This window comes from Populus trichocarpa, chromosome 1, assembly GCF_000002775.5.
Source record: "Populus trichocarpa isolate Nisqually-1 chromosome 1, P.trichocarpa_v4.1, whole genome shotgun sequence".
NCBI lineage: Eukaryota > Viridiplantae > Streptophyta > Magnoliopsida > Malpighiales > Salicaceae > Populus > Populus trichocarpa.
The window spans coordinates 20,746,317-20,818,405 of NC_037285.2; the positions used below are offsets into that span (position 1 = coordinate 20,746,317).

A 72,089-nucleotide genomic window follows, 5' to 3' on the forward strand; every position below is an offset into this window, starting at 1 on the left:
TGCAGCCACTTAGAATGATTCGTTAAGAACTATTTTTTTCAGGATGAATATCATGCAAGATGAGTTGGAACTCTTGAACTTAACTTATCATGATCCTTGAATTGACCATCTTGAAATCCAAAACTTTTCATAGTACCTTTACTCTTTTTATTGAACTATAGACATCATGAAATATATTTTCCATTTCATTTAAGATGTAGTTCTTCTATACATAGTCATTATGATGCCATGCATTCGCAATTTCCACAACAGTGGGGTCATATTTATTTTCTAATAACTTTAACACTTGTTTAGAAAAGAACTTAGCAAAGTTCAAGTGTTTAAAATAAACAACATTTTCTATTTCCTCTCTTAAAGTTTATCCATTGAACTTTTTAGGTTTTTTATCATGCACCACAAAAGGATGATGATGGAATCCTCCCTACCAAGCCGAAGCAACATTGGTTGAGATAACTAAATCTTGAATTGAAGTCATGATATATGTTTTAAAGAATAATAGACAAAATTAATATTTGACTATACACAGGCAACAATAAAAAATAAAAATTAAGACTTAAAAACATCTTTAAATAAAAATTTTACTCTAATCTTAATGTATTAAATTAATTTCTTGGTTCATTCAAAATGTAAATATCCAGAATTTTAGTAGATAAATAAAGCTTTCAACAAAGAAATCTCTAATAAATATGCATGCAAAAATATAACAGTTATAAGGTTTATAAATTAGTAATTATAAACAATATTACTTTTAATAAACTAAATAAATAACTAGAAAGAGTAAAGCCTTTAGATTTTTGTCAAAAAAATCAGACTAGTGATAACAATGTTTAGTTTAAGCCAAGGTTGTCAATTATGTTCCGTTTTGCCCGGAATGGCCGAAACAATCCATACCAATTCAAAAAACAGAACAAAACGGAACAATTTTCATCTCATTTTAAATCTCGGTCCGTTCCGGATTTTTCGGCTAAATTCCGGCCGGAACGTTCCGGTTTCATTCCACATGTTCCGTTCCGCTCTTGAAAAGCCATTGAATCAAATTGAATCTTATTCAATTTAATTAATTAAATCACCCAAGTATAAAAAGCTATTTTTCATTACTATTTTCAATAACAATAATATTAATAATAATATTGAAAATTATTATTACTATTTTCATTAACAATGATATTATTTTTTTAAAATTAGATTTATCACTTATATATATGGTTTATATTCATGTTGTTTTTTTCATATTTATACTTTTTAGGAATTTGAGCAAAACAAGGGATGCTTTAGATTCCATTAACTTTGATAACATTGAACTAACTTTATATTTAAAATATTTATGTTAAAACATTTTACTTTCATAGTATTTTGATATTTTGTTTAAGTTGAATTACTTTAAGTTAAAAATCTATTTAATCTTGACTATTTAGAAATATTTTAAATTTTAAAATTATATTTGTTTGGCATTGTGTTTGTATTGCATAATTTATAATTAATTTATCTTGAATTTAAATTATGTTTGTTGAATTATATATATATATATATATATATATGAATATGAACAGTACAACCCCGAAACGGCACGCCAAAACACTCTGAAATTGAAACATTTCATTCCAATTGAAAAAACAAAACACCTATCGAAACGGAATTGACAACCTTGGTTTAAGCTACATGAACTCATATAAAACAAGGTAAGGAACCTCAATTTGCAATGAAATTAAAACATAAACCTAATATGCATTGTAAACATATAAATTAGTACATAGAATTAAACTTGAATCATAAAAGATATACTTTCATATATATATAAAGAGATTTTTATATTAATCTAAAATCAGTGTAAGGTATTTACTTGTTAATGACTTTAGAATTATAAACAAACAGTAATTAATTATTGTTCATGATCAATTAACAATAATTAATTACTGTTTATTTGTTCTTAATGTTATATTGCTTATCCCTTGATGTAAATGGAATGAATTCATTAAAGATTTTAAGATTCCAACATCATCATCTAGTTTAGTTGCACTACTAAACAAGTTCTATGAACTCTAGGAAATATAACTCAAAATCTCTTTATAAAAGACTTAAGCTCTAGAATAGAGAAAAAAGAAAAAAAAAAAAAAAAGCTTTGTAAACTAGAAGCAAAAGAAACTAGGAAAAAAAATAGAAAAGAAGGTTTGAGAGCTACTGCAAGGTTTGAAAGCTAATACAAAGCGTGTAGAATGTCTTTCTTTCAACCCCTATTTATACTGATTTTTTAAACCAAAATTGATGTGGAATCAATTCCAATAATTAATAGAATTAGTTCTTATTATTTTTCCTTAACTACCCATAAAAAAAAAACAACGACCTAACATCTTTTTGCCTTGACATCTAGATTTTTTTCTTTGAAAATAAACTGTTCATAAAAAAAATAAAGATTATTCAAACTCTTTATTCATTATTAAGCAAGCGCAAGTTCAAAGCCACTTTGCTTGAGCTTATTTTTATGAATTTTTAACTTTTCATATATAAACTATAAAATAATTATGTATTTTTTTAATGTGAGATAAAGAATTTTGGATTTTATAAAAACATGTTAATCAATAATTATTTAAAATTAATTTTTCATTCATCTATAATTTATTTTAATTATATTAATATTTCATATTAAAAAACTTTGGTCAAAAAATAATTTCCTGTATAATTTTAACCCTACACATTTCCTTGTACAAGATGGCAGGATAATGAAGTTCATAATAGTCCATAGAAAATTACAGTGGCCTCCTATTTTATATATATATATATAAACATATAGCATGTTTGCAATACACGTCCATCGACTTATTGATCATCAGACTTCGTTTACTTTGTTTTCAAATTTTTTTTTTTTTATAAAGGAAAAAATTTTGAACTCGATATATATAAGATTTATCAAGCCACATTCGTTTCGAGACCGTTTGGAAACGCGGTTTCAACCGCATTTTTTTAAATTTTAAATTTTTTTATTAAAAATTATTTTTTTATATTTTTATATTATTTTGATGTGCGGATCTCAAAAATAATTTTTAAAAAATAAAAAAAATTATTTTAATGCATTTCTAAGCAAAAATACACTTTTAATCACAACCACTACCACAATCTCAACTCGTTTTGTACAACTATTAATTAATATGATATACCATCCCCATTTTCTTGCATCTTTCCATCTCAATTCCTCTGCAACTTCTTATTCTTGTTCAGATGATTTATGGTTTTGTGGTCGTAATCTGGCTTGTATCATTTCTCCTCTTCCGTGACAGCAAATTTATAAAATACTGTAAAGCATGCAATGTTGTTCTTCATCGAAAAATTAAAACTAAAAAAAAGGATTGGTGTCTTTTAGGGTTAAATATCAATAGAAAAAAAACAAAAATACAAAGAAATGTTGGAATCCAAGGCAGGGATATCGGCAGTGTCGGCACTGAACACGACGGTGACTCCTGGAGGGCCACTGTTTACGGGGCTGAGGGTTGACTGACGGAAGACAATGCCTAATTGTTTGCCTTTGAATGCTCCAGCATGGGATCAACCGCACAAATGCTTATTTATTTATTATTTGTGTTCTTTTTTACTCTGAGTTTACTTTTTTTTCTTCTCATTTTATTTAAACACAATCTATATTAAATCAACTTTTGTTAGAGAAAACTTTAAGAGGTCGGTTTGATGGTTAATGTGATTTACTATTTTCCTTGCTTCTTTGAGTTTAAAACTTAGTCCAACACCATCACAATTTACTTATAAATTGCCATTAGACACACACTCAGGTTGGAGCAGAATTTGCGCGAACCTTCATCCTGATATTTGCAGCAGCAGCAGCAGCAGCAGCAGCAGGACCCGTAGAACCAAAAGTAGAGACACTATACTGATGTATTGCTCAAACCTAACCCTTTACAAAGGTAAACTCCTCTCATCAAAGAGCATATTTATGACTTCATTTTACTTGTATTTCTGTAAGAAGATTCTACATCTCGAGGACCAATTTTATCTTCCCTGTATTCCTGCAATCACAACATAAAATAATCGCAATAACATCTATCATTTATTCTACGATGAAAGGCGGATAGATTCCATTTACTGAGAAACATACCGAGAAAGTTGTAAAATTGGGCCTTTATTATTCATCTTTATTTGCAAGCACACCGCACACGCTTCAAAACAACACATACATTTTCTAGCAAGTAGCAACAACAAGAGCATCCTCAGTTGCTAAATATAGGCCAAGAAACTAGTTGATTTGCAGAGAATGCCGCACAACAATTTTCTTGAGCAATATGAGACAGCGCAGCACTTGTCGAAACAAGCGAACCAAGAGTTCCTCCATAAAATCCTGTGTTTCACTCACAAACAACAATAATCAGCAGCAACGAACGATGAAAAGAAATCATGAGCATATAGTGTAGCACAAAGCCAAAAAAATTGAAAAACAAGAGAGTTTGAATAAATGTGTCTGTTCTATTAATAATACTACATTATAACATACCGCCAGTGATGAGCTGTGTACATTTTAAGGATGTTGAATAGGTAAAGGTTACCTACTGGCTACAGGGAGAGAGACACCTTTGCTAATAACTAGCGAATATTCCTATCCATGCATATCTGCACTACTAAACACCTCTGTAACAAGCATTTGGGACAGTTACATGAGCAGCACAAGAAATGTCACTGTGAAAGAGATAACTTGCTTACAGCCCATCCCCTATTTCTGTACTGTGTACAGGACTTACTGGAAAATGGTAACTGGCCAGAGGCAAGCCAATTGCCTGGACAAGCTTGGCCTTTGATAAATGGTAACATTCTTGCCTTGAATCATTGGCATCATCCGAGCAAAATTCTCAGCTCTTTCGTACTGAGAATGGACAGAAATGAAAAACAAAAGGGGATAAAAGGTTTATTTCTAACTGTTTAAGCGAGCAAATGAAATCTACAGTGTGCATGACTGCATGGAATGAACTCTATAGAAACCGTTGCATTGCAAGCAGATCCTTGTGTGAACTTAAGTTCATCTATGAGTGGTCAAATCTACGTATTTCTAAACTTTTGAGCATAACTAAAGTTTCATTAGATTGAGATGACTTTTATGAACTGTCAATGTCAATACTAGCAAACCAGGAAGAGCTTTTCATATAATGGTTTTTGAGCAATTCCAACCTATAGGGTGATCAAAATCTGACAAGAAAGCTAGGAAAGCAATTCTGACAGTTAAAGCTTCTACCACCCAGGATCTTCTTCTTCTTCTTATGAATCTTCAATGTCAATACTAGCAAACCAGGAAGAGCTTTTCATATAATGGCTTTTGAGCAATTCCAGCCTATAGGGTGATCAAAATCTGACAAGAAAGCTAGGGAAGCAATTCTGACAATTAAAGCTTCCACCACCCAGGATCTTCTTCTTATGAATTTTCAATGTCAATACTAGCAAACTAGGAAGAGCTTTTCATATAATGGCTTTTGAGCAATTCCAACCTATAGGGTGATCAAAATCTGACAAGAAAGCTAGGAAAGCAATTCTGACAGTTAAAGCTTCTACCACCCAGGATCTTCTTCTTCATACCAATTTTTACCCCCCACACTGAAAACACACGAAGAAAGGAAATAGTGAGCACAGCCCGCACATGGGATTATATAACCACAACCTCTAATCTTATATGCTGATTAAACATGTTTACCATAAGTCATGATGGTACCCATCATTCACTATCCAATAACAGTTGCCGAAATAGAATAATATAAAAGGACCGTAGGAAACAAACTTTAACCAGTTGCAGAACTCAGCATGTAATGCAACAACAAGAAATACAGAACAAAGTGGATGTTGGCTGGTTTAGCTGATAATTTCACTTGGTGACATGGGAACAAGCCCCTTTTGTGTAGTCTAAAGCCTGATGGGCATTCCAAGAAATCACAACCATCGAAGAAACAAGATTCTTCAATCCCCCAATCCTATCAAACAAATACCTCGCTTCCCTCATCAGCCCACTTCCACAATACCCTGTTATAATCGAATTCCATGATGAAACATTTCTGTCCGGAATTTCATCAAACAACTTCCTATCATTCTTTATAGCACCGGTCTGCAGAAACGCAGTTAACATTGCGCTCCCACTAACAACATTACGCTCCGAAATTGTTTAAGATATAGTGTTCGCTCCATTAATCAATCCAGCTTTCGCGTACCCAGATAGCAAGAATTGAGTCGAACAGGTGGCGGGCCTCTTTGACCCGGCCCAGTTTGCCCAGCTATTGAATAGTGTGGTTTAACTCGCGGCGTATTACCTAAAAACCTCATTATCAGTTTAATCCAAATCTTTTGATTTTATCAATTTAACCCTAAATCTAATCGACATTAGATAATGTCATCTCGCAATGCATTCACTATTATTGATAGCTTTCAAAGGCGCTAAATCTCAATATAATCTAAAAGATAATTTTAGTTTCAAATTACATTAAATTTTTCTTCTTCTTTTTTTCAATTTACTAGCTTGTATAATGAAAATTTTAAAATTATTTGATATGATATATTGGAATTTATCTTAACATTTTTAATGAAAACCATTATCGAACATGTGCAAAACTAAATGAAAACCATTAACGAACATCTTCTAGATCTCATCCTTCAATCTTTATTATTCTAGCTTTCTTTTTTATCTTGGCAACTCGCTTGTAGTCATTTTTTTTTGCCTTATATCCAAACTCAAACCCCTGGTCAGCACATTTTAGTTTCATCAAATTAACTCGCTTAGGCATCCTAGTATCAGGATCATACTGGAAAAGAATCTCATGCTTTTAGATGGAATTAGCCGTCGTCCTTGCCACTTCCAAGATTTTTTACCTTTCTAGCACCGTGCCTTCAGGAACACATTCAGCATTCACAATTTCAAAAGCATGAATATTCTTGTCTCTGCAATCTTCTACCTTGATAAATGGTACAACCACATTCTTGATCATTCATAATGTATTTCAGGAAATGGTGCAATGAGGAGGTTACTGCTCCAGCCGCATGGATTCATGGTCTTCCTAACAATATATTATAAGAAGGGTGGATATTCATCACCTGTAGTGTCACCAGAAACACTTGTGGCCCCACATATAACTCTATTTTCAGGGTCCCAATTATCTGCCTTGGCGAGCCATCATATGCTCTTACCATCATGGTATTAGGTCTTATGTAGGACTTATCGCAGGACTTTTCTTTCAACATGTGCCTTAATAGCACATTCAATGTCGAACCATTATCGATCAGTACCTTTTATATTAGGATATCTTTGCACGCATAATGATGTACAATGGTTTGTTATGCCCGGTACCATCAAGATTCAACTCATTTTCGATGAAGTATAGATAATTTAAAGTATGTATTCTCCTTACCAGGTGGTACATAGTTTCTTGATTGATATCCTGAGGCACGTACGCCTCATTCAACACCTTTTATGAAGCCTTTCTATGTGATTTGGAGCTTCAAATCAATGACAACAATCATATTCTGATAGGAGTCTTTTTAAGCTGCTCAATAACATTGTATTCATTGTGTTTCATCAGTTGTAAGAACTCATCGGTCTCTTCTTCAATGATGAGTTTGTTCACCTCCTTAGTCAGGTCAACTACTTATTTCCCCTTAGCCTTCTTTTATTTCTCAATTTCTTCCGAGGTAAAGCATTTTTTGCTACGGGTTAGACCTCTGACTTCTACTTGGAAGACGAGCGTTGGTTGCGTGCTCTAGAAGGATTACCTGTAGTTATGCGGTAAGGCATTATAGTTTTCCTTATTTGTCACTATAGGTTTAGACAAGACCAATTTGGGCAACCTGTTTGCAGTAAATTACACCTGGCACACTTCTTTATTTTTGCTAGATTCATCCACCATGGATACCTCTCTACCCATTCCTCCTTCAATTCTAAGAGTTCTTTGAATTAATATTTGTATCACCTCATTGCAGAAGCCTTCGTACAAGTTGATCATATGGCCTTCTTCACCGTGATACTTCCAGAAATTCCTGCTTGTTAATCCTTCTTCATAACTACCCTTCTTGTACTCGGTTTTTGTCAGCATTTCATAAATTATATCCAGCGACACCTTTAAACTTCTTGGGTAATCTGTCTTTAGTGTATTTATCGATCCACTACTCCATATATGATTGGGTAGACGGTTTGTATTTATATTTAGGGTCTCCTTAAATGTTATCCACTCAGTTTTAATTAACTGCATGAGTTTTTTCTTAAAGGCATTGCAAGTATAGACGTTATTTCTTCCATAATTTCATCTTTCTTCCATAATTTCATTCACTGTCTTTCTTTTCTAGCAAGAGAGGTGAAAGCTCAAGTCCTATCCTCCAATTCATCAATTTGTCTGAATTATGTACACTTCCTCTCATGTGATTAGTGAACTTTCTCCAAGGACTGAGGGCCATTATATGTTTTCCTTTGAAGGAACAAGACGTGCATGAGATTTGCATTTTAATTTCGGAATTAATTAATTAATCTTATTGTAAAATTTGCATGCGTATGCATAGGAAAGAAAAGGGATCAAATCATCACTCACTATGTTAAATTATATATATAAATATATGGTTTTCGGTTAAACAAACCAAATTAGTTGTGGACGAGATGATGTCTTCCAATAGTAAACTCTTAATCTCAATTATGCAGGTTCCCATCATCACCAAACCTTATCTCATCATGCTTAGAGTGGTTAACTGGTTTTTTTTGGAAATAATTATCTGGTGACTTCTTTTATTTTTAAAATTGGAGGTAAAATCATTTTTTCAAAGGGATCATTAGACATTACAAGATTGATTGATGATAAACTGGTCCACACATATTTTTTTAAGCAACAAAATGATTTTATTGCCTTTTACAAATAAAAAAAAACTTTGGTTTAGGGATTTTTTTTTTCTTTTCATTATTATTTGTATAGTTAAATTACAGTGATACCCCTAAAAGAAAAAAAACCATTAAACTTGTGCAAGGGCATTTTTTGTTTTTTTTTTCATTTTTTTTAACAACGAAGTTACAAAATTGCCCTTATAATGACAAAAAAATATAAGCATGGTTTCGTGGGTATTTTTGGCTTTTTCTTATGGGTGTTTTTTGTTATTTTTGGGTTGATGTAGGGGATATTTGATAATTTTAAAGGTTAAATATTATTAAAAAATTTGATGACACGTTCAACATGTGTGATTGTCCCTGTGCCCTTTGAGCAGCGCATGCAGGACCGTATGGTTGCCATAATCAGCCATCAATGACGATGTTTGGAGCGGCATGTCGTCCTTTTCTTATTAGTGTGGCGCGTGTGCGCACCGAAGGTGCGATTGAGTTTCAGTGATATTTTTTTCTTTTCCTCTCTCTCTTCTCTCTTTTAGCCTAGAAATTCATGTTAGCACTTCCAAAAATTGATTGTGCCCTCCAATTTTTATTTCTATCAATTTTGACTATTATTCTTTTGATTACTATTCATTTTGCTTTTAATGCTTTTAAAGATTTTTTTCAATTTCATCCCTGGACATTTTATTTCATTTAATTTATTTATCTAATTTGGTCCTCATTCTTTTTATTACTATTTTTTGGTGTTTTATCCTTTTATTGATTATTTTTTTAATTTTGCCCCTCATCATTTTATTTTATTTATTCATTTTATGCAATTTTGGTATTCATTCTTTTGATTGCTATTTTCTTATCCTTTCCTTGATTTTTTTTATGTTAGAAAAAATTTATGCAAAGTTTTGTGATATATTTTTATTTGTTTTCATTTATGCAAAGTTATCTCGATTTCATATCTCAGATCGCATGTTAGTCAAGTTATCATAAATTAACTCAGGTTATTATTATATAAACATCTTTTTTTATATTAGAAAAAATTTAACCTACTGCATAACATAAGTTACCTTGTTATGTATTAGGTGTGTGATTAACCAATTCAAGCATTCATTAATTTATGCACCTAATATATATATATATATATATATGCACATTATTATCTATCGTTGAAATTAGCAAGGTACTCCATGATCTGTAACGTGGGTTGTTGAGGATCTCAAACAAAAGACTTATCATGTGGATGGTGATATAAAGAGAGAGAGAGAGCATGGCGATCTTTGTTTGTATAGAAAAACTCAAAAGGGCTTTACCTTAAAGTGGGACATGATAGAATTGATTTCTCATGGAGATCGACAATAATCCCCCAATACTCTTTTATTATAGCATTAGACAATGCATCCCCGTGAACCCATCCTATTTCAAAATGCAATTGTTAGGGCATGTGATAATGCTTTTGATGCGGCATTTTGAGACAAGACATAGTGATTGAACCATTAGCAAGATGTTGCATGTGACGATGGGGATGTTGTGAAGGTCCCATTTTCATCATCAAATCACTGCCCTTTCCTTTCTTTTCCTTTAAGAATTCTACCATCAGTTGAAAGAGAAAAACTTCATATTCTGTACATGGGCGGCAGCCTTGCTGCATGCAGTTTGTGATCATTTGTGCCCTAATCATCGTGTTCGTCGAGGATTCAACAACAAAAGTATATCTATGTGAAGGGTTAAAAGCTTGCTAAAGTAACATAATGTGTTGTATTCTCTCAAGTTTGAGACATGGGACAATGAGAGAATATTCAAGTTTTTTTTTTTTTTTCAAATTTTATTGTTGATACTTTAATATGAATGAGTTGAGAAACCCACCAAACTTGTGATAATATAATAAAAGTAATCCGAAATTATACGAAGACATGGATGTTGATGTGTATAATCACAAATTTAATTATATAGTATATTATCAATCAATCAGTATCATCTTTTAGTAAAGTTTTTTCCTTAAAATATTATTTTTCCAACCCTCCACTGTAGATTATAAATGCCTCAACAAAAAGCTGACGCTCATTCTACGAGAAATTAAGAGGAAAAGGAGGAGAAGCTTCCTTGTAATCAGGCAGCAGGATTTACGAGATTTCCTGCCTCTGGACAACAATTCTGCTTCAGTGAGCTTTAGAAAAGCAGTATCCTTTAAAGATAAATAATAAACGAACAACTTTACAAGGTGACAAAACCTCCCCGTGATCACACCAAGCACTGAATAATAAATATTCTCTGGATAATAAGACCAACGGATTTAACAGTTTATTATAAGAGCATGTCTGTGATTATTTTATCATGAAATTATGAACATAACGCTGAAAAGAAACTTATAGGTAATTTATGGTAATGTAATCAGTCCGTTGTTAATAAATTTATTAATTGTTTTATAGACAAAATATACATATTAAAATAATTTAACATATAATCAATTGAAGAACCGTATGTAATTTTATTAATAAAATTACATATCATCGATAGAATGACAGTGATAATTTTATCGGTAAGTTAACAATTATAGTAGTATTTGCAGTTATTTTTTTCTAGTTTTCTATAATATACCGAATAATTATAAATTGATAAATGTTAAGACAATTCATATTATTGGATCTTATAGACTAGAGATCAACGTTAAAACTTTCAAAGAACATGAATTTTTTCAACAAATAAGAGATAAGAGAAATAGGTCTGCTAATTGAGAAATCTTAATCAGCGAGGGCCAGTCCTCAAAAGAAACAAGTTCTACAATGATTTAGATTTGATGTTTAACTAAAATTGGTCAATAACTTAACAGAAATTCCCATCTATGGATTGCTTTTACTCTATCCAAAATATATTCCATCTTAGTTTCATTTTTTCTTTCTTTTTTTATCCAAAGTGTTGCCATGCTTGAAGTTTGAGTCCATTTTGCCACCTTCCTCCCTTGATATTACACTTTACACGCACAAAGACAAGTATTGTTGTGTCCCTACAGGCTAGTCTTTTCCCATGCCGTGATTGATGTTCCACTTGTTAGAATCCTTAGGTTTCACTCCTAATTTGGCCCATTTCTTGAAGGGAACACACCCATGGAAACCCCTCCCCCACATACCTTTAATCTCTTTTTCTTTAGTCACTCTCAAGATTCAACTACCGTAACAAATTTTTTTAAAAAAAAAACAAAAGAAAAGCTAAGCTCCTCAAGAAAAAGTCCAAGTCTACTAGTAGCAGCTCCACCCTCTTCTTTTATCTTCTTTTGGTTTTACAATTGCTTCACCACCTACATTATATACATACACCCTCTCAAACTTTGAGGCGCACACATTCACTCGGACGCAGCCTCAAAAGCTATGGATTGGTTCTCATGGCTATCAAAAACTGGCCTTGAGCCTTCTCTTGTGTATGAATACGGCCTTGCTTTTGCTCACAATGAGCTTGAAGAAGAAGATATACCTTACTTTAATCATGAGTTTCTTCAAAGCATGGGGATATCAATAGCCAAACATAGGCTTGAGATCCTCAAGCTTGCAAGAAAGGAGAAAGGAAAGAGCCCTCGTGCCATGGCAAGGGTTCTTGTTGCAATCAAGAGGACAAAGAGGTGTCTAGCTAAGTACATAAGGACATGGATTCGCAGCGAGGAGTCAGCTCTTGTTCTTCTTCAAAGGCCTGGTTATGGTACCAGATGGAGAGGAACTATGTTGAAGAGGAACAAGAAGTTGATGATGTCTAAACAAGGTAGGTTGTTGCTTACAAATGGTAGCTTTTCAAACACCCCTATGATTTCTGCTGGCCCAACCCTTGATAGTTTTTCAAGCCCTGTGATTTATGATCTCAACAAAGAGAAGTTGGATCAGGGTGGTGATGAGGGGTACTGGACAACTGGTGTTGAAGAGATCAGGTGGGATACCATGTTCCAGAATCTGAAACCAACATGAATTGTTATAGTTTATCCCCTTTTTCTCTCTCTTTCTTGATGTCAGTTTAAATGGTGAGAGATGGATTTTTTGTGTGTTCTTCCACCATTGAGTCTTCAGTCTTGCTCATGTATTCATTTTTTTCTTCTTGTTTTCATTAGTGGGTGGGTCAGATTAAGATAGGAACACAACTTGGCGTCAGGGACTGTTTTTTCTTCTTATTTTTGTTACAAATGAAAGGCTCGAAGCTGAAACCTCTCAAGAAAGGGAGGAGATGAGTGTCGATTGAGCTGCAAGCTTTTTGGCGGCATCAGGGTCTGTTTTAGTAATGAGATGGTCTCCCCTGCTTTTGTATTTTGTAGTCTTACTCGCAGACAAAAAGAAAGCATTATCGGCTTTTAATAGATTGATTGTTTTAGGATACGAAGTTAATTACCATGTGGTAAGGCATCCAAACATATTGTCTTATGCTTCTGTATAAAAAAATTTCGCTCACTAGGCTACGTTTATCGCTTTCTAATGTAAGTGGCAACAGATCATAGCAATTGGCAACGAAGAGGGGTATAGAGATAACGTCAAGTGCCTGCAGATTAGTACTGGAAAGCAAGGAAGAGGAAACTGGTCTTGAACACAAATACTGCTCTTTCTACTTCGAGGAAGAGGAAGGGGAAAAAATGAGGCAGCAGCTTGTGTGTGCACATGTATGTGTGAGCAAACAAAGTGGATGTAAATATAGTATCGTAGCGCGAGTATATCGCTAAGTTCATGTATAGAAAAGATTCCAGGATGAATTTCCCCTACAAATGATGAGAAACATGATGGAAATTAGAAATATGGAACGAGTCACCCTGAAAACAAAGGGGAATAAAGGCCTGTTTCGAATGCCAGGAAAGACTGGACGAAACCAGTACTGATTTATCTTATTTAAGTTTCAGAGCGAATCCTGAATTTGATTGACATATATCATAGCAATAACCTACTTACAACTTGGATGTGCCTACCTCCCACAATTTGATTAATTTGAAGTCATTACAGCAAGCTTCATCAAGGATACCGCCATTGAAAGGCCGACAACAAACAAAATATAGCATCTTGGAGCATCTAACAAAATCTAGGCAACGTAAGCCACTGTCTAGAGTGCTACAACAGTGAAGCAGACCTCTGCAAAACAGCACGTCACAACGTTGTTAGATGATACAAATGATCTCCATTGGTCAATGGCCAGATGTTTGAGGCAGGCGAAAAGAACCCCCTGAATAAAGCAGTTCGTAAACTGGCCGAATTCTAACTGTCAAAATTATGCTCAAGATTGTACCCAACCCACAGACTCCAGCTAGAACCAGGAATGTCACCTTGAAGCAATCGGGGCCAACACAAGAAGAGCTACTTTGCTTAGCTGCTTCCGCATCATATACATAACCAGCAAGCATACCTGAGAAAAGAAGTGCACCAATAGGATTGCCTAGCCCCATGAAGCTGTAAATTAAACCAAAGTGTTTCAAGCCAAAAAGCTCGGAAACAGTTGGCACCATTATAGCATACAGGACCCCATAGCTGATGCCAAGCAGAGGAATAGCAGCATAAAGAATTCCATTAAGAGCAAATGCAAAAAGAATGAAGGTCATGAGCATGACCATTAGTGCAAATGTCATCCACAAGGTTCGAGGGATCATTTTCAACCTGCAATGAGATTTTATCACTTTCACCATCATTCCCTTATTAGAAAGAAAATCACATCCAAAGTGCAGTGGAATTTAAAACTGTAGGAAATATAGGGCATAAACCTAATTGCACATAACCAATTCCACATATTGCAAATGTCAAGTACTTTTTAGGAAATTCACATTACTAAATTGTTCGGAAACTTGTGCTAGGAATGCCTAATGATAATATCCAGCATGTGCTACTTCAAAAGAAATAGGGATTTTCACATTTCAACCTAGTACTTTATGTTAAGGCAATGAATAATGACCTTACAAAGTGTTCTGAAATGGCGCCTGAGCCAATACGGCCAACAAAATTGCAAAAGCTGAAGAGAGTAAGCAAAAGCGTTGTGTCTTCCAGTCCAAATGCAACACCAATTTGAGCCAAATTATTGAGAACGGTAACTCCAGCACCAACCCCAAGAAAGCTTACAACCCAAAGAAGCCAGAAATCAGCCTTGATAAGAGCCTCACGAATTTTAAAATCCTCACCTCTCCTGGGCCTCCTTTTCTTCACTGCTCCCTCACCTACAGCAAGAAGCATGCCCGCATCCAAAGCATCCTCATTCTCATAAAAACTACCGAGATTAGTACCTGAAGAAGATGGTGTCAACAAAGAATCCGTTGGGGTTGATTCACCTTCTTTTGGGACCAAATGATCTGAAGAATCACTAGGTGGGACATGTCTCTTATGTTCTGCAGGGAAAAGGGTCATTTTGACTGGAATTGCGAGAGGAGACATCAGAATAATAACCATTATCAAAACTAAAATGTATGAAACAGTATCACTTAGAGAAACCACACCACTTATTATTGTGGTTATGAGAAGATAAAGAGCAAGCAAAACACTTGCCACTTGACTGAAAATAAAATGGACATGCTCTGAAGAGTCTACTCCAGAAGCTGGAGAACAGGGCCGAATAAAGTACATCATTGCTAAACATAAAATGGGAATGCCAAGTGTAAGAATTAGGAGAAGCTCTGAATCTGATTCTTTAAGCACCAGTTTGTATATCACAGTATATACTGCAGCTGCGATCCCAGCATAACCTTTGAGAATCCCTGAAACAGTGCCTCTACTGAGAGGGAAGTTTCTCATGTTGGTTACAAGCACAGCTGTGCCAAACCATGTAGTGCTATTAGTGGCTACAACAAGCGCAACCCATATCTGCAACAGCAACGAAGAGTGAAGCCTGTAAAGATTATAATTCATGGAATATTATATTCTAAGAGCAAAACTTAATCTGCAAGTATGACTCAATAATTTAACAGAAACAAACAATTGTAAAAGTTTCAAGGAAAAAGATGGAAATTCAAAGGGAAGAATGAATAATTTCCAGAAAAAACTTGTCTTGACAGCCCAGCCACTCCCACATGGACTTCAAAATTTCTTCTATAATTTCATTAGTCTACCTATGCCAACGGAATGTAAAATATTCCAACCGTGGAATATAAGATGGATTAAAAAAAATGGTATAAAATTATGATGTTTGTATAAGAGAGTTTTACTCCATAAACTATGTTCTTTGATACTTAGGAACCAGGCCATCTCTGACTTCTTGCTGCACCCAGATTGCAAAAAATAAGTGATGAATATGAGCTCACTGCAGGTTTCAACAATGCTTTCAAAGTAACTTGCACTAAATGCCCTGGAACATTATGTTTTTTTTTTATGAAAAGAAATAATTGTTTTTATAAAATATAAGAGATATCTAGAACTAATAAGTAGATGTTTGTCATATGATATACATTGAACTAACCCGTATAGAGATTCCATGTGGAAAGATCGACAGTTGTGTAAGTGATTTTTAGACTTCAGATAACTGAATTATCTTATTCAGGCAATGTTATACTTTGATCATGACTATATGTTGTTCTAATCAAGAATAACAAAAGGATATTTATTGGGTATAGTCAAGGTTGTCAATTTCGTTAAGTTTCAGCCAGAATGACCAATATACCTCGTATCATTTCAAAAAATAGAACAAAGTGAAATAAAATTTCATCTCGAGAATCTCGGGTCATTTTGGATTTCTTGCCCAAATTCCTGCCGAAATATTCTAGGTTTATTTTGTTCTGGATAAAGTGATAAGCGAACTATAATTCTTCTATAAAAAAAAATCCTAGATCTCCCGTTTACACATTCTCCTATATATATCTTGACTCCAAAAAATTTTAATATAATTTAATATTGTAAGATTAATGAAGAGAAGATTTTTTTTTAACCTAAAAACTTGTTAACTATAGGTTATAGCATTGTAATTAGCAAAAGTAACAAATGAAGTGACACCTCTTTGTTTGTTATATCTTGTTTCTATTCATTTCCTCCCTTGTATAAAGAGAATCCGGGTCATCCTTCTAACTCTTGATACCGCCCTGCTTACAGCTCCCTGCTATTGTGCATGTACGCTAGCTTTTTAGGTGTACTCGGCTCACTTCAAGCCTAGACTTTCTGCCTTTGCCAAGGGATAAAAGATCAAGAGGACATATGTGATGACTAGTTTTAGTTTTGAACATTCAATTAATTATTCGCATAAGAACTTTAGCTATATTTTATTATCAAGTAGTATTCTTACTTTCACCACAACAGTAACATTTAAAGGCTGATCAAAATCTCTTTTCAACTTCCAACTACACCTTATAGGCTTCGACAATAAAATGTTTGTTAAGGAAAATGTCCAGCATTATATTTTGTATCAAATTTCAATTAAAAATATTTAAATTTTCCTATTTTATCTAGAATTCCTTATTCAATGGAATTTCTTTTTTGTGTGGATTTCTTGTGTGTAAGATTTACATAACCTATAGATAAATAGAAGCTAATAGAAAGAGAAGCTTGATAGCACTAATTGGATTTGTGAAGAAACCAGCCTTCTTGATGGAAAGGATTTAAGTTGGGAGGCATTTAAGGTTTCTTTGTCTACTTTGACTTTAGAGTATGAAAAGGTCAATTTTGAAGGCGATGATGAGCTTAGTGAAAATAACGAGCTTAGTCGAAATAACAATCTATCGAAATGTGTAGTTGATGACTTTCATTACATAACACCACAAGATCAAGATACTTATTTCTTTATTAATGATGGAGATGATGTTTAATTTATACTTCTTTTGTATTAAAATATTTTATTTTATCAATATTTTAGCATTTTGTTTGTGTTAAATTACTTTAAGTTAAAAGTTCTCTTCAGTCTCGACTCTTCCCAGGAATGTTTTAAATTTTGAAATTACATTTAGATACTTGATAATGTGTTTGTATTACATAATTTAAAGCTAATTTATCTTTAGACTTGAATTGGAATCATGATTGTTGAATATATATATACATGACTCAAGAACGAAACGCTGAAATGCTCCAAAACCAAAATTTATCGTTCCAATTAGAAAAATAAAATGCCAACTAGAACAGAATCGACAACCTTGGGCATAACATGAACCATATAAAGCTATTTGAGTGATTAAGAGAGGATTCATCACCATAGATAAATTAGAAAAAATGGTCCACATGTTCTCCAATAATATCGATTGTGAAATCCTTGCATAAGGTGAAAAAAGATTGGAAAAGAGTTTCAAATCTTATTCAAAAGATCAATAATTATGGTATTGAGAACAAACATGATTTGACAAAGTAGACACACTTCATGCTATAAGTTTAAATCGGAACATTCTAGATAAAAATATAATAATTACCTTGAGAAACTATTCACTGCAAAGTTAAGTCAAACCACATATGACTTTTCTAATATTTGGGAATCATAACACATTGTTAGACGATGCACTTGATCTTAAAATATAGATCCATCAATTGTTGAATTGATAATAAATTAAATTGTTTAGTTTATTTAATCTAGTTTATTGAGGATCGAGATTTATATTCTGACCAATATATTATGAACATAATGGATCACACATACAAGAACCATTAGTCATAAATTAAACTAGATTGATTAATCAAGCGTGACTTGATTATAAATAAGTTTTAAAGATTAAGGACTAGATGTAATACTACATGGGATTACAATTCTACACTAAGAAAAATCAAATGAGGACATGATTGAATATATTTCTAAAATTGTCCTAAAATAATACATGTAATATTACATACAATGTAAGTTATATAGATGTTACAAAACATATGGTGCAAAGAAACACTTGAAAACACAAAAGAAAGAGTTACCACTCAAAGGCATGGTGATCTATCTCTCCTAAAAATAGTTTTAGAAGATTTCTCATTGGTGGTTCGTGTGAATTACTGTTAGAGACCGGACACTTGGACGGCTTATATTCTGCGACAGCTCAACCTTGAAGAAGTTGATCAAATCTCAAAAAGAGAATCTGATTTTGAAGTAATTTTCGCTCTAAACCTAAACAATCCTGGATTGTCTGACGAGATCCTGTGACTCCCTAAACAAATTTTAAGTTACTGTTTCTTCTGCATCTAAGAATTTCAGGAAACCCAGCACTCTAAAGCCAAATAAACTTCTCAAAATCAGAACATGACAGCCAACACAGGCACAAAATAAGTTACCAGCTATGTTTTATGTGCAATGTGAACAGAGAACAGTACACTACCCAAAATGTGGATTGATGAGGTAGGTTTCTATATAGTCTGTACTAAGGTGGAAAAAATTTAAATTTGTGAGGACTTAGTTCTGGTGACATTATTTTAGAGCGCGAAAAAGATCTAAACCTTCCCAATTTTCCAAAATTAAATATCATAGCAAAAGTCTACCCATTTCAAGAAGAAGAAGAAGAAGAAGGCAAGCTGAAACTGATACACTTCTCCTTCATTGACCCATTAGCATCCTCAGTAACACAGCCATTCAATAAAAAGTTAAAGTAACAAATTATGTCAACTTTTGAGAGGATGAGAATCTGCACCTACATTTCTATACATTTAATATTTGAAAGAAAGGGGTAAAAAACAAAAACAAAGAAAAAAATGAAGAATGATAAAGTTCTTCAAAACAATGACATGCAGATGTCTTGTCACCTCTATACACAAAATATGATGAAACAAACAGCAATAGGGAAAACAAAAAACGAGAGTATTGTAATTTATATTAATCAATCACATGATTAAAGGACACATATAATTCAATTTTAGGCCACAACATGTAATCAGGATATACCCATGCATGAAGAGACAGTGGAGGTGCAAATTCTAGCTTCAATACTCTCAACAAGGACATAAACTGACTCCTGAAAACTCAATTAGTTTTCCTTAAAATTTCCCAGGAAGCAATGTATACGTTGTGGAGTATGCTGAGAACAAGTTGCAATCAAAGACACTGTATCTAATGGACTCTAAAATGCATGTCCTTAGCCATAAAGAAGAATCGTGGTTATAGAGATAATGATTTAACTTAAATTTAAAAAGACTATTCCTTCTGCGGAGTAAGACATGCCTTAGAAAAAGAACAGTGCGTTTGTTGCCATTTCATCTGGGTAACTACTGTTTCTAGTTTCTATACTTTTAAAACATCTAGATAAAATATAGAGAAAGTTGTAAGGATAATCATGAATGAATTTTACCAAATTCCCACACCAATATCATCACAAGCATTTGTTTAGATGTTAGGAAAGCTAAAAATGGGGAGACCACACTCGCAATTTCATAAGAAAAAAAGAAACATCAGAATCACTCATTCACAGAAAAGCTAAAATCTAAGGCCATGAACTAATGGGATCCTGCAAAGGAGAATAAAAGGTGGTCCTGTGCTTCAGCATTTCCAGTTGAAGAGGCTCCTTTCAAGACTCAAACATGAAACAATTTTTTTCTCCACTGCCATTGGCCTCTTATTGAGACCAACTAATCGAAAAACTACCACGAAAATGACTGCTAATCAAACACGCAGGTAGGTATGCAAAAAAAATTGTTTCCTAAATAAAAAGATTATAGCTCAAAGTGAATTCTTCTAGTTCCCAAAATATAATGGATTTCAAACATCATAGTTCTGGACCCCCATGGTATGATTCTCCAAAAAATTTAATCAGATACAAAAGCAAAACCCTAAACTTGTCTAGAAAACTAGCCATGTCAATCAGTTTTAAATGGGCAGCCAGCAAAGAAAGAAAACAAACAATTAAAAATATAAATCTGGAGTAATAAAGAACCTTAAAAAAGAGACAGAAATTAAAGCAATCAGTCATCACCCTGCAATTTCAGTGATCAAATTTGGAAAACCTATCAAACACTAAATCCAAGACAATCAAGAATATATGATTGTGTAGTGTAGACAAAAAAAAAACACCCTTCAGGTATTTCAAATCAACAAATCGATTTCAATGCAATTAAGCAACTAGAAAAGGGAAAAAAGTTGATCACTTACCAGCCAATAGGGCAAGCCAATAACAGTCTGGGTAACAGTAAGCCAGAGAACACCATAGCCCAAGAAACAAAAAACAACACCAACAGAAAGCAGAGCCCAAGGAGGGAATTTGTTGCAGGCAATGCCAGGGAGCAAACCTATATTCTCTCCAATATCATTAGCCACACCCAAGATTGTTATTTGCTGCTGGTTCAAACCCAACACAGATTTAAGTGAAGGAGAGTAGAGAGGGAAGTTGTAGCCATTCCCAGCAGCTATCAAAACCCATACTGCTGCTGCCAAGCCCACCCAAGGTGGTCTACTACCTGCTTTTAGAACTATATTTGGCATTTTTACTGTCTAGTTACAACTTTTCTCTGGTCTGATCAATCTTTAATTTGGAAGAGAGGAGGGTCTGATATGAACAGATGCCTACTTCTCTTGTACAGTGCTCTGATGTCATCGGTGAAATTAGTAACCACACTACCCGCTACACAACAGTTTTTGCTAATATATTATATTATCTTTTTTTCAACTGTTAGCTTGTCTCCACATGCGATTATATTACAATAACACTACAACTTATCAGTGTTTTAATATGAATTGTGGACAATATAATCCACGGGTGATGAGCTCTTTAATGATTAAAAATATAATATATATTAATCTTGAGTGATTAACTTAACTATTCAGGTTTTTTCTAGAGATTATCAGTTCAAATCTTACGAATCTCTATGTCACTGGAGGTTTACATTGTCGTTAACTTCAAGGTCCGTGGGATTAGTTGAGATATGCACAAGCTGATCCGGACACCCACATTAATAAAAAAACATATTTAAAGGTAAAATTATATTTTTATATTTTTATTGTATAATATAATTATTTTCATTCTCTTAAAAAAAAACACATTTAATGTTTAAAGGAAGATTTTAGATTTTCATGTTTTTGTACAGTGTAATTACCGCATAATTTCTGAATCAACTCTTTTTTTTAAGCCTAAGATTAAGGAGCATTTTAGGTTTTCTAACCTCGGTCTTCTTGGAATTATCATGTGAAGTCAAGGGTGTTATAGTTTTTCTATAGTTCAAAAAAAATGATTGACACATGCGGCACCTCCCAGTGATCTTTGGTAGCTTTTCGTGGCGGTGTCTGAAGCATTGCATCACACTCTACACAATGGGGCAGCATGTGTTAGCCTCCATGGCACGGAGAAACTTCAGTGATAATTTTTCTCATACCCTTTCTTTTCTCTCTCCTCCACCTTAAAAGGTGTATTGGCATTGCAAAATTGCAAAATGGTTCTTAATCATTTAATTATATCAAATTTGATTTATTTGTTTTTCAATTTTATTCATTGGCATTTAATTTTTTATTTTTTTTATCAAATATGATCCGCATTCTTTTAATTCCTATTTATTTGCTTTTAATTTTTTTTATTGAATTTTATTTTTCAATTTAATCCCTAATCATTTTATTTTAATTCTTTTTTTTTAATTTGATTCTTATTCTTATGATTGCAATTCCTTTTATTTTGAGTTCTCTTTTTAATTAATTGTTTTTTTTTTTAAATTTCATCCCTTATTGTTTAATTTCATTAAATTTTCATATCATATTTGTTACTTATTTTTTATCATGCCTTCTCAAATTGTTTTATTTTTTATTGTTTAATTTCCTCAACATTTTATTTCATTTCTTTTTTTTTTCAGATTTAGTTCTCATTTTTTAATTTTTTTTTATACTTTTCTTAATTTGTTTTATCTTTCAATGTTTGTCACTCGACCATTTTATTTCATTTGTTTTTTATCCAATTTTGGTTTACATTCTTTTAATTGCTTTTTTTTTATTCTTTTTCTTTTTTATTCTATTTTTCAATTAAGTCCTTTATTATTTTTTTCATTAGTTTTTATGTAGATTTGGTTTTTATTATTTTAATTACTATTTATTTTCTTTTTAGTTTTTTATAATTAAAAATTTTATTCAAGATTTTTTTTAATCTCCTGTATAGTTATTTTTAATTTTAAAGATTATTTTATTTAACTTTGATTTGACCATTCTCTTTCAATGACCACTACAAGACAAGAAAGCCTATTTCGGCTACATTCTTGGATTTAGTGCTTGAGAATTCCTACCAAAAGGTCCGCTTGTTGAAATGTTGTTCAGAATTTGTTTGGAATGATTAAATGATTATTTTTAAAAGTATTTTTTATTTATAAATATATTAAAATAATATTTTTTATTATTTAAAATTTATTTTTGATATTAATTTATTAAGATAATTTAAAAATATTAATTTTAAATAAAAAAATAAAAAAAATTTAATTTTTTTAAAACACAAAAAAAAACATAATATTAATTATTGAACAAGTCCTCCTATTCAGCTTACTGACGAGTCCATGCTGTTTACCAAGTTCTTATGTCCTGTCATGGTGTGTCAGTTTTTTAATCATATGTCTATCTATATAGTACATGTGTTCATGTCGGGTGGAGACATCAATTCTGAAACATGATTCACATGTCCCTATAATTTATGTAATTGGATTGAAAAATTATGCTAATTCAAATCAAGTTATTATATTTTATTTATTTTTATTATTGAATTTTAATTTATATTATTTTGTTAGGTTTTTATTAGTTAGTGCTGTTTAAGCTCAAATTTAATTATCATAAAGATTTTATTATTTAAATGTAATTTTTTTGAAGTTTTAAATAAATTGAATAAAAATTTGTAAAGTTACTGATATTTTCAACCTTTTTCTGTTCTTTGGCTTTTTTTTTAACTTTAATTCTTAATTTATTTTTTAAAAAACTTTTTTATTTCTAATTTTAATTTTTTTTATTATTCCAAATCAAATTTAAATTTGGTATTAGAACACAAGTTTTTAATTGTTATTTCAATTCTAGTTTATAAACTCTAGATAATGTGGTAAGCTTTCATCGAAACTGAAAAAAAAATGTAGCAGTGGTAAAAATTAGTTGTTCTATAACGCCTTTTCCAATTTACAGTACTTTACTATTAAAATCTGAAAAAAAAAGGAAGTTTATCATCGACAATAAAAATTCAATATTTGGAAATACGATTCATGTTTTTAAAAGATTTAAATTTTTTTTTATTGAAAATTAATTTTTTTATATTTTTGGATAGTTTTGATGTGTTAATCTCAAAAATAATTTTTAAAAAATAAAAAAATATCATTTTGATACATTTTTAAGTGAAAAGTACTTTGAACCACAATCGTTACCACAATTCTAAATAGCACTGATGTCATGCGGTTCAACTAGCATTTCTAAAAAATTCAAAAAAAAATTTTATTAAAAATTATTTTATTTTAATGTAATAATTTCAAAAATTACTTTTAAAAAATAAAAAAATATATTTTTAAATAAAAAATATTTTAAACAACAACTACAGTAAAAACATGTGATTCCATGATACCACCAGCCATCCCAACCACCATGTACCATCAACAATAACTCCACCCCACACCAGCAGTACACCAATCAGCCACCAAGACATCCGGCCCTATTCTCAGCCACGCCACCAGATCAGAAAGGCCCGTCACCAGCCCACCAGCCGCTACAGCTGACCTCTTAACGCCAGCAAATCAGGCGCCAGCCACCCCACGTTGCAGGAGGTCCACCACGAGCTCTATAGACCGAATTGCAGGCTGCATAACAACAGTTTAGTAGATCAAACCAACATGCAAAACAAATCGTCTTCTCCAGCTACATCAGATTGTCTTCTCCAGCTAAATCAGATTGTCTTCCTTTAGCAGCCAAGTCCAACGCCACCCCTACACTCCAGATCTTCCCCCGCCAGCGACAACGGGGCAAGCAGCAGATCAAGAAACCCTGAGTCTCTCTCAACGAATTTTAATTCACCAGGCAACGTCAGCGATATGTCATCACCACACCAGCACCACGTCAGCAGTGCATGCCATGTCAGTAGTAAGCGCCCGTCACCATCCTCTGCCATGTCAGCATCTCATCATCAGTTTTTGTCACGTCAGCAGCAGTATTTTCCAGCATTTTTCACCGAGCAATCTAAATCACATTTATTTAACTTTACTTTTATGGATTGGATTTGTACTTGTTGCAATTAATATTACTTTTTTATTTAAAATAAAAATCTTACTTTGTAATTTTTTTATTTTTAATTTTTACTTATCAATTTTTTTTTTAATTTATGTTGAGCATCTAATTATTTTTAATAATTACAAAGCCTATAAAAAATAATGGAAATTTGTAACTATTATTTTATTAATTATTTAAGAATGAAGACATGAACTAAACCAAATTTAAAAATAGATAGATAGAAACATAATTTTAAAACAAGGAATGATACCAACTAATGAATAAAATTAATAAGAATTGCAATTCTTAGTACATGAAATCAATTTTTTTGTAATTTCAATTTATGACAGAAACCAAATTTATCATTTTTTTCTTTTTTTAATTTTTTATATATTTTAAAAAAATTATAATCTAACAAAAACTTTTCCTTTGCCTTTTTTTTTAATAGTTACAACAATTTAAGAATTGATAAACAAGAAAAAAAAAACTCTTAAAATTAAACAAAAACACATGTGAACCTAGAGGTTAAGAATCCTAAAACTCACAATCAAAATTAAATACAATATAAGAAATCTAAAATCAAATTGAAAAAAAAAAACTCAACTTAATAATTACTTGAACCAAAAAACCTTAGTTATTGGATGAAAATCCCGACACATACTATAATAGATCAAGAGTCGAAGGTATAGGTTGAAAACCTTGACCAGATGATTATAACAAAGCAATAACCGAAGATATAAGAATGAATGCCACGAAAAAAAAAGAAGCAATATTTGATAAGTTTTGAAAGTTCTGTGAAGAACCAAGAGTAAAAGTAAGCTCTCATATACAAGTTTTATTTCTGAATAATTAATTTATCTTTAATTACAAGCTAAATAAACCTATTTATATTAGGTAAAACATTTTAAACAAGACTAAAAAAATAACAGAAGATTTCTAAATAAAATAATAAAAAAATAATCCTAAATCAACTAGAAAAATATTATAAATTATGAATAGTAATTTTTGGATCTTATCGCAAAGCTTTCTCGATATCTGGTTACAACAAAACTTCAACTCTATAGGAAACAATACATTTAGAATCTTCTAATAAATTTTAATACAATCCAACGATTGAATAAAAAATTATTCTCATTAACGTAAAACTACATATTAGAAAAATAAGCTTAATCCATATGTAAATAAGAAAATAAGTTAAATTTACGAATTTTGTAGGAAATAAGGCTCAAATATCTTGAATTAACTCATTAATTGTCTCTTTGATCTTCTTAGCTATTGACCTTGTAATAGACCCAATTGACACATATAATGGATCATATAATATTGCTTAATGATTCTCATCAACACTCAATTAGCCTGATTTAACAATCAAATTCATGATCCAGGTCATGAACACTACTAGAATGTGTTAATTTGGTCGGGCAACTATTTTTTTCTTTTCTCTTCCCTTATTCTTTCTTTGGTTGAGCTTTCTTTATACTTGGATCAGATGGAATTTGATACTAAATCGAAGAGTGTTATAGAATTAGAAGCTAAATTGAAAGAATAAGGCTTGGCTTAGGTGAGATGAGATTCGAGACTTAATTGAAAAGCTATTATTGAATTAAAGACTAATTTGAATTAAAAAAAAATAATCTAGCACGTGCATTGCACGAGCTAGCGTGTGAGGAGAGCCACCTCATTGGGGTGGCAAGTGTGATTTTCTGTCTTTAAAAGGTGATCTTTTTTAATGTCATTGAAATTATCTCGACGAAACTTTCTCTTGTGGTGGTGCGTGGTGGCTTCCTTGCTACAAAATAGCATTTACAACTATTATTTTCTTCTCTTTCTTTTTTTTTCCTTCCTCTCTTTGGATTTCACAACTAATTTTTCTATTCTTTTCTTAAGGGCTACATTTTTTCATGATTGTTAATCTCTTGGAAAACGGAAAATCCGAGCAATTTTTCACACGATCGAGCGCGAGCTCAACAATGGGATGTTTCCCTGGCAACACGAGAAAACAGAAATAATATATCAAGGCCAATTGCGACACAAACCGACTTGGAAGGGACCAAAATGGGGGGGAACATGAAAAAAACAAACAATTGGACTGTGTGAATCAACATTGCAATAAGTTTAGAGCTACAACAATTGAACAACTTCGCTTTTTGTTAATATTAATTAAAAAAAAACCAGCCAATTAATCGTGTGAAATATTATATGAATTAGATTTTAAAAACAAAGGACTATTAAAAGGCATAATACAAAAAGGTAATACCATAACCAATCAAAGAATTTAATAATTATGTCTAATTATTAAACAGATTCCAAAAATCTTAATAGAAACAATTGAATTATAAAAAAACAAGTAAAATACTCTTGTGGCAGACATTATCAAGAATAATCTTCAAAGCTCTAAAAAAACACTTGAATTTATTAAAAAGCATTACATATATATATGATGGGGTTCACTTACCTTCTCATTCTTTCTTTATCCTTCGCGTCCCTTTCTTGTTCTTTTGCTGTAAAAAGAATTGTCTTGTAGCAATCGGCGAGCACCCATCTTTGAGATATGAGAAAGCTTGTCCTCTAAAAAGAAACACTACTGAAGGAACAAAGATTGATTTGAACATTAATTTACACAAATTAATGTAGGGTAATGAATAAATCCCCATATTAGGGGGAAAAAAGGAAAATCTAATTCTCATCTTGCTGTTTGTAATGAATAAATCTAGGGTCATGCTCTTCTTTTTGTAGTCGTTCATGGATGATTGAAGATGGGTTTTTTTTAAAGAAAAAAATGGAGAGAAACAAGGCATAGATAAAGAGAGGGGTGAAGTTTCATTTGCTGTGTGTTGACACCTAATACCGACCCCACGAAGATTTCACAAATGACATGACATTAACATTAGAAATTTGTTACAAACAATGCAGCATATATTCGAACATTATAAGTATAACCTAATACACATATAATACAATGCATTATAACAAACAAACAACAAATAATATTATTCTATGATACAAGAACCTTGGAGTCTTCACAAAGAGATGAACCTCAGGCAATTTATGCTTCTGGTAAATTCCTGCCAATCAATCCAAAACTTCAAGTTTGGTCATCACAGGAGAAGCAGCCCATCACATATTCCACCACTGCTATGTCGACAAAATCCTGTTCAGAACAGCTTTGGATCATGCTGCACTCACGCAGTTTTCCCAAGAACCATATTTTGAGCTGAAGGTGCCTCCGCCACTTTGTTGTGCATGCTCTGAAATAACAGCATGGGCACAGACATCCCAAGTCCTGGCTATGTCTCCAAGCGACATGGGCTGTGAAAGGCTTCGAAGAGAGATGCTAAACCTAAATTTAGCTTTTATTGACAAATCCTCGTACTCTTTACTGTTAAAGAGTTGCACAAGACCGAATTGTAGCAGAAACAAGAGTAATATTTAGACGTCAGATTATAAAAAGCTGTGGAACAAAGGAAAAACTTAAACAAATATTATGTGGATTATCTCCAAGTATGGATCAGCATAATATTTAGAGCGATCAACAAAATAAACTGTGGATATAAACTTAAAGCAAAATCATTCAGGGTTCATTTCTAGTGAGCAGTTCGAAACAGTTTACAGGTTTACTCATCATTCCAGAGATGGGTTATCTTTTAATTTCTTGATCTAAAGGCAGTATTGTCACCCTATTAGCATGACAATCTAGATGATCTCATGTGATCAGACTCAGGAAACCCAGAAAAAAATGCTTAAATTGCACAGCCATGGTACAAATTTGTCCCTATATCTTACCTGACTTCAAATGGAAACTTGTCTAACAGTATCGGTGAGCAATTCGGATAATTTGTAGGCACAAGCAATCTAAGGGGCTGAATTGTTGACTGCACATGAATAAACCAAAATAAATACAGAGAAACCATTACACTTATATTAGTTTATTAACTTCATATTAGCAGGTTTGAAAGCCCACCATTTGCGCTGAAGTGTACTGTGCTTTCAAGTTTGGACTCAGAGCCACAGCGATAAATGAGCATTTGACAAAGGTTCCTCCACCCCCTTCAGCAGCAGCTGCTGCTGCAGTTGAGTCAACATCTTCATCACTAATATCAACCACTGTGTCTAAAAGTCGCTGATTTATTTCCCTTATCTCTTCCAAAAGGGCATGATTAGCCTGCAAGAAGAGCTACTCTGTTTATTCAGCTGGAATAAAAGCTGAAATGAGCCTTCCTATGAAGAGTCAGGTGTCAATCACACAGCACTTAGCATGCATTCACAACGAACCAGAAGTAAAAAATTTCTAGCATCATGACTTTGTCATTCTATATCCTTTTTGTACAACTTCCTTGAATACCCTATTAAATGACAAACCGCCTTCCTCTTTTGACATTTACTGCGGAGAACTTGAGCCAAAATAACTATTTAATTGTTGCCAGCTGCAGATTCTTTTTATTTCGCTTCTGTGTTATATTTTTAGAGTGACAAGTATAATTGTGGGATTCAAAATTGCAGAGAGAATTATTAAAATTATGGCATTCTATGGAAGTGCAAAACAAAATATTTTAACATAATAAGATAATATTTGTGGCCAGATATACGAGCAGAAACATTCAAACATTAATTAGAAACATTAAGAAAGCAAACGACAACAGGTTAAATAGAATAGGGGTAAACCCACATATAACAAACATTGTTATTAGTTTCAGACTAAAACGCAGAACGATAGTAATACCTCAATTTTAGGCCTCTTGACACTTGACGTTACAGTCGACTCCAAATCAGATGTCTCTGGACCAGTAAACTGCTTAAAACTGTCGCTTACACTGCCAGCTGATGATGCAACATTCAAGGGCATGGCACTTGTATGGCGCCTCATTTTCTTCGATCCAGTCATCCCATCTTGGGTGAAGAAATTTCTTGCCTGAAGGCGACATTTTGTCATCGCTACCAGATCCTCACCAACTGCAGCTCTAGACCCATTACCGGGTGCCGAGCCAGCAATTCTGTCAATCATACTGACAACAGAGCCAATGTCACTGACAGATGCACTAAGTGCTTTAGGAGAAAGAGATTTCACCTGAGAAATAAAATAACAGAATCATTTTCTTGTAATTACAAAATAACATAGAAAATGTTCAAATATTAACGGTTTTTCCTTTCTTTTCTAGGTGCGTCCAAAATAATAGAGTAAAACCAAAAAAAGAGCATGACTAACCGCTTTAATCATGCGTTCAAGTGGTTGCTCCATAACATTCGACTTGCCAGAAACAGTTGTCAAAGCACCACCATGAGCACCATCAGGACTGGTAAACTCTGCAAGCAAAGGCGAGGCAGATATCCCAGGAGTGCCAATTGCAAGGGATGGAGCCGTTGCTTGTGCAACAGTTGGTTGGTGTACAATATTTGAGGAGATACCAGAAATGGGTTTCTCAGAATCTCCTGGCACAGGGGATGGAGCTAAAGGAGTTGAAGGAGATGGGACAACAAAAGGCGAGTTTGCAGATTGCAAAGGTGTTCCAGTTTTAGTTAGAGAAGGCAGTAGATTTTGCTGGTCAATCTGAGGAGAAGAATGTTGTTGTAATTGGGGGGAAGCATGCTGGAGCATTTGTGGTGAAGAAATAGGAAATGAGGATCCTGGTTTCATTTGTTGATGAGGGAAAGCAGTGCGTTGACCTGTCGAGAGATGTTGTTGGAAGACTGCTGGCTTGATTCCAATCCCCTGTCTCAACTTCATCTCATTTACATCATTCATCTGATGCGGCTGTGGAATTTGTTGTGTCTGCATCTGTGCAGGCAACTGCTGCTTGGCTTGCTGGTGTAACTGCTGCTGCTGCTGCTGCAGCAGCATCTGTTGCTTCTGCATTAAATGCTGTTGCTGCTGCGTCTGACGCTGTTGCTGCTGCGGCTGACGCTGTTGGAACTGTTGTTTAAGCTGTTGTGTTTGTAGCATCTGCTGTTTTAGATGCTGCTGTTGAATCATATTGGAATTCAACTGAAGAGGAATATTCGACTGCAGCATACTCACCCCACTTTGTGTTGACAATGTGTTAAAATTGGTAGGTTGGGAACTGCTCACAGGATTCTGTTGTACAGATCCTACAGGTGCCTGCTGCAATGAGCTCAGTGAATTTCCTTGTCCAGAATCTAAATTGGAAGCTGATTGCATTGGATTCATCTTGTTTGGTTGTGATGTAGAAACCCCAGATAAAGAAGAAAGAGAATTATGCGGCAAGCTTGGCACATTGTTCTGCTGCATTGTTGGTACAGAACCTTGCAAATTCATTGATTGCAACTGGGGGTTGAGTTGATTTTCATGGGACTGCAATTGAGGAACTTGAGATTGGGGTCGCTGCATAGGTTGCATATGAAGCTGGGGAAGCTGTCCTTGCTGAAGATTAGGAACAGGCTTTCTGGGTCTGCTTGTGTTTAGAAAATTTAAAATCTGATTCTCATAGTAACCCAACTTCTCTTTGAAATTAAGCTTGATGTTGTTTTTCGGAACTTGTAAGAACATTATCAGGCGCTCCAACATGGTCTTAAGTGCCTTTAGCTTGTCAAGCTGTTCTGACTTTGGTTGTTGCGGATGAGAGTCATGCTGGAAAACAAAGTTAACAAAAACACAAGAATTGAAAATCACATTGACCCTTTCTACCAAAACATTGCTGAAAACAATGTTTTTTATTCCACTTCTTCTGTGTGAATGCATGGTTTTGGGGTGGTTGGGGGGTAATTTGTGCAGATGATATAGACAGGCAATGTTAATGAGAACAACAAATAAAAAAAAAGCCATAATTAAGCTACAAACAAAAGCTCAAGATGGTGGTCTAAGAATCATGCATGGGCAATTGCATAGTCAATCTACCTGCGGTAACTTGGCAGCAATTCTCTGGTATATTTCATTTATTTCAGGGAAATACATCTCCTTCATGACTTTGATCTAGAAAGTACATAACAACCAGCAAGACATAATCAGTCAAATGCTTGATTTCTTCATGTGCCACAATCAGAAAGAAAGCATCACGGACAAACTTAAGAGAATCAATTAAAAAAAAGTAGAGGATGACATAAATTAGAGCAGATTTCATAGTGAAGTGATGTCAAAGATGAAAACTCAAAAGAGGATAATGATATTGATTGAATGGAAAGGTGTAAAGGACTTTGTGTAATTTATAGACCTTCAGACAAGATTCAGGGGCTGGTTAAATTCAGTTGCTTAGCCTCCCTGCAAACTACTCATCATTGTCCTCTACTGTTCTCACTCAAGACAATGGATGTCACAACTTTGGTAACATTTCATGACCCTTACAAATTAACACTTGATAAGCCTTGAGATCCTAAGATGTACCACTATCAACAACCACTGTTGTCCCATTTTAGAACTCCCTCCAATGCACAGAAGAATTGTCCTCATCAAATCTGCGGTTATGACTTAAGACAACAGCCACTAAACAGTTCAGAATTTCAATCGCATTTTCTATAAAATTCAACAACTATGGATATGGCCATGACTCAATGGATTGGGTCCACTTATTTTTTTCTTGCATCAATCACATGTTTAGAATGAATTTGATTGTGATCCTGCAGATAACTGTTCACTTCACATATGATACTGTCATTCAAAAATAATGTCACTCTTGATTTCAAGTCTGTCGATTACAGTAAGAAATACTACCAATTGGACTCATAGGAAATAATATAATAACTAGTCAGAGGCCCACCCATTGGGCAGTAACTTCTTGAAATATGTAAGTACATCATCTGCGATTTATTTCTTAGTCAATTTTAAGTAGAGTTGTATACCTATATATTTTCTCATAACTTTGTGAACTTCTTTAAGCTATATTATTTAGCAATGCTTCCGCAATGCCTAGCATGGTCCGATTTTGATAGTGTGATTATTTTAAATATAAATATCTTTTACCATATTAATATTTTATATGATGATCTTATCGAAACATTATGCTAATTGATATAATTGTTTTTATTCATATTATTATTATATTTAAACAGAAACAATAACAAATCAGATACTTGTGAATGATGGTTATTGATCCAAATTTTAAAGGTTCTATACAAAAATATTAACAATCTAAATTATTTACTTATTAGCTCAAAACACATTTTATATTACACTTATTCAATCAAAACATGCTTATTTCACAATTGATATTTGCTGAAATAAAATAAGAAAAAACAAAAAACAAATCATGTATATGTACACATAATATATTCTACATTCCCAGTGCATATTCAAGTTAAAGAAAAATTACAAAGTTGAATTACATGATTTTATCATTTTGTTAATAAATAGTTTAATTGAAAAATAATAACAGTGTAAATGACACATTATTCAACAATTGTATCAACATAAATTTTTAAATAATTTAAGGAGCTTTGATGAGGATTGATCTAACATGGATGCAATTCCTTGTAATTTTTCTAGTTTTACTTAACCAAAAAATATTCAATATGCCTCTTACATTAAAGCTTAAAATACAAACTTTTAATTGGTTTAAACGAAAACAATAAAAAACAATTATATTGTAAGAAATCTTGATATGAAGCCTTCAGTTAATTTTTTCCCTTATTTTCTCTCTCCTCAAAGCTTCATTAATGTTTACTTATTTTATGTTTTTCAAATTAACATGTGGCATAAGAGACCCATTTTATTTTATAATTTTTACATATGGTATAATATGATTTGCAAATAGTGGGTCTCTTGCACATGTGGCCTGTCCACGTGTCCTTTCACCATAGCATTCCTTGTGAATAGCTATCGATTTACTCACCAAACAACAAAAACATGGGAGTACAGAAAAAACAGTTCAAAAGACAAAGGTTCGCGAGAAAATTGTTGTTAGTGTCAGAACCAAGAAAGCAATTCCCTTGACCTAGCAATGTGAATATTTCACCTTTAGTCATCTATCAATAATTTATCATTCTTACTATGGAAATTACAATGCATCCTAACTAATCCCAACCATAGCTGAATAAAATTCCCTTGTACCATAATATCCCAGGAGACCTTTTTCCATTGAAGTTTTGCAAGGCTATGACATACTTGAAATTTTCATCTACTAAACAGTAAATTCCATAAAATACCTTTTGGTAGATCTCCTCTTGCCAATCATTGACATTCACATGTCCAGTCTGTGTTGTAGAATCTAGGGATGCTACAAAAAATTTGATTCAGACAACAAAAGATCAGAATTTGTGTATTTTTGTGTGATATTTGTAGACAAACTGTATTTCTGTAATTTTCACAGTAAATATGGAATCTTAAAGGTCTGGTTTTATTTTCTATCTAGTATTTAGTAGTGCAAAAGAATAATGAGCTTTATTTCCTTATGTAGGAATATAAGTTCGGGTTGGACTTGGAAACTCCATATAAAAGTTATATAATCGTTCAGTCAGATCAAAGAGACTTTATGGAAAACAATATGCTCCTGCCACCCACAAGTGATCATTATACATATACATATACATATATAAAGGCTCAATTACTTTCTTACAGAAGAAAAGCAAGAGATAGTAACTCAACTAGTAGAAGAAATCTATAGTCATATCAGTTCAACAAACAAGAATTGGATGGTAGCAAAATTTAACAGACAGAAGAAAGATGAAAACAGTAGCACCTCAATATGCAGGAAGTACACAAGAAGGATACCACCCAAATAATCAGGAAGTCTACAAGAAGCCTTGAGAACATGAAAAGCAAAATTGAAATCGCATTTTTATTTCAAGTAGCCAAGAAAGGATTACAAGCCTGAACAAACAGAAAGTGCTCTTTACCTCCTAACCAAGAAAATCTTTAAAATCAACCATCTCAATCATAGAATATAGAGTAGCCATGCATCACATTCCTTGTTCCTTGAAGTTAAGGATGAAACACTTCATGTGCATCACAGAATTAGCATTGAGGAGATGATCATGGGATTTTTTCAGCAAGGTAATGATTTATCAGTATACCACACCTCAAATGCCTCATAGAGTTAATCCACCATCTTTCTTCCCATAAAAATCAGTTAGCTAATTAGTTCCCCTAGTGTCAAATGCATTGTCCAATTGGAGATGTATTTTTAAATTATCATCCATTAAATTCAAAACGAAAGGTAGACAGTTGGTGCAATGCACTGGAGGGCATGATGTGGTAGCAAATCTGGCTTGTGACTGCAGCAATGGTTTCAATAGCAGTGACAATGCTAATGCCATAAATGGCAGCAGTAGCACATAGAACTACCAACAAGGGCATTACTGACTTGAACCATTATCATATTTTTGAGAGATTCATCTATCCATAAACTCAAAGCTCTGTGACAGATGGAAATGCATCAATTGGAAAACAAAAGTTATAATCTACATGAAAACACAAAACTGCAAAAGTACAGTTGGAGCAAGGCTAGGAAGCTGCACGTATGAAATAACTTACTTGGGGACGTTTCTGGAAGGGCTCTTTGAGATTGATATAACTGCTTTTGCTGATCAGTCACATTCTGCTGTTGAAGCAAGGAACCTGATGCTTGAAATCTTTGTTGCAGATCATGTTGTAATGGATTTGATTGCTGTTGCAGCTGCACTGGCTGTGATTGGATCTGTGACATCAATTGCTGCTGTGGCAGCTGTGGTTGTGACTGCTGCCCTTGATTAGGTAACAAAGTACCTGCACTTTGTTGTGCTTGTTGCTGCAGCGTAACCTTGGACTGTTGTAGCATGTGTACAGGGTGCTGATTAGTTTGCATGCTTGAGTTACCAGACTGAGCTCCAAGCAGCTGCTGCTGCTGTAAACTGGAGACATTACTTTGAGAGCCCAGCTGTTGCTGATGCATGCTTGATAGGTTATTTTGTTGAACCATTAATTGCTGCTGCTGCAGATTTGGAAGGTTATTCTGCTGGCCTAGCAACCTCTGCTGCTGATGAATACCAGCAGTCTGTTGAGGTTGTTGCTGCTGCCTGAGGACTGGTTGTGGATGTTGCTGAAGCATGGGTTGTGTTGACTGTTGAACAGAAGATGGCTGATTCTGTTGAAGACAAGAGAGAGGAGCCGTTTGCATTATTGAAGGCTGCATAACAGATGGTGTTTGCACACCAGACTGCTGAGAAGATTGCAACTGATTTGACTGTAATAGGTTTTGCTGCTGCTGTTGCTGCTGCTGGACGTGAGATTGCACAAGTGAGTGCTGGGGATTTCCCTGTTGAAGCTTCTGCTTCAAAAGCTGTTGTTGTAACTGCTGCTGGTAAAAATACTGCTGAGGATTTTGGGGCTGCTGTTGTTGCTGTGGAACAACTAGTTGCCTACCTTGTCTCTGAGAATTGGCAAGCATATTGGAGGGCACCCCTTGTCCCATTGGATTCCCCACTGGGTTCTGTGAAACACCAGAGATACTCTGCATGTTAGGATTCTGGCCAACAGAGTTGGGGACAGTCTGGGTTAAACTGGAGATGGGAGGCAATGCTGACGTTAAACCAGAAGAACTTTGAACTCCACTAGATGCCATACCAGTCTGCATGTTCTGTGACAACAATTGCTGGCGTTCTTGAGATTGATTAGCAGGCAATGGGATAGTGAGTGATGGCCCTTGATTGTGAACTTGAGACTGCATACTGTGAGATCCTGTTCAAGATAAAAAGCAAAAAGGAAAACCATGTCAACCAAAAAAAAAAAAAAAAGACAGGCAGCTTATTCGTAGAGGCATGAGGGAAAGAATTAAGATGGATTTGATTCAAGGCATCAGAAGGCTGAGAGCAAAATAATCTGCACTTCCTGCCTAAAATTCATCAACTGCTCAACTTTTTAAAAATGCAAGACATATACATAGAAATATGCAGCAATAAAAAGTAAAAGAGTTTGATAACACAAAAATTAAAACAAAAGGAGAGATGTTTAGAAATTCAATGCTTGGCTGCATTATTACCTCCTGGATCCAGGGGTTTGTTACCACTGCCAGTGGAGTTGGGTGGCAAAGAATTGGGTATGGTACTTTGAGACTTGTTCTCCATTGCAAGCATCTTCAGAGATATTTTACGCAGATAATCAGACTGAAATCAGATATCAATAACAAAACATTAGATCTCAAAGCAATCCACGTTACATAGAAGAGAAGGGGGGAGGATATCTACTCTATCTTTCTGATATTCTAAGCTTTATGTATTTTGCATCTTCGGAGGTGTTTGGGAGTGCAGTAGCGGTTGCGGTTCAAAGTGTTTTTCACTTGGAAATGCATCAAAATAATATTTTTTTTTTATTTTTAAAAAATTATTTTTGATATTAGCATATCAAAATGATTTGAAAACATTAAAAAATTAATTTTAAACAAAAAATAATAATTTCAAGTTTTTGGAAAATACGATTTCAACCGCGTTCCCAAACACTACCTTCATATAGGATCTACTTCTGTTTCCCCTCTTTTTATTTAATTATGTATTTATTGCTTCACTATATTATTTTATTTGTGCCATAGAGCTGCTATTTTCCCACTTCCCTTGTACTTGAAAAGGACCTGGTCACACTAAATAAAACACATGTCAAGAGACTTAACAAAAAGATGTGAACTCCCAATCAACCTTGCATACACAATGAATAGTGAGGGAGCATGGGCACACTACACACACATTTGGACATGCATAAATCTACAAACTTATCCATGTGTATATTCAAGTCTAGCGAGTGTTGAAATTAAATAACCTAGCATCAGGAAAGTACCTGACTTGTTGCAGCAGTATAAATCTTTTCCTCAAACCGTACGGCTATTTTCTTGAGTTCTTGTAATCCCTCTTGACCAGAAAATGGAAGATGTCTTTTTAATGTCTCCATGCTGCACATGTAATACTTTACATTTAATTTTTAATGACCAGACAAGTATAGAGAAGTTAGAAGCAGCAAGAAAGAACCCTCAACTCATAAACCACACCAATATAAAAAAATGCATAAATTGATTCAATTGCCAAAAAATAAACACAAATATTGAGATAACCAAGTGTCAGGCAAGTCAAATATGGAATGAAGTTGCATAGACATCTATTTTACTTCCTTTCCCCATATTATTCCAAAGGTGCATAGTATAGGAGTTTAGTTGACCACCCTTTTGTCTTAAATTCCCATATACAACCTTCGTGCTTCATTTTCTTGAACTAGAAGCACCTTTCATTTACGGCAAAGTTCTAAGATATACAATCAAATTAGCAGGTAACCAGGGATGTTTCTGCGCAAACATTACAGTTGCATTTACTTCTGACTAAGAAAACTTCTATACTGTGCTATAATTGAAATAGAAAAGAACAGAAATCCTTTCAATTATGAAAATGCAATAAGCTAACCTTATCTCACACTGCAATATATAAACTATGGTACCGATTGGCCATTGCAAGTGCCAGCGGTAGCTGTCTAAATGGTTTTGAGTGGAGCTAAGTCATCAAAACCTTCAACTTTATAATGAGAGACTAGGAAACCATAGACTATTGGGCTAATTGAATTTTGTTTGTTGCTTTTGTGCTCCAAGATTACTATCATTTAAACCCTATAGAAGTTAAAACAAATAGAAGGCCCAAATCCAACACTGTTCATTTTAAGTCCAGATGCAACTTGAGTTTCCAATCGAAACATGCATGCTCATAGTAATGGATTAACCTTGAAATTTTAAGCGGAACAAGCTTCATGCAGGCATCCCAGAGATCGATATCAAAAGAAGAGATTACCCAAGAAGTTCCAACAAAAATTACTCCATGAACAATTTTGATTCGCCCAAGTTTGCTTCTTGTGAAGCACCCATGGAATAATGAAAAATAAATAAATATAAAAGATGTGTATTATACTTGAGGTCGCCTCATGGCAGTCATGCTGATTTTCATTTACCTTTTCCTCTTCTCTTTTTTTCTTATAAATATGGAATTTGCTATTTCGCAGCACTGCCACATAATAGGAAACAAACACTTACATTTTGTTGACTATTCTTTGGCGTGCGTCCGGCTGCAATTGAGTTCTCCAATCACCCGTGTCCATGACAGGTTCTCCACCGGGGGCAGTAGGCCTCCAATTATTGGCATCCATGGGGTTTTAGCCAACCAAAAACAAACCACTTCTATCACCACAACAAAAGATCATGTCACATGTTAGAATAGACCCTAAAAAGAAAGAAGAACAGCAGGTGTAAGACCGCATCAAAGTCATAAAATTGGAATATCAGATTATTCAGACTTGAATAGCTTAGGGAAAAAGATCCATTTAATAGCAGGCTCTTTATTAAGGAATTTTACCAAATTTATCATCGTAGCATGCATAAAATCTAAGGCATAGCAAAGATACACCACCATTCAGGGCAAGGTGCTAGGATCTTGGGTATTCAGGCATTCTAGGTAAAGTGTTGGGCTTGAATCTTCATAGAGCTTCTAAAACCAAGTATACAAAAACCAGTCAGCCATCTCAGAACTTGCCACATCAACAGATGGTGAGTGTTGGTAAGCCAAGCCATGGACAAACTCACAACGCTTCAATTTAACTTGATGTTTTCAAGCGACGCTTGTAATCCGTAATCGATGCATCATAACAGTGACAAACTTGTACTTCTATTCCTTTTGTTTTAAGTCCACAGTTTCAGATCAAAATAGATATTTAATATTTAAAAACATTGTAAACATATTTAATTGCTTTACTTCAGTAGATAGATTAATTTATGTTCTAGATATCAGTTCGTCACCTCTTACCAAATTAGATTCAGCACAGCGCCTTTTTCAGGTGCTTACCATTTTTTACTTGCATGTAAATACATGCTGTAAAAAAACCCTCCCCCTCCCCCTCTCATCCTCCCGCACTTGTTATTAATGTATTTATTTACTTCTGAAAAACTAAATATTTGAGGGAGCAAAAAGTGTAACTAGAAAGATAGGAATAAGACATCCTCAATAGAATAAAGAAGGAAGAAGAAAACAAAACAAAATCAGAAAACAAGGGCTTTCCAGTCTCCATTGAATATCAGCAGTCTAAATACCCCAGCACAAGTAGAGCATGAAGACGCCAGAAACACTAATCCATCCCAAAAAGATTGTCTAAAATGTATTAATCCAGGAAAAAAAGAAGAAGAAGAAGACAGTATTAACCATGATACATTTCATGTTTTCATCAACTGCAAAGTGTTGGACTGATAAGAATCAACTTAGCAAGCCCAGATGAAATAATACAATTTACATGGCATTTCTTTCTTTTATTTTTTAATAGACAACGCAATAACCCTGACCGAACTAAATGCTTGACCTTGAGTTAAGTTATAAAATGTTCTTCCTAACTCAATGCACTAGAATGCCTTTGGGGTGAAGGGAACGAAAGCATGCGTTTTCCAGTTCTGCATGCTCTTAAATTTCAACTCAAGTATCACGATATTGTAGTTAGTTAGGCGTAACATTTCGAAACGAAGATTCACCCCATACTCATATTAGCTGGGCAGTTCTAAAAAAAAAAAAAAAAAAAAACACTAGTTGGCTATTTAATAATTTAAGAAACCTATTAAATCCTCAAATTAGAAAGGACACATCATGGAGGTTATCAAGGCATATTATTATTATTATTATTATTATTATTATTTTCAGTAGCATGAGCACTGTATAAAATTTTCTTTTCTTCCTTTTTTTTTTTCATTTGCGAAAATAAAAGGAATTATTTTCAGTTTTCCACTAAAAAGCAAAACTAAAAAGAAAAAATTAGGGTTCCAAAATTGAGAGCTTAATTATTATAATAATCATAATAAAGGTGACAAAAAGCTGATCAGTTCATGCGGATTTAGCTAACACATCGAAAAGAAAACATTCGAATTGGTCGATTGTATCTTTCTTCGAATTGCGTTCAAGAGCTAGGATTTAACCGAATCCGATTATTTATTTATTAAAATCGAATTCTCTCTTAGAATAATACCGATAATTAAATAAATAAAATAGCACAGAATAAAAATAAAAGAGAAGTAAGCACCTGGAGGATATATGAAGCCCTTATTGGTGTTGGTGGTGTTTTACGGTGAGGCGGAGACAGACGGGGGAGGAGAGGAGAGAGAGAGGTGAGGTCGGCTCAAGCGAGGCGTGTTGGACACCAGAGAACAGAACCAGATACACATGACTTTCATCTTTTCCAGATTCCTTACAAACTGCGTATTTATTTACAAGCGTTTCAGGCATATTATTGTAAAAATTTAAGTTAATTATCATAACCTAGTCTCTGTATTTTTATAAAGCTAACAAATTAATCTCTCAAGTTTTCAGAATAATTAACTGATCCTCTAATCACATTTCACTGTCAAAAACTAACGAACTATCGGTGACACCTCAGCATTTCTCTAAAGAAAAATTAATGGAGGGACCAGGTTACTAGGTATGTGAAACTATAGGGACTGGTCTATTATATTTGTAACTAGAGAACCCATATTATTTGTTTCTTAAGAATATAAAGATTAGTTGTAATAACAAATATACTAAAAAACTACATGGACGAATCACCGTGGCCATAGATTCACATCATTATCCACTACAATAATGGAGTGGCGGCTTTGGTCAAAAAAAATTACTTGTATTTGATTAGGAGTATTTTGGTATTTTTATGCAAGTTATCCGTTATTAGTGAGTTGTATGAAGGTATTTTTGTCTATACAGTATTTAATAAGCAGTAAAATAATTAAAATACTCCTCAGTGTAAAAAAATCAATTGTTTCGTGTAGGGATATAAATGTATTTTTGGTTTTTATATGCAGTTGAATTACAAATATAACATTGGATCTAAGAAATTTAATGCATTGAGGTAAGGGATATTAAAGTTTTTTTGTTCTGTTTTTTTTTTTCAATTGTTGGTTTGCATGGGGGTAATGTTGTGATTTACCATTGAAATAATATTTTTAATTAGAAGCAATTGTTAGCGTGTTGTGCATGCACCAACGAGTGGGAGACACCGTGTTTTTTTAGCGGCGCGTGCAATGTCTCCTAGTAGTAAAAAATAGTATTATGTCGCAGAATCTAATTCTTTGTAATCTCATCTTCCATCCTAGGTGGCGCGTGTACTCCAAATATTCATGATTTATCGTCAGTGACCTTTCTTTTTTTTCCCCCCCTTAATTTCTCTCTCCTATCCCGATAAATACATTATGGTCCTTAAATGTTCTTGGTATTTCAGATTCAGTTTTTTTATTTTTATTTTTATATTTTTGTCATTTTCCTTTTTGTTAAAGTTTTATATGTTTTTAATTTAACCATTGGTTTTTAATTTGTATATATAATAATTTTTTATACGGTTCTTCTGCTTTTGATTTTGTATTTTTACCCCTTTCCCCTTTTAACAAAGTTTTTATTTCTTTCAATTTTATTCTTCAAATCAAACTTATGGTTTTGGTTTTTTCAATGGTAATAATAGTGATTTCAGTTTGGTTCCTCTGCTCTTGATTTTTTATTGTTTTTCTTGGTTTTTCTGTCAAAAATTTTATAGTTTTTAATTTTGTCCTTCATAAAAATAAAAATAAAAATATTATTGATAACAACAACAACAACAACAACAATAATAATTAAACTTTTGTTATCAAGTGCTAACTTAGCCCTAATTAGCGTTGTTACATATTTATCATGGTTAGTTTTTTACGTTATTTTTTAACCCCATTTTAATACATAATCATTTTTTGTACAAAAAAAAAGTTCAGCTTCGCAGCAAAGCGCCATAGCCAAGACTAGTTTACTCTTAAAATTAATGTCCAGTGTTCTTAAACTTTTTTCTTTTATTTTCCATTGCTTTTATTTCTATATTCATGCAGAGTGGCAGATTTCATTTACAGGGTTTATTTTGAGATTTTTTAATAACAAAATGGAAAAAATTATATTTGGTAAAATAACATAATTAAAAACTTATTTGTAAAAATAACGTAATTTGTTGAAATGTGTATATGTCATATGCACATCAAAAAAGGTAATGCATATACCACACACGTGCGACCTTTTAAATTTAAAAGGTTGTGCATGTTGTATAATGTGTCTATATTTGATTTCTTTTTTTCTGTTTTTAAAAAATTATTAAATTCAGGTCACTAATTTTTTTTTCAATTCCATTCTCTCAAGTTATGTTTGCACAATTTTAAATTTAGTAATTTATTTTGATTTGTATGCGATATCATATTCATGATGTTAAAAAATCATTGTATAAAATTAGGAATCTAGGATCCAAAAGCTTCAACCTCCATTTTTAAAAGTGGCTAAAAAGTCAATTAGAAAATAACATGTTGTCTGCCTAGGCAGGCAGATAATGTGTGGTCTACTTAAAAAAAAATTAGGTAGATGACATGTGGTTCGTCTGTTAAAAAAAAACCAAGCGCTTAGGTTGGGCCTTCTAGCTTCACACACGCCTGATCTTTTTTCAAATATCCCTTTATATTTTTTCTTTTTGTGTTTTTTTTAAAAAAATTGACAAAAAATCTCTTTAAACTAATTTCTTAAAATAATATTTTAGTGATTATCCAATCATGCCATTGTTTTTAAGAATATTAGACATTTTTTAAGATGATGTTATTGATTTCTTTATGAGTGATTATGCATTACCTTAAGATGCAGAGTTTTTTAATTAATTTTGTCATTAATATTTCATGAAAATAAAACATCTATTTTTAATTTTATATATAATTTTATCAAATTTATTGTTCTTAATTTTTTTCATATAAGTGTGTAAAAATGATTGATTCATCATTTTTTTTTAATTTTATAACTCAAACTTGCTTTCATGATGATAATAAGTTTTTGCTTCAAAAACAATACTTCTCATGAAAAGCATTTTTGTTTCAAAAAATAAATGCATGAATAAGAAAAATAGGTTTTTGATTATTATTTTTTTCATTTTAGTTCAAATCTTTTATAGTTTTTGTGAATATTGTACCATTGTTGCTTTTTATTCAATCAACTATGATGCTAATTAAAAAAATTGTTTTTGTTGTCAAAAAATTACATGAATTAGAAAAGACAATTTTGATAAGGAAAAATATCTCCTTCATAATTTTATTTGTTATATTTAATGATTTAATGTGAGTGTTAGTTTTTATTATTGTATAACCAAATAAAAAATAGACTCCAAAACATAGAATTATTAAAACTAGCTAAGCATGTGACTCGGGTTGATATGAGTAAATTTAAAATATCATTGTTTGAATATCAAAAAGAAGTAAAAAAAAATGTCACTTCAAAAAAAATATCAAATCGAAATTTCACTAGGTGAGGTTAAGACCTCATTTGTTTGTTGGAAAGTGGTTTCCTTAGAAAGTGGATTCCTCCAAATTGAATTCCTACAAAGTGAATTATTTTCAGATGTTTGGTACTGTCATGAAAAATAAATTGAAAAACACTTTCCAGTGTTTGGTTATGCCATGAAAAATGAGTTGGAAAATAACTTATTGATATTTTTTTTAAATTTATTAAAATAATGAGGAACAAAACTTACAAATTAAAAAGTTGAATGAGAATGAAATTTAAAAAAAATCTAATTTTATAAATTATCTCAAATAAAATAAATAACAATCAAAATAATAGATATCAAATCTAACAAATAAAAAAAATGAAAGATGATGAAATTAAAATAATAATAATTACAATTTCATAAATTATTTCAAATAAAATAAGTAACAATCAAAAGAATGAAGACCAGATTTGATAGATAAAAAATTTCAATTAAAAAATAATAAGAGAAAAGCAAATAACAATAAAAAAAAATGAGGACCAAAGTTAATATAAAAATCAAATTAAATTAAATTCTAAGGGGTGAAATTGAAAAAAAAAAGATTCAAAATATAATATATAGCAATCAAAAGTTTGAAGATCAAATTTGTTATAATCAGTAAATAATATGATATTTCTAAATTTTTCACAACTTTTGAAAAATATTTTCCGTCTAAAATATAAGGAAAACACTTTCCTGAAAACCAAGTCAAATTTTCCTTTGATTAGAAAGTGATTTCTGTTAATCAATTTTTCTAATGGCAAATAAACACAAAAAAATTTAAAAATTAATTTTTAAAAAATCACTTTTCACCAAACAAACAAAGCCTAGATTAGAGAGTTAGAATGTGACTAGTCAGGCTGGGTTGAAAACATTATTAAAAAGTTCTTCGGAACAACATTAATGCACATGCACCTAAGCCAATATTATCTATTTTTTTTGAAAAAAATTATTATGTCAGGATAATGAATTGAGATTCATTATAGTTGATTGTTGTTGTGATTATGACAAGAAAAAAAAGTGTTTTATTAAGAGAAAAAATCTATTGAAGATGTTGTAGTTAATAATTTGAATAAATTGTACAAAGAAAATCTTACTAGCTCTAATAAAAATTTAATGTGATGATTTTTTAAAGAAAAATAGAAAATCTCATTGATGAAAGCTGTATAAAAAGTAGGGTTCATTGCCTCACATGGATACCAAAGATAAATACAAGAGGATTACATCTACAGAAAAAAGAAAAAAAATTGAAGCAAACAAAATCTTGATTACTTTAATGATAAAAGAGTAATCGATTTAATTTTTTTTTATATTAACGTTGATGTTCGAGTCAGTTTGTACTCATCTCGATTAATCTCACGGGCTCTAAAGTTAACGACTATGTAAATCTCCAATGATCATCATATTAGCAACCACATGGCTCGAATTTGATATCACAGGAAAAGATAATCAGTAAAATGATAAATCATTTATATGGCAAATAAATCATTTATATAACACCATTCATAATTTGCACACAAATTCTTTACATGATTTTTTAATATATTATTAGTAGACAAGGGGGAGTTTGCTGTCAATTATATTTTCATTTTATTTTCAAATTTTTGGAAACAAAATAGAAAACTTCTTTATATTGAATTTTTACTTCTTGAAAAAAATAATCTAAACCAACAAATTATATTAATTTGATTGCATTTGAATTTTGACAAAAAATTATCAACCTCTTACGTTTTTAAAACAAAAACTAGAATGATACCTCCCACCATTGACTTGATTTTAAAATTCATATCTTTGAAAAGTTTAGAATTTATGAAATTGATTTTATCTTCTTTTTTAATTATTAAAATGTAGTGCAATGGAAAAAGAGGTCTTGTACATTAATGTCTCAAACATTTTTTATATAACCTAATTTTGATCTCAATTGCTTTTATTTTAACTTTTAAAGGAGGGTTAAATTTAGAATTAAAAAATCAAGGACTAATTTTGATCAAAAGAGTGATTTATCCACTTGTAAAAAAAAAATAGAGACTATAATATATTTTTGTTATTTTTTCATAATCTTACCTTAGAAAAGGACTTCATAATTTTAGTTATTCATTTTTAAATTTAATTTTAAAATTTATTCAAATTTAAAAATAAAAATAAGTTTGTTCGGAATTTTATTTTTTATATGCTATAAAATTCGTATATTATAAACACAAATTCTAGCGAATAACCAAAAATAAAAAAAATAAAAAGGAGAGAACGAGAGAGCTTCAAATTCTTTTGTACTCCCAGCAACCATCAATCCGTAGGATTAGGATTTCGTTCTTGTTAGCACAAAGAAAAAGGCATAATAGAGAAAGTTTTTCTTTTTAAAAAAATAAAAAAGGCAAGCGAATAACCTGCACCCGTGACTTCAGAATAGTGAATAATTATAATTATAGGATATAGGTGTGAATAATTATAAAAAAAAACATTTAAATTACACTTGAAGTATTATAAATCAAAATAGTAATTAATATTTTTTATATATTTTATATAAAAAAACCATTTAAATTATCTTGAAATATCCTAAATAGAAATTCTAATTATTGTTTTTAATTTTTTTTATTTTTTATAAAAAAAAAATTAAACTACCATTAAAATTATCCTAAATAAAAATGATAATTATTGTTTTTATAACTATTTTTTCTAAAAAATCTTTTAAACTATCTTTGAAGTATCCTAAATAAAAATTCTAATTAATTGTTTTTATATAAAAATATTTAAATTATCCTTGAAGTATCATAAATAAAAATGTTAATTACTTGTTTTTTTTTATTTTTTCTATAAAAAATATTAAAGCAATCCTTGAAGTATTATAAATAAATTTTTTTATAAATGTTTTCTATTTTTTTTTATAAAAAACATTTAAATTATATTTGAAGTATCATAAATAGAAATGTTAATTATTGTTTTTTTTTTTTTTAAAAAAAAAACATTTAAACTACTCTTGAAGTATTCTAAATAAAATTTTTTTATAAATGTTTTCTAGTTTTTATATTAAAAAAATTTAAATATCCTTAAAGTATCATAAACAGAAATCCTAATTAGTTTGTTTTATAAATTATTTTTATTTTTTATAAAACAACATTTAAACTATAATTGAAGTAACCTAAACAGAAATACTAATTAATATTTTTTATTTTTATAGGCTCTTAGGTCTTGTGATCAAGCCAAACTGAAGAGTCTTGGGTCTGACAGCAAAGCAAGACCCTAGAGCATTGGGTCTGGCGGTTAAGCGAGGCTCAAGAGACTTGGGTATGACAATCAATCTAGACCCATGAGTATTGAGTTTGGCAGCCAAGTCAGATCTAATTCTCTTAAAATTATTCTTGAAGTAACTTAAATTGAAATTATTATTATTATTATTTAATTTTTTATATGCTCGTGGGTTTGGTGGAGCCTTGGGTCTTGCGGCCAAGTCAGATGAGCATTTAGTCTAGCAGCCAAACTAGACCTAATTAGCATTGGGTCTTGCGGTCATGCCAGAGCCAAGAGTATTAGCCAATAGCCTTGGGTTTGGCGTCCATGTCATACCTAAATCCTTGGGTCTGACGCCCAAACCAGACCCAAGATTATTGGCTCTGACGTGATCGCCAGACCCAAGAGACTTGGGTTTGGATTGACTATCAAACCCAATTATTTTGGGTCTGGCATAGCTGTTAAATTCAAGTTTATTAAATTTGGCATATATCGAGATTCAAGATACTTAAAATATTTTTTATACTTCTAATATTTTTTTCACATTTTAAAAAATATTTTTAACTCACCACGGAGTGTGTGATAATATTCTAATTAGAGATAAAACACGTGGCTTTGAGATAAAAGAGCAACCTGCTGCTGTTTAAGATATAGCATGGTAAAGGAAGGTGCGGGGACATGACCTTATTTAGCAACGTGGTTTTTCTATTTTGTTTTATAACATCAAGTTCTTTTAAACTTTTATACGGCCAAGCCAAAGACTTGCATGTTTTAGCATGATAAAAAATAAAAACAAAACAAAAATGTTTGTCTGAGCATTTTTTTATTAAAAGAAAGAAAATAAATATACATTTTTTTTTTATCTTTCTAGTATCTTTATAAAAAGATAATACTTTAATGTTAACATATTTTCAAGTATATTTTTGTTGTAGGTGGACTTAATAATTTGTTTATTAAGTCCATTTAGATTTGACCAGAATGACCAGAATTAAAAGCCTATCATGTTGATATATTAAAAATTTTAAAATGATAAAACCATTAATTCTATTTTTTTATATAAATAAAATGTTTTGTCAAGATAAATAGATTTATAGCGAGCTGCTACCTCAAACAATAAAAAATGATAACACAAATCTTAATTTTTAATATATATATATATCACTCTTAGTTCTAGCAAACGAGTTGGTTGCTAGAACTAAAAAAAAAATAGAATCAAAATAGTTGGTTGATGTTTTGTTCGAATAAGGACTCACAAGAAAAATCTTGGTTCAGAAACCCCATAAAATATTAAAAAAGTGGTAACTAATAAATTTTTTGAAAAACTCATATACTGTATAATTAATTTCATTATCATAGATGCTTTTTCTATTTACGAGGCTTTATGGATTTTTTTCATATCTTAGATTTTACAAGTTAATATTAATTAATTTTTTTTTCTAGTTTTTTCAAAAAGAAATTCAAGATTTTCTAAGTTTTATTATGTTTTGCAGACTTTTTTTAGAAATTTTTGTTGTTTTAGGCTTTTCAAGATTATTTTTGGATAAAATATGAATATGCAAGATATTATAAGCATGCAATTTTTTAAAAAGATCATATAACACTACCAGAAAATCGGCGAAAACCAACGGAATTACCGATGAAATTTTTTTGTCGGTAATTTTTACCGACGGATATAATTCTGTCTCTAATTATGTCGGTATATACCGACAGACCTTTACTGTCTGTAATAATTACTGACGGCATAGAATTCGTCAGTATATACCGACAGAATTATTTCGTCGGTATATACCGATTGTATTGCCGACGGAATATATAGCTTTTTAAAAAGTTGCAACGGTATGATGACGTGGATTTTTTTCAGACGATTTTACCGACGGAATGATCGAGGGATTCAAACCGGGATCTTCGTACAGTGACGTGGCACATTCACCGGCAGACTTACCAACGGGACGTGTCCGTCGGTGATTCCATCGGTAAAAGCCAATATATACCCCCCATGCCGACTCTCTCTTCCTCCATTTCTCCTTCTTCTTCCCCATCCCTACTCTCCCCTCCCAAACTGCAACCAACCACCCATCCTAACTCTCCCCATCTTCTAAACAAAAACACTCAAGTTTCTTATACTTTTGTACATGGTCACAACATCTGTTCTCCGAGCAATTTATTGTGGATTTTAACATTTTTTGTAAGTAAATCTATCATTTTTAATTTTAACATCTAAATGTCAATTTTATTATTTTTATTATTTTTTTAGTATATGTATTTTGTTTACATATGTACTTGTTTGATTGTTATTTGTCAAAGAAACTTGTAGTATGAATGTATAATTTTGTAGTTGTTATAGTTTGTTTTAGATTTTGTCAAATTGTATTTGTTGGTAAATTATTGAAACTTTGTTTGAATTCCACCGAATTAGATGTGTTGTGATGAAATAAATAATAGCTTGTTTAACGGGTCTGTTTTAATTTTTATCAATTCTATTGCAGAGGTGTGATTTCTATAAATTTATATATGTATAAATTTATATGAACGTTGATAATTGATAATTGATAATGAATATTTAACATAAGTGTTTTTTTAGTTTGTTGGATAATGTCGGGGCAAACCAATATTTTTGCAAATTTATTTACGTAACACATAGTTAATTAATACATGTTGTCGTCATAATTTTATAGAGGTTCGATAAAAGTCATGGATGATTGTTCATGGATGTATTGGGACTCACCCCAAGAATTGTGGAGGATGGATTATTGTAACGAGGTTCAGGGTTTTATTAATTTCGCAACATCTATTCCGAAATTTTTTACTGATGGCAGTATTAAGTGTCAATGCAGAAAGTGTAAAAATAAAAAGTTTCTGTATCAAGATGTTGTAACGATGCATCTTCTAACCAAAGGGTTCATGGAGGATTACCTGTATTGGTATGCACACAGAGAACTATTTGTTCCTAATGAGAGCATGGTAGAAAGGGTGGTTGGGTCAACTTCTAGTCCTAGGAACGTGCATTACGTTGTAAATGACAATAGTAATGAGCATGGTAGAAAGGGTGGTTGGGTCAACTTCTAGTCCTAGCAACGTGCATTACGTTGTAAATGACAATAGTAATCCTTACATAAATATGATTATGGATGCAATGAGAATGAATGAAGGTAATGTCAGTCAATGTCTAATCGTAGAAGAAGAACCTAATGCAGATGCAACAAGGTTTTTTCATCTGTTGAAAGATTCTGACGAACCATTATGGGATGGCTACACGAATCACAATAAATTATCGGCCGTAGCACAAGTGTTCACCATCAAGTCAGATCATAGGTTGAGTGAGGCTGATTATGACAAAATTATCGAATGGGCAAGAAGCATTTTACCTGAAGGGAACAGACTAAAAGAGAACTTCTATGCTGTAAAGTCCATGATGAAACCCCTCGGTTTAGGATACTAGAAAATTGACATGTGCCCTAACTTTTGCATGTTATACTACCTTGAAAATGCTGAGCTAACCAAGTGCATGACATGTGGGTATTCCTATTACAAACCCATAACTGACAGGGAAAAGACTCTCGTGGCATATAAAAAACTTAAATACTTCCCAATCACACCTAGACTACACAGGTTATTCATGTCACCAAGGACTGCTGAGCACATGACATGGCACCAATCACATCATACGGTTGATGGAGTGATGATGCATCCTTATGACGGAGAAGCATGGAGACACTTTAACAGTGTGCATCCTCGCTTTTTAGCTGAATCAATGAACGTGCGTCTTGGGTTGTGTACAGACGGATTCAACCCATTCGGGTCATTTGCTGCTCCTTATTCTTGTTGACCGGTCATACTGACGGTTAATAACTTGCCACCGGGGATGTGTATGAGGTCGGAGTTCATGTTTTTATCTATGATCATACCAGGTCCGAGTAGTCCGAGGCGGAATATAGATGTTTGTCTTCAACCGTTGATTGATGAGTTGACGCAGTTGTGGTCCTTTAGAGCTTTGACTTATGATATCTCAAGGAAACAAAATTTTGTTATGAGAGCGACTTTGATGTGGACTATCAATGATTTCCCAGCTTATGGAATGGTTTCTGGTTGGAGCACACATAGAAAACTAGCATCTCCATACTGTATGAAAAACAACAAAGCATTCACGCTAACAAATGGAGGTAAAGCTTTTTTTTTTACTGTCACTGTCGTTTCTTGCCACCGAATCATAGGTATAGAAAGAACATAAAGGATTTCTTTGTTAGCAGAGTTGAAAAGGATGTTGCACCCCCGCATCTTTCAGGTGAAGAATTGCATGATGTTGTATCAGAGTACGGTGACATTGTGTTTGGTCTCCAATCAGGTAAGCAGAAGTTTCCTGATTTTGGTTTGACCTATAATTAGGTAAAGCAAAGTATCTTTTGGGAGCTTCCTTATTGGAAGATCAATCTTCTCCGCCATAACCTTGACATCATGCACATTAAAAAGAACGTGTTTGAGAACATTTTCAACATCGTCATTGATGCAACCATATTATTCAATAGTTTCACCCATATTTAACTAGTGTTTTGCCTATGTTTTATATATAAAATGCCTTGATATTCTTTGTTTTATGTTTTGAAGGCACTTTTGGATGAAAGATGCAAAAATGAGTAAATTGGAGGTAATTGGCAGATTTGACCTTCAGTCGATGTTTTGTGCAGAGCATGAGCTCTAGAGGTTAAAATAAAATGATTCCAGTGGCATTAAAAAGCTAACATCCATACCTTTCTATACATCTAAGGCAAGAAAATAAAATAAGGAAGAGCATGGAAATCGCAGCTTTCAAAGTCAAATCTCGCAATCTGCTAATGTTGACCTTCGGTCATTCCTACTTGCATATCTGGAGCTACAGAAGTCCAATTGATGCAAACTCAATTGTTTTGGATTCCTGACTCAAATTCCTATAAACGCTCCAACTTTCAGCCAAAAAAGATGTCATATGAGGGAGATATGATTTTTCAAAGATGAAAACTGAATTCTGCCAGCAAACAGGTTTCGTGAAGAAACGAGTCCAAATTACGTTCTGAAGCATCTAAACCGATATCCAAGTTTTTATTTCAGAAATTTAGCTCCTCTAAGTCAAAGCTTCAAGATTTCATGCAAGACTATTTCTTTTTTTTTAGGAAAATAGTTATTGAAGTATTTAAATGTAAACAATCTACTTAAGGGAGGATTATTTTGTAAAATAGAGACTAAGGTTTCATAGGATATAAAAAGAATGAGAGAAGAGAAGGGGGGCAGCCAGCCAAGAAGAGAAAAATGCCCCCTTCCTCTAAGAAACCCTAAATCATGTATTCTTCCTTTTTTTTATTAGTTTTTCAACAAACATGCAAGGCTAAACACTTTTTCTTGGTTGCAAGGACACGAAAACCTTCAGATTTCAAGAACTGTGAGATTTATTTTACCTTTTCTTTTTAATTTATGTGATGAACATGTTTGTTATCCTATGCTTATTTTTCCTATGATTGTTTATTTTAATTTCTAGAGCGGACTCTAAGTTATTATTATAGACAATCTATTGCTAAGTTTGATATCAAAACCGGAGTTGTGGTATATGAACTTGTGAAGCAACTGAGTTTAATAATTATGGTGGATCTACGTTATTAATCTTAGAAAGAACATTCAATCAAATCAAACATAGACTGCGGACAGTTATGTTTTCTTGATTAATCAACTTATCTAGTTCTTAAGGCTGCCATTGAATTAAATTATTAGTCAGGACACTGTGGTTATTTGATGGTTAGGGTTAGTTATACGACGGATCCGTTAACTAACCAATGTTAAGAAGAGATAAATATTCAGAATATAAATTGATGTTTTGTTTCCATAATCAGTTCTGATTTATGTAGGTGAATGTGTGCTTGCGACCAAGGTTTGTTCTCTTGATAATTTTTTGATTTTATTAAATTTTGTTTGATAGTTTTCTGTTTTCTTTTGCTTTAGCCTAGATAACGTCCAAACCCCCCTAAATTGCATAACGTCTAGCATAAAAATCTGACTTGAACATTCCTCGTGGGATCGACCCCTTGCTTGCTCTATATTATCTTGTGTGTTGTGTTTGAAGCTAGGGTAATTAATTTGTGCGACCGCGACATCGCAACAGTCATGGATGTGAAGGGGAAGACAAAGGACAACATCAAGGCTAGATTGGATTTAACGTTGTTCTGTAACTATAAAAATATGGAGTTGGTTTGTGATGGGTCACGGTTCGTAAAAATATGGATGTGTTAGAGAAAAACGCACAACTACTAGTCTATAAATGGCTTAAGAGTATGTGTTTTCCCGATGGACATGCCTCAAACATATCAAGATTGGTTATTACGGAGGAATGCAGATTATATGGAATGAAGAGTCATGACTGCCACGTGTTTATGCAAACACTCATTCCATTAGCTTTTCGTGATTTGTTGCCAAAAGAGATAAGGGAGCGCTCATGGAGATCAGTCATTTCTTTAGAGATATATCCTCCAGCAAGTTAAATGTTGATCACATTGAAAGGCTTGAAACGAATATAGTCGAGACAATATGCAAACTTGAGATGATATTCCCTCCATCATTATTTGGCTCAATGGAGCATCTACCCGTACATTTACCGTTTGAGGTAAAAGTTGGAGGACCGGTCCAGTACAGATGGATGTATCCATTCGAGAGGTTAGATATTACAGTTGCAATGTAATTCATAATTAAACGTTTTTTCATTGTTTTTTTTTAATTGATAATTTTTGTATAATTCTATATATGAAGGTACTTGTTCAATCTTAAAAAAAAATGTTAAGAACAAGGCGCATGTTGAGGCGTCAATATGTGAGGCCTATATTGTTGAGGAAATCTCAACATTTATCTCATACTATTTCAAACCTTATTTGAGAACGAGGATCAACCGTGTTCCACGGCATGATGATGGTAGTGAAGTGCCTTTAAGTGAGAACTTGACATTATTCTCCAATCCTGAACGACCCACACTAAAAAATGTCATAAAGGGAAGATATTTGTCTGAAATAGAGTTCAGACAAGCACATAATTATATCTTATTTAACTGTGATGAGTTGAGACCTTTTATTAAGTAAGTAGATGTACTACTTAAACTTTGTCAAGAGTGTACTATTTATATATTGTGATATCATAAACTCATATAATTTGGAACAACTTTGCAGGCAAAATCAAATATATTTACTGTCCAATAACTCAGAGCTGACCGAATCCTAAATCTTTCAATTACAAGATGAACAATTTGCCACGTGGTTTAGAACACATGTAAGTCCTATCACAAACTCATTATCTCTTGCAAGGTAACTGTACGTCGATATTATAGAATATTCGTTTATTGATTATTGTTGTATTTGATATACAAGGTTTATCTAATGGGAGGTAGTGCTGCTATTTCACAGTCTTTACTAAGCCTGGGCCCTGAAAGAAAAGTCAAGTGTTATAACGAGTATTTTTTCAATGGATATGTCTTTCATACTGAAGAATACGGGCATGAAAGAAAGACATACAACAACGGTGTTTGTATTAAATGATCGACTTCTAGTGAGTTTGAAGTTGATTACAATGGTAGATTAGAAGAGGTTGTCGAACTGCAATATTATAGCGAGCATAATATAGTGTTTTTATTCAAATGTTATTGGTATGACACAACTGACAGAGAAATCAGAGTAGATCCTCACTATGGTCTCGTTGAAATCAACTCAAAAGGTAGACTCCGTAACGTAAATGATTGCTTTGTTTTCGCAAAGCAATGCCAACAAGTTTATTACACATATACCCCTTTCTTTAGAAAGGACCGATCAAGAGTTAATTGGTTATCCATTTTAAAAACCAAACCCAGGGGTCGTGTCGAGGTTGTTCAGGATGAGAACGAAGACACAAGTGTGATAGATGAAGTTTTTCAAGCTAGTGAGTTGGTTGAACCATACCGAGTTACTCCTTCGATGATAGTATTGTTGATATTGACGCAGATGAGTTGAATGTTATTTTGAGCTCTAGTGGACTAGAGAATGTTGATGAAGAAGATGACAACCACATTGAAGAGAGCGATGAAACTGATAACAATTCAATTAGGGATGAAGATGAAAATTCTGACTAAATATGATTAGAACACGAAAGTGTAAAGCCTTTTTTTTATAATGTAATATTATGGATGATATTTTGGAACATGAAATATTTATTTTATAATTGTTTGCTCTTATTATTGTGTTGTGTGTGCTGTAAGTTTGCAATTTAAGCGTTTATGCAAGAGGATAGATAGGCAATACAAACAAAACATGCAAAAGTTTGACACAAATACCGACGGAATCTGTCTCGTCGGTATTTTACCGAGAGTTGCAAAAAATTACAGCCCATGCCACAATCACTTACACGTTTCCCCACGGAAGCACTGACGACGGTGCAAATTCCAATACGTGCGACTTTCAGATTGCCAGGTCGGTCGGCATATTTATCGACGGAAGCGGCAAATCCAATGCGCGCGTGCTCTGACACCTATTTACCGACGGATGTGCCGACGGACTTTGAAAAATCTGGAGGGATTTTTAAAATTTTAGTGCGAAATTCAAAAAATACAAACAGAAATTACCAACGGAATTTAATGCCACCACCTAAGAAAATATTATTCTATGTTCCGTCGGTAATTCTGTCGGTAACATTGCAGTATAAAACCCACCCCCCCTCCGTGGTTCATTTTTTCTCAAATCCTTCTCATTCATCTTCTCTTCTCCTCATGCAAATCCTTTGTGTTTCTCATTGTATTTTTATTGTTTTGATTGTAGTTTTCAACATATTAAAAGGTATGATTCTCCTTTCTTTATCTTTGTATTTTTGTACCTTTTATTTTATTTTAATTATAATTATTTTTGTTGTGTTCTTTGTTTTGTGTATTGTTTGTAGATAAAATCTTGAAATCAACACACTATTAAGGTAAACATTTTTCATTCCTAAAGTCTTTAGTTTTTTCTTTTTATTTGTTCAATTTATTTTATTGTTTGTATTGCCATAATAATTGAAAATTTTGTTAAATTTGAATTGTTATTGTTGAATTTACCTTTAAAATGTTAATTGAAATATATAATTAAATTTAATTATTTTAACTTAATTTTATTATATTATTGCTTGTTATGTTTTGTATTATTTCGATTAATTTTAATTGTTATTTATGAATTTGTATAGATATTAGTTGAAAATATATAGATGTTAAATTTCTATAGATGTTAGATTGTAAATAAGATTTTGTAATGGAGTCAATTGGCTTGTGGATATTATCAATATTTGGAGGTATGAAAATTGTGGATAGTCTCTAATAAAGGTGAGGTGTTGACAATTTTTTTTAAAATAATTTAATTTAATTATTCGTATAAATTTATGTAGATGTGTAGAATAAAAATTTAATTATTTTATTGTTTGTATTGTAATAATTATTTGGAAATTTAGACTTGTTTAATTGTTATTGTTGAATTTACCATGGAAATGGTAATTGAAAATGAAGAATTAAATTTCATTATTTTATCTCAATTTTATTCTATTATTGGTTGTTATGTTTTTTATTATTTCCATTAATTTTAATTGTCATTTATGCATTTTTATAGATGTTAGTTGAATTTCTATAGATGTTAGGTTGTATATAAGATTTTCCAATGGAGTCAATTGATTTTTGGTTGTCACACGTGTGCGGCGTCGCGACGAAAACATCTACCCTCAAAATTTGATTCTAATGTATCTATCTGGCAAATATGGGGAGACAAGGAATTCTTGTCTTTTATCTTTGGAAAGCATGAATGAGAGTCGCCACCTAGTATTTTGGTCACTAAGAACCCTAACTGGTCTCGGAGATCGGGTACGTGGACTGGTTGCGTAAATGGAAGGTATTAGCACCCCAAATACGGTCTACATAAGGTAAGCTGCATTGTTTTATTGTCTGATAAAATCTAAGGTCTTTTCGTGTTTTCTAGTTGTTGGTCCGTCTCTGGTTTAAGAAAAGTCCTCCTCGGTAAGGAGATCCTTATCTTATCAGGTAAACCTAACCATTCTAACGTCAACAAAAGAATTTAATATCCGGAATATGTCTTACGTATAAGTCAAAATGCATGCTAATACATATTTTTAAAATTTTCTTTGTTATATGAAAATACAATATGGTTTTTTTTTTCTTTTTTTTTTTAGAGACTTGGCCGTATGCATGAAAATAAAATATTTTTTTTTCAATGTTTTGACAAAAATCATGTATTTTAATACTGAATTTGTATCTTTACAATATAAAAAAAAACCAATATTGATCAAAATACAGAAAAAAATTGAAAATAAATTTTTTTCGAAGAATTTGTTTTTTTTCCGGGCTGGCATGATCCCAGCCCATATGGCTGGGCTGGACCTAGCCAGCCCAGCCTGGTCACTGGCCCAAAGCCAGTGACCCAATTAGGCGTTCATCTCCAACCTGCCAATTAACCAAAAAAACACAGGTAACATCTTTTATTGCAGGGGCTGTGGAAGGAAGTAAAACGTACCTGGTGCTGGAGAGATTAAGACGAGGGTGATGCTGACTTCTTCTTCTGCAATCTGCGTTCTTCGGGTTGCTGTGTTACTCTGTTTTTTTTTTCGTTCACTCTCCTCCCTCCCTCTTTCTCTTTTTCTTTCTTTTCCTGTCTGCTCTCTTCTATTCTCCTCTCTCTGCCTTCTTCTCTTGCTGCCTTTTTATTTTCTTATGATCTTCCTCCCCCTCTGTTTCTCTCTTCCTTACGTTCCCCTCTCCCTCTGTTTTTTTTTCTTTCCTCTGTCGTTCTTTTTCTTTTTTCCTGTGCAGTACATCTTCTGGCTTTTATAGCCAGAGGATGAAAGCGTTTTCCTTTGTAGGGACGGAGTAACGGCCGGAGAGATATCAGCCGTGGACATGGCCCCTTGATCACCGCCTTCGCTGCTGCAACCGTTTCTCCGCCAGCTGCAATGTAACGTCTTCTGAAGAAGACAGTGAACAAGGCTGAGCGAAACGGCGCCGTTTTGCAATTTTAAATAATATTTCCGATTTGATCCTTGGATGTTTATGTACTTTTGTAATCAAGCCCCTCAGAAAAAATTGTAATTAGACCCCATGATTTTAGCGCCTTTTCTGATTTAGTCCTTGGTTTTGGATTGTTTCAATTAAGTCCCTAATTGGCCATCAAACTTCAATAATTATACAATTAAGCCCCTGATTTGACCAAATCAACTCTTCAAAATTATAATTGGACCCTAGAACTTTAATTTCTTCAATTAAAAGCCTAAATTGACTTAAGAAATCAATTTTCTTGCAATCAAACCCTCCATAAATTCAATTAAACCTTGGATAAAATTTCATTGAGTCCATAAACATCTGATTTTGGACTTTTCTTCCTCAAATTGAATTTTCCTTATCAACAGGGCTCTCACTGTCAAATTTCAACCTTTTGCATTTTTGAATCTCCTTAACCAATTTTGGTATTTTTTCGGCATTCCAACATCCTTTTCTCGCTCCTATTATTTTTTGGATTTCTTCTGAAAATTTTTTTGATATTTTTTTTTGTATTTTCTCATTTTTTGTGGGAACCCAAAAATGGGTAACAATAGTGGTTATTGTAAAGATTTGTAAGTTTGAAAATTGTAGGTAGTCTCTAGTATATGGGAGGTGCTGCCAAATGTTTTTTAAATAATCGAAGTTAATTATGTAATTATTCGTATAAATTTGTGTAAATGCGTAGAATGAAATCAACAAGACGTCGTCAGCAGACGGTTTCAGCTAGTTCTTCTAGCAGCGAGGATGACTTATCCTTAGATGCTGATCACGAAGAGGCACCTGCGCCAACTTGTGATGCTGCCTCTTCTAGCGCGGTTTCACAGCGCAGAGGCGGTGTGCCTTCACAGCAGGGTCAATTCACCTGCAAGTGCCAAACACAATGGAAGGATGACCTTTCAATGTCAGTTTGTTTAGGTTTTAGTTTTTTTTACTTATAACATAATTTATGAACAACTAATTAGTATTTTATTAATTTTATTTAATTTCAGGTTCACAAACTTTGAGGCTGCCCGAACAATAACATCGGCGTTTAAATCGTCGATGGAGATTCCATTATTTCAATGGAGTCAGTTTGCAAACATCCTGAGTGGAGACCTAATATTGATGCATGGTTTCGACGATTTCAGGTAGGTGTTAACTTCTAATTTCCAGCTTATTTTTAATAAAGTATTTTTATAATTTTATATCTTGTACTATTTTTATTTTAAATGAATTATTTATACACAGCACAAATTTGAGTGGGATAGTGCGAACAACAATGTTGTGAGGAGGGTATGGGAGAATCACGTGGCAACTAGATAACATAAAAAATAATATAATTTTGTGTTTTATAATTTTATGTTCTAAATTCTAATTTGTTACTATGAAAGTAAGTTGCGTGATTTTTGGTATGACACATAAAAAAAGCAAAAAAATATGCGAGAGATAACGGTCTAGAAGGCTGGAATGAGGTGGCGGTTTGGCAGGAATTCAAACCGCCATTCATCTCGGGGGATATATGGACGCAATATATTGAGCACGTGATGTCCGAGCAGTTCGCACGACGCTCACAGTCCGGTGCCGACAACCAGAACCTGTAAATTCATGGTTCGGTGACCACGCACACCAGTGGCTCCGTCCCATTCAGTGCACATGCGAAGCGGATGGTAAGATTAATTAAATGAAATATATCGTTAATTAATTTGTTGTTGCTTATAAATATATTTAACTTACAACCTTTTTTTTCCTTACAGGCTACGTCTCTTGGACGTTAGCCGAGCCCAATGGAGTTGTTTGTAAATACGCACGTGCGGAGTCAAGACCGCCAAAAAGGGGTGCAACAGTTCGTGGATAACCGTGCTCAACACTTCGTGGTATATTCGTTCAATCATTTTATTTCGTAAGTTATTATTTTTTTGAATTGAATATGATGATTTTTTTTTAATTTTCAGGAGACCTATAATAGCCGGTTGAGGGAGAGATATGGGGACGATCCTTCGACCCATCCGGATTTGGATCCGGATTTGTAGATCGAGGTAAGATCGTCTAGTGCACTCGATAAAAATCGGGTATATGGGCTCTCCAACACTACGTTCGAAAACTTGCGTGCGGCCAGTAGTGTCTTAACCAAGGTTATTAAAAACGAGTTTTGACTCGTAAAATCATCCGATTTTACGAGTCAAAAGGTGTAAAACGTGTAAAATCGGGTTTAAAACTCGAAACCAGTAAAATCGGTCAAACTCGGTTAAACCCGGTCAAAATCGGGTCAACTCGTAAAAAACATGAAACCGGATCCGATTTCACGATTTCACGTGAAATAAACATCTGACTCCCCCGCCTGACACTCAAAGTCCACGTCTCCACCCTTCCTATTTTCGGCTTCACCTTTCCCCTTTCCCCAAATCATTTTAGGTTTGTTAACTTTTAGCCTTCTCGCACCAGATCAGCTGATGACATGAACTCACTGATTGACTCGTTGAATTCCAGTGTTCCAACATATTCCTTACAAAGGAAAATGACATCCGCCTTGGTATGTAAGCCAAAAGAAATACTAGTCGAAAGGATTTTCTTCTTCATCGAGTCTGGATTTTAAATCTTCTCTGACTTTGGACTTGCAAAGCTGCTCAACACAGAAGACCCTGCTTCTTCGGTATGGACTTGATTGCATCTCCAGTAAATTACTAGTTTACTTTGTTTTAACTTGTCAATTGAAATTACACCCCTGATTTCAAATTGTTACAACTTTTTTTCTCAACTTCTTAATGTATCTAATGCCTGCAACTCAAATAGTGTTTGGGTAGCATTTAGGGTCCTAGTATGTTTAGATCCAAAATCCTAAGAGCTGGTGTTTGAACTACTTGTCTTAAAATGGTTCTTTTCATCTTTCTGTTTTCTATGCCTTTGCATGTCACTTAGGTAGTTGGCACTCCTAATTACATGTGTCCTGAGCTCCTAGCAGATATACCTTATGGCTACAAATCAGACATATGGTCACTTGGTAAGAAATCTGGAAGCATGGTTTTGAATTTATCAAATTTACTTTCGCACTGGCAATAACATCTATCTGATGTTTCAGGATGCTGTATGTTTGAAATTGCAGCACATCAACCAGCATTTAGAGCTCCTGTAAGTACAAGCCTGATCTTCTATTACAAATGTAGAATAAATATAATTTGGTTACCAGCATAGCACCTGCAATTTACTTTAGTATGAACTTTAAAGTATGATAGGGAGCTATCTACTCTCGCCGTTGAGATCTAGTCAGTAGTCACTCTTTTAGCCTTCTCGCATCAGATCAGCTTAAAAGGTATGTTTGATTACCTCCTTCTTACTGCAATTTTGGTTTGCTATGTTCTCCAAATCTTAGTCTTTTGCAACGAATATAACTCAATGAGATGGAATTCGCACTAACATAATTGAAAATTGCATTTGATTGTGGGACGGAAGTGGCCTATTTAGAAAATTTACTCTCTGAATTTAGATCTATATTGTAGAATCTAAATGTTGTCTAACATACTCTCTCGGATTTGTGTATCTTGGCACTTCTCTTTTGGGTTTCTACTTCACCTAGCACTGTTTGGAATTTTGAAAAAAGTACGTGGTGGTTTGTTTCCTTAGTTTTCGCAACTAGGCTGAAATTTTCTTATTTTCAGGCTGTATATGTTTATTTGTTTTATCATCAATCTGTTGGTTGAAATGGAATGTGATATGATATCCCAATAATGCTATAAAGTTAGTTGAGATTTGAGGGAAATAAATTTGTTGTTTATTTGAGTTGAATTTTTGTTTTAGGTTTGTTAACTTTTAGTTAATGAAATTCTATGGACATGTATGAATTTTTATTTGAATTATATATTTTAAGGTGTTTGGATATTTGTATTGTTTATTTCACTTTTATTTTAATTGTGTTATATTATTATTTACTACTTGACTAGATCTTGCAATTTAGTTAAAATATTTTACTTGTGATTTTACGATTTTAGTTAAAATATTTTACGATTTTAGTTAAAATATTTTATTTGCGATTTTATGATTTTACGATTCAAGTTTACGATTCGAGTTTATATTGGATGTTCCGTGTCGTGTCAAAAAAGCATTTTTGACAACCTTGGTCTCAACCGTTAGGAGCTCTCCATTAGTATCGAGCACCCAGTCTGAGGAGTTCATGACCTTGAAACAACAACATGAACGACTCTCGACAGATTATGATTAGCTCCGTCAAATGGTCATGGACATTAGATCAAGGATGGGTGATGATACATGTGCATCCCTTTTTTGGCCGTACAGTCCCAGGAACAACCAGCCTCCTCCTCCAGCTTCGCCGTTAATCTAGTTTAATTTTATTTTGAAATACATTAAATTTGTAATAAATATTTGGATGAATATTATTTAACATTATTTTTGTATTTTTTAATGTTTAATACAATTTTATTTGGTTAATTAGTTTTTTTAAAATATTTTTAAATCAATACCGACGACCTTACAGACGGAACCGAGCCGTCGATATTTTACCGAGAGTTGCAAAAAAATTACCACCCATGCCACAATCACCGACGGATATATTCTGTCGGTGTTTCACTACCAGAAAACCGGAGAAAACCAACGGAATTACCGACGGAATTTTTTCGTCAGTAATAATTACCGACGGAAATAATTCCGTCTCAAAATCTGTCGGTATATACTAACGGCATAAACCCGTCGGCAAAACCGTCGGTATATACCGACAGTTTCGCCGACTGGGTATACAGTTTGTCTGGAAATATGCAACGACGTGGTGACGTCAGGTGATTTTACCGACAGAATTACCGAGGGATTCAAACTGAGATAGTCGTACAGTGACGTGGCACTGTCACCGAAGGAATCACTGATGGAATCACCGACGGAAGTAATCCGTCGGTGATTCCATCGAAAAAAACCATTATATGCCCACATCTGCCGACACTCTCTTCCTCTGTTTCTCCTTCTTCTTCTTTCCCATCCCATCTCTCCCCTCCCAAACTGCAGCTCCCCTCCCAAACTGCAACCAAACACCCATCCCAAGTCTCCACTATTCTCAACACGAGCACTCAAGTTTCTTATATCTTGTACGTGGTCACAATATCCGTTTCTTGTAGATTTTATCATTTTTTTGTAAGTAAATCTATTCTTTTTAGTTTTAATATTTAATTGTGAATTTTATTGTTTTAGTATATGTATTTTGTTAACGTTTGTACTTGTTTAATTGTTATTTGTCAAAGAAACTTGTAGTATGAATGTATAATTTTGTAGTTGTTATAGTTTGTTTTAGATTTTGTCAAATTATATTTGTTTGTAAATTGTTGAAATTTTGTTTGAATTACACCGAATTAAATGTGCCGTTGTGATGAAATAAATAATTAATAGCTTGTTTAACGAGTCTTGTTTAATTGTTATCAATTCTATTTCGAAGTTGTGATTTCTGTAAATTTATATATGTATAAATTTGTATGTATGGACGTTGATAGTTGATAATTGATAATGAATATTTAACATAAGTGTTGTTTTAGTTTGTTGGATAATGTCGGGGAAAACCAATATTTTTGTTATGTTTTATAGAGGTTCAATAGAAGTCATGGATGACCGTTCATGGATGTATCGGGACTCACCCCAAGGATTGCAGAGGATGGATTATTGTAACAGTGTCCAGGGTTTTATTAATTTCGCAACATCTATTCCGAGGAATTTTACTGATGGCGGTATTAGGTGTCCATGCAGGAAGTGTAAAAATTTAAAGTTTCTGCATCAAGATGTTGTAACGATGCATCTTCTAACCAAAGGGTTCATGAAGGATTACCTAAGTTGGTATGCTCACGGAGAACTATTTGTTCCTGATGAGAACATGGAAGAACAGGTGGGTGGGTCAACTTCAACATGCATGAAGTTGGAAATGAGAACAGTAATCCTTACAGGAATATGGTTATGGATGCAATGAGAATGAGTGAAGGTAATGTCAGGGAATGTCCAATCGTAGAAGAAGAACCTAATGCAGATGCAACAAGGTTTTTTGATCTGTTGAGAGATTCTGACGAACCATTATGGGATGGCTGCACGAACCACAGTAAATTATCAGCCGTAGCACAGGTGTTCACCATCAAGTCGGATCACGGGTTGAGTGAGGCCGGTTATGACAAGATTATTGAATGGGCGAGAAGCATTTTACCTGAAGGGAACAGGCTGAAAGAGAACTTCTATGCTGCCAAGTCCATGATGAAACCCCTCGGTTTAGGATACCAGAAAATTGATATATACCCTAACTTCTGCATGTTATACTACCTTGAAAATGCTGAGATGACCGAGTGCATGACATGCGGGCATTCCCGTTACAAACCCAAAACTGGTAGAGGGAAGACTCTCGTGGCATATAAAAAACTTAGATACTTCCCAATCACACCTAGACTACAGAGGTTATTCATGTCACCAAGGACTGCTGAGCACATGACATGACACCAATCACACCATGTGGTTAATGGAGTGATGGTTCCTCCTTCTAACGGTGAAGCCTGGAAACACTTTAACAATATGCATCCTCACTTTCAGCTGAATTAAGGAACATGCATCTTGGGTTGTGTACAGACGGATTCAACCCTTTCGGGTCATTTGCTGCTCCTTATTCTTGTTGGCCGGTCATACTGACGGTTTATAACTTGTCACCGGGGATGTGTATGAGGCCGGAGTTCATGTTTTTATCTATGGTTATACCAGGTCCGAGCAGTCCGGGGCGGAATATAGATGTTGGTCTTCGTCCGTTGATTGATGAGTTGACGCAGTTGTGGTCCTCTGGAGCTTTGACTTATGACATCTCGAGGAAACAAAATTTTGTTATGAGAGCGGCTTTGATGTGGACTATCAATGATTTCCCAGCTTATGGAATGGTTTCTGGTTGGAGCACGCATGGAAAGCTAGCATGTCCATACTGTATGGAGAACAACAAGGCATTCACGCTAACAAACGGGGGTAAAGCTTCTTTTTTTTATTGTCACCGTCGTTTCTTGCCACATAACCACAGGTACAGAAAGAATAGAAAGGATTTTTTTGTTGGCAGAGTTGAAAATGATGTTGCACCCCCGCGTCTTTCCTGTGAAGAATTGTTTGATGTTGTGTCAGAGCACGGTGAAATTGTGTTTGGTCTCCAATCAGGTAAGCAGAAGTTTCCTGGTTTTGGTTTGACCCATAATTGGGTGAAGCGAAGTATGTTTTGGGAGCTTCCTTATTGGAAGACCAATCTTCTTCGCCATAACCTTGACGTCATGCACATTGAAAAGAACGTGTTTGAGAACATTTTCAACACCGTCATGGATGTGAAGGGGAAGACAAAAGACAACATCAAGGCTAGATTGGATGTAGCGCTGTTCTGTAACCGTAAAAATATGGAGTTGTTTTGTGATGGGTCACGGGTCGCAAAACCAAGAGCAAGCTTCGTGCTAGAGAAAAACGCACAACTACTAGTCTACAAATGGCTTAAGAGTCTGCGTTTCCTCGATGGACATGCCTCGAACATATCAAGGCTGGTTAATACGGAGGAATGCAGATTATATGGAATGAAGAGTCATGACTGCCATGTGTTTATGCAAACACTCATCCCATTAGCTTTTCGTGATTTGTTGCCAAAGGGGATATGGGATGCACTAACGGAGATTAGTCATTTCTTCAGAGATATATGCTCCAGCAAGTTGAATGTTGATCACATTGAAAGGCTTCAAAAGAATATCGTCGAGACAATATGCAAACTTGAGATGATATTCCCTCCATCATTTTTTGACTCAATGGAGCATCTACCCGTACATTTACCGTTTGAGATAAAAGTTGGAGGACCGGTCCAGTACAGATGGATGTATCTATTCGAGAGGTTAGATATTACAGTTGCTATGACATTTATAACTAAATGTTTTTATTTTTATTTTAATGTTTTTAATTGATAATTATATATATATATATATATATATATATATATATATGCAGGTACTTGTTCAATCTTAAAAAAAGGTTAAGAACAAGACGCATGTTGAGGCGTCAATATGTGAGGCGTATATTGTTGAGGAGATCTCAACATTTATCTCATACTATTTCGAACCTCATTTGAGAACGAGGATAAACCGTGTTCCACGGCATGATGATGGTGGTGAAGTGCATTCAAGTGGGAACTTGTCAATATTCTCCAATCCTGGACGACCCACACCTAAAAATGCCGTGAGGGGAAGATATTTGTCTGAAATAGAGTTCAGACAAGCACACAATTATGTCCTATTTAACTGTGATGAGCTGAGACCTTTTATTAAGTAAGTAGATGTTCGACTTAAACTTTGTCAAGAGTGTACTATTTATGTTTTGTGATACCATACACTCATATAATTTGGAACAACCTTGCAGGCAACATCGACGATACTTACTGTCCAATAACTCACAGCTGACCGAATCCCAGATCTTTCAATTTCAAGATGAACAATTTGCCACATGGTTTAGAACACATGTAAGTCCTATCACAAACTCATTATCTCTTGCAATGTAATTAATTGTAGTCAATGTTACATGATATCCGTTTATTGATTATTGTTGTATTTAATTTACAAGCTAGGTTTATAAAATGGGAGGTAGTGCTGCTATTTCACTGTCTTTACTATGTCTGGGCCCTGAAAGAAAAGTCAAGTGCTATAATGGGTATTTTGTCAATGGATATGTCTTTCACACTGAAGAATACGGGCATGGAAGAAAGACATACAACAGCGGTGTTTGTATTAAGGGATCGACTTCTAGTGAGTTTGAAGTTGACTACTACGGTAGATTGGAAGAGGTCATCGAACTGCAATATCATAGCGAGCAAAATAGAGTGTTTTTATTCAAATGCTATTGGTATGGCACAACTGACAGAGGAATCAGAGTAGATCCTCACTATGGTCTCGTTGAAATCAACTCAAAAGCTAGACACCGCAACGTAAACGACGTCTTTGTTTTCGCAAAGCAATGCCAACAAGTTTATTACACATACACCCCTTCCTTTAGAAAGGACCGATCAAGAGTTGATTGGTTATCCGTTTTAAAAACAAAACCCAAGGGTCGTGTCGAGGTTGTTCAGGATGAGAACGAAGACACAAGTGTGATAGATGAAGTCTTTCAAGCTAGTGAGTTGGTTGAACCATACCGAGTTGCTCCGTCGATTGACTTAGAAGAAAATTCGAATTTTCGTGTTTTCAACGATAGTCTTGTTGATGTTGACGCAGAGGAGTTGAATGTTGTTCTGAGCTCTACTAGTGGAAAAAAGAATGTTGTTGAAGAAGATGATAACGAAATTGAAGAGTGCGATGAAGCTGATGATAACAATTCAATAGAGGACGAAGATGAAAATTCCGACTAACTAAACATGTTATAAAGCCTTATTTTATAATGTAATAATTTGAAACATGAAATATTTATTCTTCTTTAATGGTCAGCCCTTGTTATTGTGTTGTGTGTGCTGTAAGATTGCAATTCAAGATTTTTTGACAGGGTTACATAAATAAAATAAGAAAAATTTATGGTTTCACCGACGGATTTGCCGACGGACTATAACCCGTCGGCATTTCACAGAGAGTTGCAAAAAAATTACGGGATTGTGCCACATTCACCGACGAGTTTACCGACGGCTTTTCCGACGTCAAATACCGACGGAATCACCGACGGCTTTACGCACATCCCGAAGCGCACGCATGTCTGACACGTGTCCGTCTGCAAGAATACCAACGGATTTTCCGACGGATCGAAAAGTTTGGCGGGATTTTCGAACTTTTTTGGTGCGTGTTTCAATTAATTTCCGACGGAATTACTGACGGAATTTAATGCCACCAACAACAATTCATTTCCGTCGGTAATACCATCGGAAAAATTGTCATATAAATCCCCCCTTCCCCCCCTTTTGGTTCATTTTTTTCTCTCGGCTCCGTTTCTCTTCTTCTCCATTTCTCTTCTCCTCTCCATTTCTATTTGTCAAATTGAAGAGATTTTATTGTTTTGGTGGTTGTGATTTTACCAAGGTATGTATTCTTTTTTCTTTATCTTTGTATTTTTTTTATTTTAATTATGATTATTTTTTTGGGTGTTCTTTGTTTTGTGTATTGTTTGTAGATAAAATCTTAAATTCAACACACTATTAAGGTAAGAATTTTTTATTCCCAAATTTATTTTGAATTGATATAGTGTTTTTTAGTTTTATGTATTGTTTGTTTTGTGTTTATGTTGTTTTGTGTAGTGTTTTTTAGTTTTTTAATTTTATGATATTATTGTTTGTATTGCTATAATTGTTATTGTTGAATTTATGTTAAAAATGTTAATTTATATATATAATTGTTATTGTTGAATTTATGTTAAAAATGTTAATTTATATATATAATTGTTATTGTTGATTTATTTTAAAAATGTTAATTTATATATATATAATTACATTTAATTAGTTTATCTTAATTTAGGATATTATTGTTTGTATTGCTATAATTGTTATTGTTGAATTTATGTTAAAAATGTTAATTTATATATATAGAATTACATTTAATTAGTTTATCTTAATTTAGGATATTATTGTTTCCATGTCATTGTTATTGCTTGTTATTATATTTTTATATTTATGTGTACACGTTAATTTCTATTTTGAGGTCCATTAGGGTCGATCGTGTTAGGAATGATATTGATTTAGTTATCTTTTGCTTTTGACCATGTAATTATTTATAAATTAAGAGTCTTATCTCCTAAAACTTGAAATGTAATATTAATCCGTAAATTTGAATGTATGACTTTAATCTAATGTTTGTAACTCTAAGTACCAATTTAACAATGAATGTTCATAGTTGTAATTCTATATGATGTTATTGAATAAAATGTTGTGTTGATGATGATGAGTTGGGTTGAGATCCAGGATGATTGGATCGGGATGTGAAATAAAATTGGAAGTGTAATATGATTTTGTCGACAACTTGGGACCCCCCAGTACAGGGGAGACTCTGTCGAATTTTTTTTAAAATAATCAAAGTTAATTATGTAATTATTCGTATAAATTTGTGTAGATGCGTAGAATGAAATCTACAGCACGTCGTCAGAAGACGGTTGCAGCTAGTTCTTCTAGCAGCGAGGAGGACGTATCCTTAGGTGCTGATCACGGCGAGGAATCTACGCCAACTTGTGATCCTGCCTCTTCTAGCGCGGTTTCACAGCGCAGAAGCGGTGTGCCTTCACAGCGGGGCCAATTCACCCGCAAGTACCAGGCACAATGGAAGGATGACCTCTCAATGTAAGTTTGTTTAGGTTTTAGTTTTTTTTTTATATACTTATAACATAATTTATGAACAACTAATTAATATTACTATTTTTATTTAATTTCAGGTTCACAAAACATTGAGGCTGCAAGGACTATAACATTGGCATTTAAATCGTCGATGGAGATTCCATTGTTTCAATGGAGCCAGGTTTCCAGACATCCTGAGTGGAAACCTAATATCGATGCATGATTTAAGTGATTTCAGGTCAGTGTTAATTTTTAATTTCCAGCTTATTTTTAATAAATAATTTTTATAATTTTATATCTTGTACTATTTTTATTTTATATGAATTATTTATATACACAGAACAAATTTGAGTGGGATAGGGCGGACAACAATGTTGTGAGGAGGGTATGGGAGAATCACGCGGCAACTAGGTAACATCGAAAATAATATTTATTTTTATTTTATAATTTTATGTTTTAAATTCTAATTTGTTACTATGGAAGTAGGTTGCGTGATTTTTGGTATGACATAAAAAAAAATCAAAAAGACATGCGAGGGATAACGGTCTTGAAGGATGGAATGAGGTGGCGGTTTGGTAGGAATTCAAACCGCCATTCATCTCGGGGGAAATATGGACGGCATATATTGAGCACGTGACCTCAGAGCGGTTCTCACGGCGCTCACAGTCCGGCGCCGACAACCGGAACCGGTAAATTCATGGTTCGATGACCACGCACATTGGCGGATCCGTCCCATTCAGCGCACATGCAAAGCGGATGGTAAGATTAATTTTAATGAAATATATCGTTAATTAATTTGTCGTTCCTTATAATATATTTAACTTTCAACCTATTTTTTCCTAACAGGCTGCGTCTCTTGGACGTGAACTGAGTCCAATGGAGCTGTTTGAAGAGACGCATGTGCGGAGTCAAGACCGCCAAAAGGGGGTGCAGCAGTTCGTGGACAACCGTGCTCAGCACTTCGTGGTATGTTCGTTCATTCATTTTATTTTGTAAGTTATTATTTTCTTGAATTGCATCTTGAATTGCATTTGATGATTTTTTTACCGACGGAATTTTTAGGAGACCTATAATAGCCGGTTGAGGGAGAGATATGGGGACAATCCGTCGACCCATCCAGATTTCGATCCAGATTTGTGGATGGAGGCGGGATTGTCTGGTGGACCCGATAAAAATCGGGTCTACGGGCTCTCCAACACTACGGCTGAAAACTTGCGTTCAGCTCGTAGTGTCTCAACTGTTGGAAGCTCTCCATCAGTATCGAACACCCAGTCTGAGGAGTTCATTGCGTTGAAACAACAATATCAATAACTCTCGACGAATTATGATGAGCTCCGTCAAATAGTCATGGAGATGAGATCAAAGATGGGTGACGATACTTGTGCAGCTTCTTTTTGGCCGTATGGTCCCAGGAACAACCAGCCTCCTCCTCCTCCTCCTCCAGCTCCGCCGCTATTCTAGTTTAATTTTGTTTTTTAAACACATTAAATTTGTAATGAATATTATTTAACATTACTTTTATATTTTTAATGTTTAATCCATTTTTATTTGTTTATTAAGGTTTTTTACTATTAATAAATTATTTTTTATATATATTTTAAATACATACCGACGGATATACCGACGGATATTATCCGTCGGTATTTCACAGAGAGTTGCCAAACAATTACCAGCCATGCCATAATTACCGACGGAATCACCGACGGAATATATTCCATCGGTGATTAAATACAGACGGATTTACCGACGGATAATATCCGTCGGTATTTCACAGAGACTTGCAAAACAATTACCAGCCATGCCATAATTACCGACGGAATTTCCGTCGGTAATTACCGTTGAACTTGCAGACGGATTTATTCCGTCGGTAATGTTCCCGCGAGAAACTTTTTTTTGGCGCGTGCGTATCCGTCTGTAAGACCGTCGGTGTTCCGTCGGTGGGTGTTTTTTTTTATTTGCGACAGACTTAGCGACGAACAAGGGAGTTACCGACGACTGGTATACCGACGGACGTGTTCCGTCGGTGATGCCGTCGGTAATTATTTCACCGACGGATTTCATTGTTGTCACCGACGGAATTAGTCCGTCGGTAAAACTGGTTAATGGTGTAGTGTTTACCGTTGATATTACCGAAGGATATATCTGTCGGTATTGTACAGAGAGTTCTGAAATATTTACTGCCCATGCCACAAGCACCGACGGCCAGTCCGTCAATGATTTACCATTGGAAATACAAACGGAATAAGTCCGTTGGTAAAGTTCTCGCAGAAAAATTATTTTTTTGGCGCGCTTCCCTTGTCTGTAAGACCGTCGGTGTTTGGGTTTTTTTTTTCGATTGAAGTAGCGACGGAAATGAAAATTACCGATGATCAATATTTCGACAGACGTATTTCGTCGGTGAGGCCGTTGGTAAAAGTATTACTAATGAATTGTGTGTCTTATATTAACAAAATATATCCGTCGATAAAACTGTTTAACGGTGTAGTGTAAGAAAACGCACCTAATATACAGAGGAATTAACTATTATCTAATACAATCATGGCTGGTTCTAGTGTCT

The 72,089-nt window shown here is 33.5% G+C and overlaps 3 protein-coding genes and 1 long non-coding RNA gene across 10 annotated transcripts; 1 reads left to right on the top strand and 3 right to left on the bottom strand.

The window, feature by feature from the left end:
• Nucleotides 1-3,671: 3,671 nt before the first annotated feature.
• On the bottom strand, nucleotides 3,672-6,367 carry LOC112323566 (uncharacterized). Of its 2 annotated transcripts, XR_002977006.2 has the most exons (3): nucleotides 5,161-6,366; nucleotides 4,100-4,339; nucleotides 3,672-4,010 (listed from the first exon to the last, which is right to left on the bottom strand). It is a non-coding gene; the product is annotated as an uncharacterized LOC112323566 (long non-coding RNA). The 2 variants fall into 2 exon arrangements; XR_002977003.2 differs by having other exon boundaries at nucleotides 4,100-6,367.
• Nucleotides 6,368-12,008: 5,641 nt separating this feature from the next.
• Nucleotides 12,009-13,168, top strand: LOC7470543 (uncharacterized). The gene has a single exon (XM_002299651.4). The coding sequence runs from the start codon at nucleotides 12,184-12,186 to the stop codon at nucleotides 12,766-12,768; it is 585 nt and encodes a 194-aa protein (XP_002299687.1). The 5' UTR covers nucleotides 12,009-12,183; the 3' UTR covers nucleotides 12,769-13,168.
• Nucleotides 13,169-13,629: 461 nt separating this feature from the next.
• Nucleotides 13,630-21,255, bottom strand: LOC7470542 (protein NUCLEAR FUSION DEFECTIVE 4). Of its 2 annotated transcripts, none has more exons than XM_024582356.2 (3): nucleotides 20,780-21,255; nucleotides 14,720-15,618; nucleotides 13,630-14,427 (listed from the first exon to the last, which is right to left on the bottom strand). In XM_024582356.2, the coding sequence occupies exons 1-3, from the start codon at nucleotides 21,107-21,109 to the stop codon at nucleotides 13,962-13,964; spliced, it is 1,695 nt and encodes a 564-aa protein (XP_024438124.1). In that variant the 5' UTR covers nucleotides 21,110-21,255; the 3' UTR covers nucleotides 13,630-13,961. The 2 variants fall into 2 exon arrangements, with proteins under 2 accessions (XP_024438124.1, XP_002298207.3); XM_002298171.3 differs by having other exon boundaries at nucleotides 14,720-15,643; nucleotides 20,780-21,071.
• Nucleotides 21,256-27,691: 6,436 nt separating this feature from the next.
• LOC7470541 (mediator of RNA polymerase II transcription subunit 15a) lies at nucleotides 27,692-40,942 on the bottom strand. 5 transcript variants are annotated; one of them, XM_024593683.2, is made up of 12 exons: nucleotides 40,770-40,942; nucleotides 38,749-38,889; nucleotides 37,518-37,629; nucleotides 36,730-36,853; nucleotides 35,247-36,428; nucleotides 33,920-33,990; nucleotides 31,680-31,754; nucleotides 30,033-31,412; nucleotides 29,550-29,894; nucleotides 28,791-29,003; nucleotides 28,613-28,701; nucleotides 27,692-28,208 (listed from the first exon to the last, which is right to left on the bottom strand). In XM_024593683.2, exons 2-12 carry the CDS (start codon nucleotides 38,859-38,861, stop codon nucleotides 28,001-28,003), a joined length of 3,912 nt encoding a protein of 1,303 aa, XP_024449451.1. In that variant the 5' UTR covers nucleotides 38,862-38,889; nucleotides 40,770-40,942; the 3' UTR covers nucleotides 27,692-28,000. The 5 variants fall into 5 exon arrangements, with proteins under 5 accessions (XP_024449451.1, XP_024449450.1, XP_024449453.1 ...); XM_024593682.2 differs by having other exon boundaries at nucleotides 38,749-38,892; XM_024593685.2 differs by having other exon boundaries at nucleotides 38,749-38,935.
• Between the last annotated feature and the right edge of the window lie 31,147 nt (nucleotides 40,943-72,089).

What these genes read in the sequence shown, in the direction of transcription:
- LOC7470543 (XM_002299651.4), top strand. Translation starts at nt 12,184, where the DNA reads ATGGATTGGTTCTCATGGCTATCAAAAACTGGCCTTGAGCCTTCTCTT.
- LOC7470541 (XM_024593683.2), bottom strand. Translation starts at nt 38,861, where the DNA reads ATGGATGCCAATAATTGGAGGCCTACTGCCCCCGGTGGAGAACCTGTC. An exon ending in AAGAGGAGATCTACCAAAAG is followed by an intron (nt 31,755 to 33,919) that starts GTATTTTATGGA and finishes TGTACTTTCTAG; the next exon opens with ATCAAAGTCATGAAGGAGAT. An exon ending in TTGAACGCATGATTAAAGCG is followed by an intron (nt 29,895 to 30,032) that starts GTTAGTCATGCT and finishes TTTATTTCTCAG; the next exon opens with GTGAAATCTCTTTCTCCTAA.
- LOC7470542 (XM_024582356.2), bottom strand. Translation starts at nt 21,109, where the DNA reads ATGCCAAATATAGTTCTAAAAGCAGGTAGTAGACCACCTTGGGTGGGC. An exon ending in TTGGCTTGCCCTATTGGCTG is followed by an intron (nt 15,619 to 20,779) that starts GTAAGTGATCAA and finishes TTGCTGTTGCAG; the next exon opens with ATATGGGTTGCGCTTGTTGT. An exon ending in ATTTCAGAACACTTTGTAAG is followed by an intron (nt 14,428 to 14,719) that starts GTCATTATTCAT and finishes ATCTCATTGCAG; the next exon opens with GTTGAAAATGATCCCTCGAA.